A 72,089-nucleotide genomic window follows, 5' to 3' on the forward strand; every position below is an offset into this window, starting at 1 on the left:
AACCAAACTGTTATGATTAATTCAAAGCTATCATGTGGTGGGTGTCTCTTTATTTACAGTCATTAGAATTTATGCTGTTTTCAGAAATTGTACCTTATTACATGGTTTATTTTTCTCTAATGCTAAAGGTGTTTCCTAATTACAGTACAATTAAATGTAATTTATCAAATAGAAATAAAGACAAAACCAGTAATCAGAGACTCTTCCTCCATTCACAGATATTCATTGAAGGTGTATCATGTAATTAGTTTACCAGTGTTTACTCTAGAACAAGTAGAATAAAATTGTCATCATTTTTCCTTTCATCATCTGACAACATGCTTAGAATTCATTTGCATAGCTTTACAATGGAAGTCATTACCCTCATCACAGATCCACTGTTGTATAATCAGCAATAAAAAATTGAAGTTTATGAAGAAGATAGAGACAAGAAAATGGATTTATTCTTGAATGAAAGAGTTCAAAGTTTCTATTTTTTTGGAGGGATCGAGAAAGTTTTTTTTTTTTTTTTACTGAATGTTAATTTATTTTATATGGATAGAGAAAGAGTAAAGGATTTTGAATAATGCAATTAAAAATCTATCATATGCTGTAAAATAGTGACAAACTTTAGCTTGTTTCAGAATCTCCTGGAGGGCTTCTTAAAACAGAGATTAATGGGCTCCACTTTTAATTTTTGATTCAGTAGGTCTTGAATGGGGCCCTTGACTTTGCATTTCTTTTTTTTTTTCTTTGGTGAGATCCAATTTCATGTTATTTTTTTGTTTTGTTTTGTTTTGTTTTGTTTTAAATATACTTTAAGTTCTGGGATACATGTGTAGAACGTGCAGGTTTGTTACATAGGTATATACACGCCATGGTGGTTTGCTGCACCTATCAACCTGTCATCTGTATTAGGTATTTAACCTAATGCTATCCCTCCCCTAACCCCTCACCCCCTGACAGGCCCTGATGTGTGACATTCCCCTCCCTGTGTCCATGTGTTCTCTTTGTTAAGCTCCCACTTATGAGTGAGAACATGCAGTGTTTGGTTTTCTGTTTCTGTGTTAGTTTGCTGAGAATGATGGTTTCCAGCTTCATCCATGTCCCTGCAAAGGACATGAACTCACCCTTTTTTATGGCTGCATAGTATTCCATGGTATATATGTGCCACATTTGGTTTCAAGAAATGTTAACACGGACCTCTTGTAATCTTGAGTTTAGGCAAATTTCCAAGAAGACAGATTCTATTTACTCCTACACATGAGAAAGTGAGATAGAATACTGAGACATGACTTACAAATGAAATAGCCCCAAACTAGTGTTGTCCACTTGTTTCCTCACACATCCTCACCCATCCAAAAGCAATAAAGGGATTAAAGTTGGAGAGGCTAGGCAGTGGGAGATAGATTTCTTCATACATGGTAGGCTTTATGTTCTTCCTCTTCCCCAAGGTGCTAGTGGGCTGTGTGTGTGTGTGTGTGTGTGTGTGTGTGTGTGTTGGGGTGGGTGTTTTTCTCATCTCATATCTATTAAGAGGCACTTCATGAAACCTCCTGGAAATCCAGATATTTGTATCTGTGGTTTGGAGAACACAGAAGCTGGGGCAGTATCTGCTTACCAAGCAACTAAATGAAAAGAAAGATGTATTTAGGAAGTAACTACACTCATGCTAATTTTTGTCAAAGGTGTATATAACCCAGTTTTGCTCTTTTGACAAAACTGTTATAGTCATCTATATTATATATATTTAATATAAGTGGATTAGCTTCCCAAGTAGCAACTATCTAACTGGTTTGAGTTCAAGGTAGGGAAACATCCCCATTTATCCACCTCCTCACTACAATTCTTTCTCAACTCTTGGTTTCCTGTTGTAATGTTTCTCCATTTATAGTGGTTAAAAGCATAGGTATTGGGATCAGACGCACCTGAAACACACACACACACACACACACACACACAGAGCACACACACCACACACACACACACACACACACACAGCGGGGGGCAGACAGATTTATTATGAGGAATTGACTCCTGTGATTATGGAGGCTGAGAAGTCCCATGATCTATTGTCTGCAAACTGGAGACCGAGGAGAGCTGGTGGTATAATTCAGCTTCAGTCTGGAGGCCTGAGAAACAGGGGAGCCTGTGGTAAAAATAGGACAGGGTGAGGGCAGAAGAGAATGGGATGAGATGTTCAGCTCATGCAATAAAGCAGAAAATAAGAAGCAAATATCTCCTTCAGCTGTCCTTTGTTTTATTCAGGTCCTTAATAGATGATACCTACCAACAATGGGGAGGGCTATTGGTTTTACTCAGGCCACCAACTCAACAAATACCTTCTAGAGACACCCTCATAGACACACCCTGAAATAATGTTTATCTGGGTATTACATGGCCCAGTCAAATTGACAGATAATTAAAATTAACCATCACAACCATTAATCTCAAAAGACTCTTCCTGTGTCCAAGTGTTCTCATTGTTCAATTCCCACCTATGACGAGTTAATGGGTGCAGCACACCAACATGGCACACGTATACATATGTAACAAATCTGCACGTTGTGGACATGTACCCTAGAACTTAAAGTATAATTAAAAAAAATATATATATAAATCTCAAAAGGCTCTGTCACTACATTTCATTGGCAGCTGTCACCTACTATGTGCTGGCCTCTGTGTTAAGTACTTTTTTCCCTAATCTTTCCTGTAATTCTAAAAGCATGGTATTATGATCCCTGGAACATACTAGGAAATTATGGTTCAGAGAATTCACACACCTTGCTTAAGTCTGCATAGCTAGTAAGACTTAAAAAAACATCGAAGTTGAAGCCCATGCTCTTTGCATTCTACCATGATTGCTCAGTTCAGTATATTTTTATTCCCTGAATAGAGACGACAAAACATGGGCATTTCTTTTGAAGAATTTATTGATTTCGCACTGGTACTTAAAGGTATTCCTGGAATGAATTTGCCAAAGGAAAAGGGAGGGTATATAGAAAACCTAGAAATAAATGCAAATTAGGTCCACTTCATATTATGGCCTAGAAATTACACTGGTATATGTGCTTAATATTTAAACATATGGAACAGAGATCTATCTGCCAGATATATAGAAACCTTAATATTTCTTCTTAGGGAAAGAAAAGAAAATAATTTATCTAGCTTCTATCCTATTATTGATGTGCAATGTTATATTGTATTAGGCAATTTATCTAATATCAAATAAATAGTTGACCCAATGAAGAAAGAGTCTTTTAAATTTTTAACTCCCAATCAGTTTTGTTTCTATTTTTTTCCCTTAAGATAATCCTATGCCCAAAGTTTCCATGTACTAAAATATGTCAACATTTTATTCTGGGGACACTATTTTTTGAATCATAAAATATAAGTTATATCTTACTACTTCATCATTTAACATTGTTGTATTAGTTTTGAACATAAATTTCAGATGCACAGAAACATTTAAATGGTATTTAAATATCAAGCAGGCAACATATTTTTGTACTGGTTATATGCTCAGGGCAGAAAAATTAACATTTCTTGTCTTGTCTGTGGTTATCGGATATTTTTTTCCCTAGAGGGTACATGAATTAATAAATTCTTCTCCCACTTTTCAAAACCGCAACTAAATAAGCAGTTGTTGGGCTTGAGGATTGGCTAATCTGTGTAATACTCCTCTGCCCCTCAGGAAGCTATTAGTTGCCTATTCTCGTGTAGATAGAACTAAGATTTTTTCTTAGTTTATATAAATATCAGAAATATACCTTATAAAAATATAAAACCTGTATATATAAATTATATCATCAAATATTATTTCTAATTTTTATTTTTCTGTTACCTAAATTACACATGCATTCAAAACTAGTCTATAGAGAAAGTTTGTGGAATAAATTCAGAGTAAGATCTAGAACATGCATCCCTGATGTGCATATTCCAATATATTATGTTAGACTAATATCTATGATATCCATTCTTAACCTTTACATTTTGAACTTCATTGATATATTGCTTTTGGAATCTTGAAAATAATTTTTATTTCTCACTTTTTGTTAAAATTTGCTGTGATTATTATGTTATTGCTTGGTATCAACCAAAAAAGAATGTAATTGAAAAAAAGCCTAGTGTTCTTAATAATATCTGTATGGGTTCATACTATGTCTAGTGGAATTCATTTCATTGATTTGTATCTTTTTTATATCTTATTTTACCTGCCTTTTTTTACTATTACTAAACAATCCAAACAAATGTATATACTTTGCACTTAATTTTATAATTATTTTTCCCATTTTTGCTGACCATAGCAGTATAGGGGCAGATAAGAATGGGGGCATTCTGGGAGTACTAACATTCTGGATTGAGACCATCAGTATTGTATCAAAAATATTTGAGGAATTACACTTCCATGTGAGTGTTTTCAAGGATTTGGGGGAGACACAGAAGTGCTGCTATGAAAAGAAGGTAATTTCCACAAAAGTCCTTAAAACTGGTGTTTTATTTAAATAGGAATCTTTACATATTTAGGATAATGTGTTTACATTTGGAAGTTCTTTGCTTTTGATATTAATGTTTCAATTTTAATACCTTTTCCCTAGAAAAAAATAGAAAAGGATTGCTGCATTTTATGTTTGGTTTCCTTTGGGATTTAGAAATACTCTACAGCACAAACTGAAATCCCCAAATATTACTGATCAAGTTCAGCACTGTCTAGTAAGGAAGGCTGTGAGGCAGCTGGGTGAAGTACATGGGTGAATTATGATTTCTTTTTTTTTTCCTAGACCACAAGGTGTAGAAGCAGGACATTCTGCTTTTTCTCTTGTTGCCTGGGACAACTTGGGGGCCCAGGCCTCTCAAAGTGAGCACTCCAGCAGACAAGTAAGAGAAAACCTGTGAGGGGAATGTCATACAGTGAGCTGTGTCTCTTCAGCTTCTGCTTATTGTCCCACTTGATCTAGTACACACAGTAGTATTTTTACAAAACTCAGAACCAACAAAATTGGCTGGAAAGGGCATTGGAAGCTTAGCTCACCCCTCATGATTCCTGTCTCCCAAATTGAAGTCAAGGTTAAAATAACCCAGTGGTGAACAACATATCATCCAAAGCTGTCTGTACAAGGTGGAAATGTTCTCATAAGCAGTTTTGCAGACAAGAAAAATACTGGCTTATGTAAATTGCTAGCTCAGCCCTTTTGTGACACGATTACAAAATAAGGACTCTGATTTTATTTCTTATGTCTTTTATACCAAGTGAATGAGGGAGTGAAAAACATCTTACAGAATCTGTCTCAGGGATCAGGAGCCTTGCCCTGAGTTCTCTATTTCTAGGATAAGAATAGGGAAAAAACCCTACACATGCTCAATTTTAACTTTAGTGTCAAGGCTAACTCTTAGTTCCTGCCATCTTTGATCTTTTTTTGTCGTTGTTGTTATCTTACCATTTTTTGCTGAACCTCTTTTGCTTTGAACTCTTTTGTCTTCTCTCTCCTTTTAAATTGTATACATTAAGGTGTACAACATGAAATTTTGCTACACATACACTAGTGAAATGAACACTGTAGTCAAGCATATTATTCTACTCATCACCTTCCATAGTTACCTTTGTGTATGTATGTGTGGTAACAGCTCCTAAAATAAACTCTCTTAGCAATTTTTCTATATACAATAAATTGTTATCAATGATTGTCCTCATGCTGTACATTAGCTCTTTAGATTTATGTATCCTACATAGCTGCAAATGTATACTCTTTGACCTCCTTCCCTCCCTGTCCCTAGCCAGATTTACATATGTTGTTTTAAAGGACAGGCTTTACTTTTATAAGACTGAACAATATTCCATTATACCCATTTATTTGTCTGTTCATCCACTGAGGAACTCTTAGTTTGATTCCATACCTTGGCTATTGTGAATAGTGCTGCGATAAACATGGAAATGCAGATATTTCTAGAAGGTGCTGATTTAATTTCTTTTGGGAATATACCCAGTAGTGAGATTGGTGGGCACAAATAAATAAAAAGGTATGTTTATAGATTGATAGGATGAATGTTGTTAAAATGTCCATACAACCAAAGCAACACACACATTCAACACAATTCCTATCAAAATTCCAATCATATTTTTCACAGAAATAGAAAAAAAAATCCTAAAATTTGCACTAAACCAAAAAAGCCCTTGAATAGCCAAAACAATCTTGAGAGAGAAAAATGAAGTTGGAAGCATCATACGTCTTGATTTCAAATTATATTGTTACTGAAACACCAGAGGTTTGGCCTAGCTCCTGCTGCTCACCCCACAAAAGGCCAATCCCTGAGACAATGATTATTGCCAAGGAAGAAAACTGTAATTGGGTGCTGCAGCTAAGGAGATAGGAGATCAGCCTCAAATCCATCTCCCTGACTGATTAAAATTAGGAATTTCTTTCTTTGTTGTTGTTGTTGTTTTTTCTGAGATGGAGTCTTGCTCTGTTGCCCAGGCTGGAGTGCAGTGGTGCGATCTTGGCTCACTGCAACCTCCCCCTCCTGGATTCAAGCAATTCTCCTGCCTCAGCCTCCCAAGTAGCTGGGATTACAGGCACGCGCCACCACGCCTGACTAATTTTTGTATTCAAAGTAGAGACGGGGTTTCTATAGCAGGGAAGAAATTTAACTATGTATAGGGAAACAGGAACTGGGAAAGGGCAAGGAATCAATCATGATGAATGAGGGGCAGGGCTTCTCATTGTCTGGATGTGATGATCTGGTGAGTTTCAGTTATTTGGTATTTTGAGAGGCCTGGGGGTCCTTTCCTGAGAAAGGAAGTCAGATAAAATGAATGTAAGTTTCAAGCTTTAAGACCAGAAGAGTCAATTTCTATGTTTACGCAAAAAAAACTATCTATGAGACTATTGGGTTGGTTTCAATAGGGCAAAGCTATAGTAATCAGAATACAGTACTGACATGAAAACAGACACACAGACCAATAGAACAGAATAAAGAGCCAAGAAATAAATAAACCTAAGCAAGGGTAACTAATTTTCAACAAGGCCACCAAGAAGACACATGGGAAAAAGAATAGTTTCCTCACTAAATGGTGTTGGGAAAACTAGATATCCACATGCAAAAGAATACAATGGGGCCCTTATTTTACACCATACACAAAAATTAACTGAAAATGGATTAAAGACCTAAAAATAAGACCTGAAACTGTAAAACTTCTAGAAGAAAACACAGGAGAAAAACTCCTTAATATCAGTCTCAGTGTATTTGTCAGTTTGGGCTGCCATAACAAAATATCCGGATTTCTCAAAGCTCTGGAGGCTGGGAAGTCCAGGATGATGTGCCAGCTGATTTGGTGTCTACTGAGGGCTTGTCCCATTGATGTAATCTACTTGGGGAATCCTTGCATGGTGGAAAAGGGCAAAGGGCAAAAGGCAATGAACACTGTGTCTTCACATGGTGGAGGAGATGGAAAGGCTGGGTAGATTTCTGAAACCTCTTATATAAAGGCACTAATCTCATTCCTGAGAGAGTACTGATGCCTTAATCACCTGCTAAAGGCCCTCCCTCTTAACACCATCACCTTGGGGTCTAAGTTTCAACATATGAGTTTTGGAAGGGCACATAGATTCAAACCACAGCATTCCACCCTTGGCCTCCCAAAAGTTATGTCCTTCTTACATACAAAATACATTCATTCTATCCCCGTAGCTCCAAAAGTTTTAACTTTTTTTAGTACCAATTCAAAAGTCTAGAATCCAGAATCTCTTCTAAATATCATCTAAATCAGATATACATAAGTCCCAAAGATGTGTTTCATCTTGAGGAAATTGCTCTTCTACTGTAAATCTGTGAAATCAAATCAGTTATGTACATCCAAAATGCAATGGTTGGACAGGCACAGGACAGACATTTCTATTTCAAAGAGAACAGCACAAAAGAAAAAAGAGGTAATAGGTCCTAAGTAAGTCTAAAACCCAACAGGGCAAACAATATTAATCTTGAGGCTTGAGAAATAATTTTTGAGTCCATGTCCTGCTTTCCAGACACACTCTAGTGGGGCTTGGGCCACCAAGGCTTCAGGCAGCCCCACTTCCTTGGCTTTGCTGGGGGCAGCCCATATGGCAGTTCTGAGGGATTGGAGTCTTGTGCCTGCAGCTCTCCAAGGGTGGCATGCTGGTAGCTCTATAGTTCTGAGGTTGCAGGGGTAGTTCTGCTCCATGGCTATAATAGATATTGTTTTAGTGAGGGCTCTCTGTGGTGGCTTCACCCTTGTGGCAGTTCTCTCTGTGGATCTTGAGGCTCTCTGGCGTATCCTTAGAAATTTAGGTACAAGTAGCCATGCCTTCACAGCTTGTCCACATTTTGTGTCTGCAGAGTTAGCATCACATGGACACTGCGAAGGTTTACTGCTTGTGACCTCTGGAAGAGTGGCTGGAGCTGTACCTGGGCCTGCTGGAGCCACAGGTAGGACAGCTGAGGAGTCTGTGCCAGAATTCAGAGAGCAGATATTTGAGGCAGTGTAGGACAGCAAGTGCTGAGGTCTTGCTGATGTCCAAGGCCCCTCTTTTGATATAGTTATGCCTCTTAGGTCTTGACACTCTCAGCCAGTGATGGTTATAGAAGCCTCAATAATCTCCAAAATGCTTTTGGGGTCATTCTTCTATTGTCTTGCTGAAGAGCATCTGCCTTCCTTCTGTCCATACTAATCTCCTTATGAAACGTTCACTCAGCATACCCTTGGTTTTCTCTCCTGAACATGTGTTTTCTTTCATCACGGACTGACTAGGCTAAAAAATTTCCAGTCTCTAAGTTCTGTTTGCCTTTTGACTATAAATTTTGTCGTGAATTCATTTCTGTCTTTTTGCATTTTATTATAAGAAGCCAAGAGAAGCAATGGCACACCCTCAAAATTTTGCTTAGAGATTTCTTCTGCCAAATATCCTAGGTAGCTGCTCACAAGCTCTGCCTTCCACAAAGCCCTAGGACATGGACAATATTCAGCTAAGTTCTCTGCCACTTTATCATAAGGTTGGCTTTTCCTCCAGTTTCCAATACGATAGTCCTCATTTTCACTTAAGACCTCATCAGAATGCCCTTTACTGTTTATATTTCTACCAACATTATAATCATGGCTATTTAAGTAATCTCTAAGAAGATTGGGGCCCTTTCTACAGCCTGAATCTCTTCTTCTGAGCCCTCACCAGAATAACCCTTTACTATCCACCCCATTACTCAGTTCTAAAGCCACTTAGACATTTTTAGGTATTTGTTACAGAAGTATCCCACTTCTTGGTACTAATTTAGGTATTTAGTCCATTCCTGCTCCTATAATGAAATACCACAGAATAATTAATTTACAAATAATATAAATGTAAGTCTCACAGTTCTAAAGGCTGGGAAGTCTAAGATCAGGGTCTGGCAGATTTGGTCTCTAGTAAAAGCCCACATGCTGCATCCTCACATGGCAAAGGATAGAATGGCAAATGGGATGAACTTACTCCCTCAAGCTTTTTTATAAAGGACTGTAAGACTATTGAGATTATAGTATTATAAGGGACTATAATTCTGTTTATGAGGGTGATATGGTTTGGATCTGTGTCTGATTACAAATCTCATGTTGAATTGTAACCCCCAATGTTGGAGGTGGGGCCTGGTGGGAGGTGACTGGATCATAGGAGCGAATCCTTCATGAATGGTTTAGAACCATCCCTTTGGTGCTGTTCTTGTGACAGAGTTCTCAGAAAATCTGGTTGGTTAAACGTGTGTAGCATTTTCCCTTTCTCTCTCTTCCTCCTTCACCAGCCTTGTGAAGATGCCTACTCAAGCTTTTTCCTTCTGCCATGAGTAGGAGTTTCCTGAGGCCTCCCAAGCCATGCTTCCTGTACAGCCTGTGGAACCGTGAGCCAATTAAACCTCTTGTCCTAAGTTATCCAGTCTCAGGTATTTCTTTATAGTAATGTGAGAATGAACTAATATAGAAAATTAGTACCAAGAGTGGGGCATTGCTATAAAAACAGCTGAAAATGTGGAAGCAGCTTTGGAACTGGATAACCAGCAGAGGTTGGAACAGTTTGGAGAGCCCAGAAGACAAGAATGTAAGGGAAAATCTGGAACTTCCTGGAGACTTGTTAAATTGTTATGATCGAAATGCTGGTAGTTTAAGTTACAGTGTGTATATTTTGGAGGGAAACATTAAAACCAAAGCAGTTGGCAATAATCATTTGATATCACACCAAAAGCTCAGGCTACAAAAGCAAAAATAAACAAGCAGGACTGCATCAAACTAAAAAGCTTCTGCATACTAAAGGAAATAATCAACAAAATAAAAAGATAGCCTACACATTGGGAGAAAATACTCGCAAACCATGTATCTGATAATGTGTTTAATATTCCAAATATATAAGAAACATGACCAAAAACCCCCAACAAATAATCTTATTGAAAAATGGGTGAAGGACCTGAATAGACTTTATTTTTTTAAAAAGAAAACATAAAAACGGCCAACAGGTTATGAAAAGGTTCTCAGCTTCACTAATTATCAGGGAAATACAAATCAAAATTACAATGAGATATCACCCTATGTCTGTTAGGATGGCTATTATCAAAAACACAAGAGATAACAAATGTTGGTGAGGGCATAGAGAAAAAGAAACTATTGCACACTGTTGGTGGAAATATAAATTAGTATAGCTATTATGAACAACAGTATGAAGATTCTTAAAAACATTAAAAATAGAACTACCACATGAGCTGTTTTAAATATCGGAACTTGTAAGTTTGTCTTTTTGAGTGATTGGGAAAATCCTTTGCCTAAATTTTTAACTGATCCACAGGAAAACTTTCTTAATTAAAAAAGTCTGTTTCTTTTCTTCTATGTACTAGTAATTCTTTGCATAGATCCTGTGCTGAATCTTTTTTGATTATTACTCATCTTGAAAAGACATGAGATCTTCCCATGTGAAAAATTTACAGGAGGCGTGGTGTGTGTGTGTGTGTGTGTGGTGTGTGTGTGTGGGGTGTGTGTGTGTGTGTGTGTGGTGTGTGTGGTGTGTGTGTGTGGTGTGTGTGGCGCATGTGTGTGTGGTGTGTGTGTGGTGTGTGTGTGTGGTGTGTGTGGTGTGTGCTGTGTGTGTGTGGCGTATGTGTATGTGGTGTGTGGTGTGTGTGATGTGTGTGTGTGTGGTGTGTGTGTGTGTGTGTTGTGTGTGTGTGTGTGGTGTGTATTTGTGTATGCATGTGTGTGTTTGATTCAGGTGAAATGGGAATCTCCCTATTCCTGGGTCATGCATTTGAGTTATGCTATCTTTTTCTGTGCTTTAGCTGACCAAGAAGGGCACTAAGGGGTCCTCACTTGCTCTCCTCCTCATAGGCTGTGCAATATCTTGTTTAGACATTTCTTTCTTTTCTTTTCTTTCCTTCTTCTTTTTTTTTTTTTGAGACAGTCTCACTTTGTTGCCCAGGCTGGAGTGCAATGGTGTGATCTCGGCTCATTGCAACCTCTGCCTCCCAGGTTCAAGTGATTCTCCTGCCCCATCCTCTGAAGTAGTTGGGATAACAGGTGCATGCCACCATGCCCGGTTAATTTTTGTATTTTTAGTAGAGAGGGGGTTTCATTATGTTGGTCAGGCTTGTCTCGAACTCCTGATCTCAGGTGATCTGCCCACCTTGGCCTCCCAAAGTGCTGGGATTATAGGCATGAGCCACCGCACCCGGCCAGTTCAGAACATTTTCTGATCCAGGTCCTATCCACATGTTATCCAGTGGCTAATGTTGTTGTAATTATTGTTATTACACAGTTACATTTTTGCATTATAACAGATAATGATTTTTAAAATGTACTGATTATAAATGTCACTTGGAAGAGCATGAGATTAAAATCCTGAGGCTGTCATTTTGTATCAGCCCTCTATTGTCATTTTATGTTGGTCTGTCATTTTAGGTCCTCAGATAATTAGTAATAGCATTTTCCTGAGTAAAAGTATCCAACTATAATAGAAGTTTCTTCTCTTAGGTATCATAAAGACCAATGACTTTTTAAAAAGATAACTCTTAGTTTCCTGTGTGGCAATCTGAAACTTCTGTAGCTAACAGCAGAAAGTGAACACTGTTATAAATTAAAATTATTTTCTCAAATCAGATGTACACATATTAACCAGTCAATGAGATCAGAAGAACTTGTGGTGAAACGTAAAAATTACTAGGCTCTTCTCTCCTAACCCTTGACCCATTGTTCAGGGAAAATCTTTTTGAATTATTGCTCTCCTTCAGATATTCTTAAGTAACTAATATGGTTACATCTCTATTTTATGCTTTACCAATTTAAAAAAGTTATCTTTTGATTGCTTATCATAAAATGTCACTTTTATTGTAGCTGTTATTTTCAGGCATTATTCTGAGAGTCTAAATGTAGAGGTTGGGGGAAAAGCTAGATTGGAGTATGGTCAAGAGAGAGTGCAGGGAAAGGAGTCCAAGACAATGAATCCAGTCAGTTTTGAGGAGTTTTGCTCTAAGGGGATTGGAAAAATGGGGTGTAGTTGACTGAAGTAGGATATATGGTCAAGAAAAGTTTTTGTTTTCATTTGTTTTGTTAGGGTGTAAGAACTTATGTGTGTACATCAATGGGAAGGATCCAGGAAAGGAAGAAAAATGATTATGCAGAAGGGAGAAGGGGGAATTCAGAGTAATGTCCTTCTTGAAAAGAAGCTGAGTGGGCTCTAGTGAAGTAATGGAGAGGTTGGCTCAGGCAGTGCAGCAGCTACCCAAAGCATCAGGAGAAAAATAGGTGTGTTTGGGAGTAGCTCACTTACATCTTTTGTTCTCCTCCTACTCTTCTTATTTTATTTTTTATTTATTATTTTATTTATTATTATTATTATTTTTGAGACGGAGTTTGGCTCTTTTTGCCCAGGATAGAGTGCAATGGCGTGATCTCAGCTTACTGCAACCTCCACCTCCTGGGCTTAAGTGATTCTTCTGCCTCAGCCTCCCAAGTAGCTGGGATTACAGGCCCACGCCACCACGCCTGGCCAATTTTTTTTTTTTTTTGTATTTTTAGTACAGACAGGGTTTCACCATGTTGGCCAGGCTGATATTGAACTCCCCACCTCGGGTGATCCACCTGCCTTGGCCTCCCAAAGTGCTGGGATTACAGGCGTGAGGCACTGCGCTGGGCCCTTATTTTATTTTTATTGCAATTATTTTCTTCTGTTGGTTGCGTTTTAAACTTTAAATAATACATTTATCATTCCAACTGCAGTCTCCAATTTTTTCCCTCTACTTTCCACTTTACCTTCATGTTATCAAGCTGGTAATTTTGATATTTTATCCTGAAACCATTACTAAGTTTACCATGGGTTGGATATAGATTGAAATGAAAACTTCTAAACAATATACATAGTATACATTATTTTAACTAATATTGCCTCCTTGCTACAATATAGACAGGTAATTATTTTTAGAGAAAAACAATCATTCAGATATTTTCCCTTATTACCACCCAAGTTTGGTTCATTGCCTGGATCTCAAGTCATCTTTCCTTTCCTCATATTCTTGTAGTATTATAGATTCAAAAAAATTTTCCTATAGCAGGTATATTATATAAACATGTCTAAAAATATCTTGGTTTTAAATCTGCTTAATAGTTTTACAGTACTTGAAATTCTAATTTTGAAATATGTTTTCCCTTGAGAAACTTGAAGACATTATTTCATTACCTTTGAGTATTTAGTGTTGTTGATGAAATATCTGAAAATAAGGGCTTAAACATATCAAGTGGTTAATTTGTGCCAGAAATTATTAGCACCAAAGCTATATTTATATTTATATTTGTACCTACATCATATCTATATGTATGTAATCATTGAATTCTTACAACAGCCCTATGCAGTAATATTGTTATACCCATTCTACAAAAAAGAAACTTGGGCACTGACAGGTTAAGTAACATACCCAAGATCACAAAGCTACTAAGTGGCCATGTCAGGATTCAAATTAGAATGTCTGGATTAAAAAACTGGACACTTAGTCACTGGTGGTCTACAGCCTCTAATATCCATTCAGTCTTAATTTTTCTGTAAGTAGCTTCTATTCCCCGCTTGGGTCATTTTGATTTGAAAACTCATGGCCTGCTCAGATCTGTGGAATTCTCTATTACCATAATAATCATAATCATCCATCGTCATTTCCCTTCTGTTAGCTTTCTATTGCTATGTAACAAATTACCAAATATCTGATGACTTGAAGCAATGCCCATTTATTACCTTACAGTTCCTTAGGTCAGAAGTTCAGGTGGGTTCCAGTGGGTTCTACAATTAGGACCTCACAAAGCTGAAATCACAATTTAGTTAGTAGGGCTATGCCTTTCTGGGGGCTGTAGGGGAGAATCTGTTTCCTTGCTCTTTCAGGTTGTTGGCAGAATTCAGTTCCTTGTGACTGCAGAACTGAGGTCCTTGTTTCTTCGATGGCTATCATCCAGGTACCACTCTCAGCTTCTAAAAGCTACCTGTGTTCCTTGGCACACTGCCGCATTCCATCTTAAAAGCCAGAGATGACAGGTTGAATCCCCTCAATGCTTAAAATCTCTCACTTCCTTTTCAGTTATTAGCCAGAGAAGATCCTTTGCTTTTAAAAGCCTTGTACCGTTAGATTGAGCTTATCTAGACAATATCCTTTTTGATTAACTTGAAGTTAACTGATTACATCTGCAAAATCCCTTTTGCCAAGGAATGTAATATAGTCACGGGAGTGAAATCTCATCATATCTCATCATATTCACAGTCTTGGGGTAAAATCAGGAATTCTGCCTGATGCATCCACTCCCCTTTCATTTTTCTTTGTTCCCTTCTACTCTCACATGTTGGATTTCTTAGAAGATTCTTCTGTTTTGTTTATTCTTTCTTTCATATTTTCTCTTTCTGCATTTTTAAAATACTTTAGGAACTTTCTTCTACTCTATTTTGTAGTTTAATTTTATTCTTTTTGGAGAATTTTTTTCTAAGAACTTTTTCTTGTTTATGTTTAAATAAATATCATTCTGTTATTATTTTACTATTTTATGATATATTCTTAAAATCACTGATTATATAACTAAAGCTTTTTTTTTCTTTTTTTATTGTACTTTAAATTCTAGGGTACACGTGCACAATGTGCAGGTTTGTTACACAGGTATACATGTGCCATGTTGGTTTGCTGCACCCATTAACTCATCATTTACACTATGTATTTCTCCTAATGCTATCCCTCTCCCTGTCTAAAGATTTTTAAAGGCTGTTTTCTGTTCTTGGAGTCGTATTTTTTTCCAATGATCACTTTTACTATGCTTATTTTAAATTTTAACTTTGATGCTTCTAATATTATATATAGTGATTCTTAATTATCTGTACATATTTAAGACAGCTATTATGAAAGTGTGATTTCCTTTGACTCTTTTTATGTAGATCTGTTTCCTTGGGCAATTGAGAACTTTAACTTGAAGCAAAGTATGGGATGGAATGGGGCATATTGACTGATAGATCTGGAGGAATAGATAGATAGTTGTCTGGTAAACTGTGGGCCACACAAATAAAATAATAAGACTATGTGGAGAGTGCTTACTTTAGTGTCATACTTTGGCTCTCTCCAAACATATTATTTCATAATCTTAGTGCATGCTATCAAGTGTCATAGCTGGGGAAATGTCTGCCTGTTTTTGCTTTGGTTCTGGAGAAGAAATTAAGTTACTAACTGGTAAATTTATTGTATGTAAATATTTTTAATGAATCTTCTTGTTTTCAGTCTTATTTTTCACTTTGGCCCTTTGTTCTACCAGTTGACTTTGAGCCCAAATCCTCCTTGGGCAATTTTCAAGAGAATATGTTCAGCCTACTCAGCAATATTTTTATGACATATTCTGGCCTTTGGTTGTGTTGTATTCCTGCTCTTTCATCTGAAAATCTACCTGCATATACCTTCATCTTTGAAACATTTTCTGAAATTTATTCTATTCTCTGATACACCTCTCATTCTTTTCTCTGGTATGAATTAATTAATTACTTTATTTATTGAGACAAAGTCTCACTCTGTCCCCCAGGCTGGAGTGCAGTGGTGCGATCTCGGCTCACTGCAAACTCTGCCTCCCGGTTTCAAGAGATTCTCCTGCCTCAGCCTCCTGAGTATCTGGGATTACAGGCTCCCACCATCACTCCAGGGTAATTTTTTGTATTTTTAGTGGAGACGGGGTTTCATCATGTTGGCCAGGCTGGTCTAGAACTCCTGAACTCAGGTGATACACACACCTCAGCCTCCCAAAATGTTGGGATTACAGGCGTAAGCCACTGTGCCTGGACTGAAATTGTTTATTTTGTATTTCAAAATCCATCAAGAGTGGTTGAGGCAGGTAGGGACAATAAAGGGCAAACACGTTTCCCTCTTGCCATCAAATATTCAAAGTGAGAGTATGCATTTTTTGTTAACACATAGATGTGTTGGTTAACAATCTTTTGAGTTTGCTGATTTCAGCATAGTGATTAAGAGCACAAACTTTGGCCTTAAAGAGGCCTAGTTTAGAACCAGCTATATGGTTTAATGGCTGTACTCCCTTTAACTGAATACTTTACCAAGGTTACCTTGAGAGTACAACTGTCGAAACTACTAATTCAGTTAACACAGGACTGAAATTAAGCATAGAGTATATCTCATGCCAAGGGCTTAAGGAAATCTAATTACTATTTTTCTTAGATAATAACAAAACATTGATAGAGAAATAATTGTGTGATCAAAGTAACATGGAGTATTTGGTTTATATTGATAGTATGGTCATTATCATTATCAATATCAAATGTTGATTGAAGCCTCCTAAACCACGGGCAATAAAATAGAAAGCTATACTGATTTTAAATGTTTTTAAATAAACATAATTAAAAATAGTTGTTGCATGTAACATGTAGCCTCCCGAGTAGCTGGGATTACAGGCATGCACCACCACGCCTCGCGAATTTTTGTATTTTTAGTAGAGAAGGGGTTTCACCATGTTGGTTTCGAACTCCTGAACTCAATAGATCCGCCTGCCTTGGATTAGTTTTTATTCTACTAGGGATAAGACTTTTCTTTGAGGACACATTCCTGATTTTTATAATCCCATGTATAGTAAGATGTTTTATTAACAGAAATCATTATTTCAGTCAGATATTCTGAGGTTCTTTGTTCTTTTCCTGTGGGTAAACAAATATTATTCTTATTTATATGGTCTTTTTAAAGGGAATACTGCTTAATATAATACACCTGAAACATAAAGGTAGCTTGAAGTTTACATAATTATCTTTTAGCATATATCTATAATCTGTAATATATTCTAAAATATATTATTTTAATATACATATATGTCTATGTATATGTGCACACACACACAACCTAGGCAAAGGGGCTTGTTATTCACCATATATCTGCTTCCCTGTTCAGACAAAATTAATTCTAGTTAATGGGATGTTAGATGATTATTAGCTTTCAGAGTAGGACAACCTTGCTACTTTGAAGTCTTAAGTCATGTATCACTAAGTGCTTGCAGACAGCTCCCAGACTACATATATTAAATTTAAAAAAATAGAAATACAGAGTAAATGTGTTCTGTTTAGAAAAAGCAGAATGTGTAGGTATAGAAGAGCAGCCAGTTCATCTTTTGAATTTCAATTGTGCTATTCAAAACATGCTAGGTTATCATCTCGATATACAGGAACTCTAACTTTATTATGACATATCATGTCCATACTGGCATTGGAAATACTTCATGGTTAATGTTAGTGACTTTTAGAATTTTCCATTTTCATCTGGGAAGTATGAATATTTTTACACAACTTATCAATGGCCATAAATAAAATATTTTATTAATTTACAAGTTGGAAATTTTACAGTTTTCTTCTTACTTTATCACTTTGGTATTTGTCACATTTGACTTTTTTTTTAGAAATATCTGTTTTTGAACCAATTTTGGGTCTTTCTTTACTTTGTCTAAATCATTTCTATTGCTAGATCTTCTTAAGCTCAGTAATTTTATTCTCATTCTATATCCCATTTTTGGGAAACTTTATCCACAACATTCAGCTACCACTAAAAAGCATGAATACCTTCCACCTCTGTCTATCCTGCCCAAATCTATTTTCTAAACTAGATTTTTAAATATGAACCCCCTACTACGTCAGAGCACATGCACTTCAAGCCCTCAATACAATTACCCTGATTGGCACAAGCACAGAGCAAAGCCCACAGGTGAGAATGGGGTGGTGGGGGATTCGTTTTCCTGGAGGCACATGGGCAAGGATTCCTCCATTCCTGGCCCCCAAACCAACCAGCTATGAGGGGCTGGACTTCTACTTTGCTCAGCTATTTTACTGGATAAGTTTGCCTCAATATCCTGGGGGTATTAAGATTTACCATATCACAAACCAAGCTTGTTTATGAAAAATTTTTAAAGCATATTATTTATTGTTGCCTTTGCAAGTGCCTGAAATGTTCACCTTCCCTTCCTGTCTGCATAACCTGTCCTTCAAGGCTCACCTCAAATATGACTTCCTCAGTGAAATTTTCTGGAGAGAATTAGGGTCTCCATGCTCCCACATCCCCTTCATCTCTAGAAAACACCTCTATTAAAACACCCGTCACATTAGAAGTCAACTATTTTTTACATGTTTCTTTATCCAACTAGATTGAGGTTATTCAAGGTTGGGGCTGAGATATTTATTTCTGGCACCTAGCTCAGTGCCTGGCTTAATAGATACTTAATACAAGTTTGACGAATGGATGGATGAATGGGTGGAAAGATGAATGACAAAATATGTCCCTTTTTAAAAATAATGGCTTTGAATATACTATTAGTCTTGTTCTCATTGTAATGCCAACAGTTTAAAGAGATTTCAATGACATGACTTCGCTGACCCTGGAAATAAATTTCTATATTGTATAACTTTAACACAAACAGTAAAAAAGGCTTAAGTTGTGCATTATGTTATTTTACATTTCTAAGATTTAAGGAGTGCAATGAGAGCTTAATGGAAATTCAAAGTGGGTTTGAAGGACATCTCAGTAGTTACTTGTAAATGCAAACGTTCTGTGTATCTTCTTCTAGCTCACTAAGGAAAAAAAATAAAGACAACAACACTGGGGAAAAATAGATCCTGCATTTTAAATCACAACAAACAAAACTAATAAACAGAAAACTACAGAGACCTGTCAGCTGAAAGGAATATACAGCATTCATTTTATAAACAATTCACTACTGTGTCAACAGTCTGACAGAAAAAGAAAGTGAACAATATTTTTCAAGAAATATCTGTTTTGTTGAATAAATCTTGAGCGATATATTGTGTGAGCTGTATTGACTGGGATTAAGGGCCATGAAAATAAGAGACCATATGTCCAACATTAAAAAAATTTTGTTGAGATACATTTCCTCTGAAACTTGAAAATTATTACAAAATAGTTAATATTAAGTTCTTTTCTACAATAGAACATTTGAATAGATGTTTTCTATTCAAAATTAAAAGATTATTTTCTTTGTAATGATGAAAAAAGATATGGTGCTGGAAATAGTAAGATGCATGTAATTTTCTTTATATTAACAGCATGATTGTGGTTCTAAGTAAAGGAAGTCATGAATCTGAAAACAGATTAGGACAGGCAGGGAGGCCAACTGATGTGATTACCCATCCAATTTATTTAAAATGCTTTTGAGTTATGAAGGTGATCAGATTAAAAATTTTAATGTAATGGGATTCTTGTCATAGTTTGGATTATCCCAAAAGCAAATCCTTAGATTCATATTAGGAACAGATTACTTGGGGCTTGATCCCAGAATGCTGGAGTGAAGGAGTAGGGAGAATGAGACAGGATGGATGAAAAGCTAATTAAAATGGGTTATTGAGCAAAATGGGTTATTGAGCAGATTGTTATTCTAGGCGATAACAGTCCTGCTGTGGATCTATTGGGAAACTATGTAGAAGGAATCTCAGAATTGTCCCACTAAAGAATGTGAGTCTGGGGCATACATCCATTCACTGAGACCCATCTCTGACTGACTGAAGTTGCTTCTAATGTTTATCTACTATACTTATGGACTGTGCCTTTGGAGTAAGATGCCCTAGGATCTAGGGCAGGGAAGTCTACAGTATGTCCAAGAACTGTCTGCCACAGCTATAGATTAAGGTAGAGCTGCTCTAGGGAACCCCTTGGATACCTGCTAGGTGTGGAGTACCAATAATGTCTAATATACATGTACATGTGCATTTAATATATATTTTTTTCAGCTACTACTTTAAATATTAAAATGTATATTTTTATAACTTAAATTGCTCCAAGGGATAGGGAAGAACTGAAGAAAGTAACCCAGTATTAAAGAATTTGCAAAATTTAAAGCAAATCTGAAAAAGTGATTGATAGAAAAGGAGCACCATCATCTCAGACAAACACCGCCATTTTAAGTTACAGTACAGCTCTCTTTCTAGCCTCATGCATTTCAAGGAAATTTCTTCTCTTCTAACTCAAGCAGCCAGAAAGAGCAGACAGTAGAACACAGATAAGACAGCTTGGGCACAGAAGGAGGTTGGGGGAAAGTCTCTTGGGTAACTGCCAAACTTCACCCTCATATAATGGGCCCCAGTAAAACAGTGAGCCTTAATAAGCACATTCCTTTCCCTTCAGGTGCACTAACATAGGAAAGCTAAAAGCAGGCTGCAGAAAGATGTATGGGAACAGACACACAACTCTCCCTTCCAGATAAGCACAACAAAGAGACACAGAAGCAGGCCAAGCCTCTGATAAACATTCCCACCCTGAATCCTTAAGAACTCGTAGTCTGTATGAGAGTGTGGCTCTGACCTAACTCGTCCAGCCACCCCTCTCAGGTTTGTTTAAAATAAACTTGTCCCTGTTGACTGAAAAGCCATCCTTCATGTTTCTCTCCTCTTTCTTTAATTCTTACAGTCATAATGCACTAGTAATGAAAGAAATACATATAGTAAGGATGTTCTATCATCTAGTATTGTTGCTGTTACTATTATTGTTAACAGCTGGAGATATTTGTCTTTAATATAATTGTGAAGATATCATTCCAATAAAGATCTCCTCTTGTCATTTTTTAAGACTGTTTATTTTGAGCTAATAAAATGGAAAAAAGCTTGTGACATGTAAAGGAGTATCTTTGCTACTCCATTCTTTTGTTATGGATGGAGCAGAGCTTGTTTTGGGAATTGGAAGTCACTAATTTTTCTTTTTCTTTCCTTTCCTTTTCAGTACTAAGCAATGTCTTAAATTTTCTACAAATGTTATGTCAGCCAACATTTAACTCATAATAATTATGAAAAATTTCAAGAAATATCTATTTCATCTTGAATAAATCTCAAGCAAGATATAAGTGAGCAGAAGGTGCTTACCATGGTTCAAGTACCATTCTAAGGAAAATATCTATATTAACATATTTAACCTTAATTAAAACTCTATGAAGTAAGGAGAATTATTTTCTTTATTATGTACATAATGAAACTGAGGCATAGTGAGGATAAATAGCTTCCCAAAGTCATAGAGAGTAAGTATGTGAACTAGGTATCAGATTCAGCAGTCCAAATCTGGTGTCTGTGCTTGCAACAAAGCTGCAATGGAAGCTTTGCAAGTTTTGCAATAGCATTGCAAGAGGTAATGTCAGGATTTAAATTAGAGTGTGACTTGAGCCTGGATAGGTCTGATTCAAAAGCCTATGTTTTAATGGTTATTCAACATCATGTTGCTTCAAATTCCTTATTTCACTCCTCCACCTTTTGTCCAACAGTACATTTTTTCCAAGTGCATGTAGTGTCATGTTTCTTCTCTCCATCTGTCTACTTGAAAGCCTTCAGTCATTCCCTATTACTTAAAGGATTAGGCTTATGTAGTTCCTTTTTTACTTGCCAGCTTCACATTATTGCCAATCTTTGAATGCTATATTTCAGTTATATTGATTTTTTTTTGCAATTACTCATTTCATACTTTTACCTTCATGATTTGCACATGATGATATACTCTCTGTTTAGAATGCCCTTTTCTTACTTTTTCATTTGGTTTTACTCCATTTTTCTTAAAAGCATTAACTAAGAGATAACCTTCTGATGAATATCATTTATCATCTGAGTGAGGACATGTTTAAAGTGAATTAAGACTATTAAAAAATATATCAGGACAACAAGTGTAAACAAGGACTATTCAGGGCAACTGGGGCTTATGGACATTACACTGATGAAGGTTTCCCATCTTCCAATTTGAGTAAGGTACTCTTTTCTGTTGCTGTATTTTTATAAATGATATGTGATTTAAGTGGCCTACTAAAATTAATGCCTTTTGGATGTTCACTGCAATAGAATATAAAATTGTTGAAGATGAGGGCTTTATTTTGATCCTCTTTGTATCACTTCCCAAGTTTAACTCATTGTAACACTGTACAATAATTTGTTTAATGAATGAACTCAACATGCATTTTCAATAAGCTAACTATAGCAGGAGAGGGCAGGTTTATGGGACCATGGTTTAGTATGTAAAGGTGGTAGTACTTGGTACTGACACAACTTATATAAAAGGGATGACCAAATTAGTGGAGGTTAATTTACTGGCAAGGCTAAGAATTAGGGTTTGGTCTCAGGAGGAAGATTATCTGGTTTGAGATATGGTTTTATACTTGTATTACAACTGGATTAATGGGAAGAACTTACTGAGGTTACAGTGATAAGCAAAGGGAAGAATAAGACGAACATGCAGTCCAGAAATTTTGGCCGGTGTCTGAGCTAGTATTAGATCCTTCTTATAGTAAATTTAAACATTTCAAAATAATAGCATAAAAGAATAACAAATTCTTGGAGAGACTGGGGGAGGATGGTAGATAGGAGACAGGAGTAATGTGCAGTCCTCACATGGACAGACAGAACAGCATGTGGAGACTCACACCATGATCTTTGCTCCAAGAACCACTGCAGGAATGTACCAGGAATACCAAAAAATGCAAGATATTTTGAAAGAAATGACACATCACTGCAAATTCCATGAAACAGGCAAGTCCCCACAGTGTGAGGGGGGAGAATCTACCTCTGAACACACAGCCCTACTGGGGAATCTAAAAGTCCGGATTATGGGAGAAGGATTTAACCTTACCTAGAGACTAAACAGATTTAGGAAGTCACACTAAATATAAAAGTATAAGCAGCAGTAGGAAGTGCTTTGGACACACTCTCAGTCTCCAGCTCAAACCCAGGGAAGCTGTCCCTGACTATATCTCACAGGGGCCCTCAGGGAAGGCAGCCAGCAGAACTGGGGAGGGGTTGCCAGGTGAAGGAAGCTCCCAACTGGAATTGGTAGTGGCTCCCACTTGGCACAAATTTCCTTGAGTGGAGTCTGGGGGACTAGCCAGAGCTGCTGTGGATGTGAATGAGCGCAGGAGTACAGTAGTGGCCAAACAGGGAGAGGCAACGTCCAAAAGCTGTGCTTGCTTTCTCAGCAGGGTATTTCACAGCCTGGGGCAAGGTCTGAGTGGAGCACTGCCAGGACAAGACTGGCCTCACTACCTGCATGGGAACTGGGTGAGGCCTCTCAAAAATGGTTATCCCTGACTTCCCTGGCAAACTATATGATGCAGCAGAGACAGCCAAGATCCCCTCTGGAACATAACCCCATTGGCCTGAGAAGCAACCCCCCACCCCCATAGTAGCCACAGAAAGTGCCCCACCCAAGGAGAGTCTGTGCCAAGCCTCGCCTAATCCTGCCCCCCATCTGATGGTATTTCCCTGACTGCCCTGGTAGCCAAACACAAAGCATAGGCACCCTTGGGAGCTTTATGGCCCTGCCCATTGCCTGAGAAACCAAAATACTTACCTTGGCCGTCTTAGGGCAAGCCTAGAGCTCCTGACTTCTACCACAGCTGGTGCTCTCTTGAAAGTGCCACCTCCTGGTTGGAGGCCAAGCAACTCAGGCCATTGTGACACTTCACGACAGAATGACCCTGATCTCAAGAAGGAGAAGACAACACCTAATTCTACTGTCTGCAACATCCTGGCTAGCCAGAGGTCCTGAGCATGTCCACATGACAACTTCACTGCTATCATAACCAGCATTCAAGAAAGCCAGACCACTAAACATACCTACAACCAAGGATTCTCACAGAGTCTACTTCACTTCCCTGCCACCTCCATCAGAGAAGGTGCTGGTATCAGTGGCTGGGAGACCTGAAGATGGATCACATTATGGGAATCCTTGCAGATATTCCTCAACACCAGCCCAGAGCCTGGTAACCCTGCTGGGTGGCTAGACCCAGAAGAGCAATAGCAATCACTGCAGTCCAGCATTCAAGAACCCCCATTGTAGGGGAAGGGGGACAGCACCACATCAAAGGATCACCCTGTGGGACAAGAGAATCTGAACAGCAGTCCTTGAGTTTCAGACTTCTCCAATGAAATGGCGTGCCCAAATAAGAAGAAACCAGAATAGTAATTCTGGTACTATGACCAAATAGGTTCTATAACACCCCCAAAAGATTACACCAGCTCCCCAGCAATGAATCCAAACAAGAAGAAATCTCTGAACTGCCAGAAAATGAATCCAAAGGGTCAATTATTAAGGTACTCAAGGAGATACCAGAGTAAAGTGAAAAACAAGTTAAAGAAATTTTTAAAAATTACAGGATATGGATGAAACATTATCCAAAGAAATCGATATCATAAAGAAAAAACAACTTCTGGAAATGAAAGATACACTTAGATAAATACAAAATGCAGTGGAAAGTTTCAGCAATAGACTACAACAAGTAGAAGAAAGAAATTCCAAGCTTCGAAACAAGGTTTTCAAATAAACCCAATCAGGCCAAGACAAAGAAAAGGGAATTTAAAAGAACGAACAAAGCTTCCAAAAAAATTGCGATTATATTAAATGGCCAAACCTAAGCATATTTGATGTTCCTGAGGAAAAAGAGAAATCTAAAAGTTTAGCAAACTTATTTGAGAGAGTAATTGAGGAAAACTTCCCTGGCGTTGTTAGAGATCTAAAAATCCCAACACAAGAAGCTCAAAGAAGACGTTGGAAATTCATTGCAAAAAGATTATAACCTAGGCACATAGTCATCATGTTGTCTTAAGTCAAGACAAAGGAAAATATCTTGAGCTGTGAGACAAAAGCATCAGATAACTGATAATGGGAAACCTATCAGATTAACAGAAGATTTTCACCAGAAATCTTATAAGCCTGAAGGGATTGGGGTCCCATCTTTGGCTTCCTGAAGTAAAATAATTGTCAGTCAAGAATTTTGTATCCAGCACAACTAAGCTTCATAAATGAAGGAGAGAAAAAATCTTTTTCAGACAAACAAATGCTGAGAAAATTTGCCACTACCAAGCCAACACTCCAAGAAATGCTAAAAGAAGTTGTAAATCTTGAAATGAAACTTTGAAATATACCAAAATAGAACCTCCTTAAGGCATAAATCTCACAGGGCCTATGAAACAGTTACACAATGGAGGAAAAAAACAAGGTATTGAGGCAACAACTAACATGATGAATAGAACAGTACTTCACATCTCAATACTAACGTTAAATGTAAATGGCCTAAATGCTCCAGTTAAAAGATACAGAATAGCAGAATGAATAAAAACTCACTAACCAAGTATCTGCTGTTTTCAAGGGACTCACCTAACACATAAGGACTTACATAAACTTAAGGTAAAGGGGTGAAAAAAGATATTCCATGCAAATGAAAACCAAATGCAAGCAGGAATAACTATTCTCACATCAGACAAAACAGACTTTAAAGCAACAACAGTTAAAAAAAAAAAAAAAAGACAGAAGGGCCAGGCGCAGTGGCTCACACCTATAATCCCAGCACTTTGGGAGGCCGAGGAAGGCCGATCACAAGGTCAGGACTCAACAGATATTTACAGAATATTTTACTCAACAACTTCAGTGTATACATATTTTTATTCAGCACATGGAACATTCTCCAAGATAGACCATATGATAGGTTACAAAACAACTCTCAATAAGTTTAAGAAAATCAAAATTATATTATATATCCTCTGAGACCACAGTGGAATAAAATTGAATAATAACTTTAAAAGGAATCCTTAAAACTATACAAATACATGGAAATTATATAATCTGCTCTTGATGATTTTTGGGTCAACAAGGAGATCAACATGGAAATTAAAAAAATATTTGAGGTGAATGATAACAGTGACACAACTTACCAAAACCTCTGGGATACAACAAAAGTGGTGTTAAGAGGAAAGCTCATAGCATTAAATGCCTACATCAAAAAGCCTGAAAGAGTGCAAATAGACGATCTAAGGTCACACCCCAAGGAACTAGAGAAACAAGGACAAATCAAACCCAAACCCAGCAGAAGAAAACAAATAACAAAGATCAGAGCAGAACTACATGAAATTGAATACAAAATACAAAAGATAAATGAAATGAAAAGCTGGTTCTTTGAAAAGATGAATGGAATTGATAGACCATTAGTGAGATTAACCAAGAAAAGAAGAGAGAAGGTCCAAATAAGCTCAATTAGAAATGAAATGGGAGTTATTACAACCAATACTACGAAAACAGAAAAGATCATTGAAGGCTACTACGAACACCTTTACATACACAAACTAGAAAATCTAGAGGAGATGGATAAATTACTGGAAAAAATACAACCCTTCCAGATTAAATCAGGAAGAAATAGAAACTCTGAACAGACCAATAACAAGTAGCAAGATTGAAATAGTAATAAAATTGCCAAGAAAAAAAAGTCCAGGACCAGACAAGTTCACAGCTGAATTTTATAGAAATTCAAAGAAGAATTCATACCAAACTTAGTGAAACTATTCCAAAAGATAGAAAAAGAGGGAGTTCTCCCTAAATCATACTATGAAGACAGTATTACCCTAATACCAAAACCAGGAAAGGATGTAACAAAAAAAGAAAACTATAGACCAATATCCCTGATGAACATAAATGCAGAAATCCTCAGCAAAATACTAGCTAATCAAATCCAACATATCAAAAAGATAATAAACCGTGAGTAAGTGGGATTCATAACAGTGATGCAGAGATGGTTTATCATATACAAGTCAATAAATGTGATACATCACATAAACAGAATTAAAAACCAGAATTATCAGATTGTCTCAATAGATGCAGAAAAAGCATTTGACAAAAATCCAGCAACCCCTTATGATTAAAACTCTCAGGAAAATTGAAATAGAAAGAACCTAACCTCAAAGCATTAAAAGCCATCTATGACAAACCCACAGCCAAACTTATACTGAACAGGGAAAAGTTGAAAGCATTCCCTGTGAGAATTGGAATAAGACAAGGATGCCCACTTTCACCACTTCTATTCAACATAATACTGGAAGTCCTAGCCAGAGTAATCAGACAAGAGAAAGAAATCAAGGGCATCCAATCAGTAAGGAGGAAGTCAAACTGTCACTGTTCACCAATGATATGATCATATCCCTAGAAAACCCTAAAGACTCATGCAAAAAGCTCCCAGATGTGATAAATGAATTCAGTAATGTTTTGGGATACAAATTCTGTGTACATAAATCAGTAGCACTGCTATACCAAGGCAAAACTGCAAGAAATGCTAAAAGAAGTTCTAAATCTTGAAACTTCAACACCAAAAACAACCAAGCTGAGAATAAAATCAAGAACTCTATCCCTTTTACAACAGCTGAAAACAAACAAACGAACAAAAAAACTTGGATATATACCAAAGCGAGGAGGTAACAGATCTCTACAAAGAAAACTACAAAATACTGCTGAAAGAAATTATTGATGACACAAACAAACGGAAACACAAATGGAAATATGAAATCAATATTGATTCTACCCATCCCATGCTTATGGATGGGTAGAATCAATATTGTAATAATGCTCATATTGTCAAAAGTAATCTACAGATTCAATGCAATTCCCATCAAAGTACCATCATCACTCTTCACAAAACTAGAAAAAAACAATCCTAAAGTACATATGGAATCAAAATAGACCCTGCATAGCCAAAGCAAGACTAAGCAAATAGAACAAATCTGGAGGCATCACATTACCCAACTTCAAACTATACTACAAGGCTATGGGCCATGGTTACCAAAACAGCATAATACTGGTATAAAAATAGGCACATAGACCAATGGAACAGAATTGAGAACTCAGAAATAAAGCCAAATACTTACAGCCAACTGATCTTTGACAAAGCAAACAAAAACATAAAGGGGAGGAAAGGACACCCTATTCAACAAATGATGCTGGGATAATTGGCAAGCCACATGTAGAAGAATGAAACTGGATCCTCATTTCTCACCTTATACAAAATTCAACTCAAGATGGATCAAAGACTTAAATATAAGACCTGAAAGCATAAAAATTCTAGAAGATAACATCAGTAAAACTCTTCTAGTTGTTGGCGTAGGCAAAGACTTCATGACCAAGAACCCAAAAGCAAATGCAACAAAAACAAAAATAAATAGATGGGATCTAACTAAACTAAAAAACTTCTGCACAGCAAAAGAAATAATCAGCAGAGTAAACAGACAACCCACAGAATGTGAGAAAATATTTGCAAAGTATGCATCCCACAAAGAACTAATATTCAGAAACTGCAAGGAACTCAAACAAATCAGCAAGAAAAAAACAAATAACCCCATCAAAAAGTGGGCAAAGGACATGAATAGATAATTCTCAAAAGATATACAAATGGTCAGCAGACATATGAAAAAATACTCAACATCACTAATTATTAGGGAAATGAAAATTAAAGCTGTAATGTGATACTATCTCACTCCTGCAAGAATGGCCATAATTAAAAAAAAAAAAAAAAAGATGTTGGTGTGAATGTGGTAAAAACCAAACACTTTTACTCTGCTTGTAGGAATGAAACTGATACAACCACTATGGAAAACAGTGTGGAAATTCCTTAAAGAACTAAAAGTAGAACTACCATTTGATCCAGCAATCCCACTACTGGGTATCTACCCAGAGAAAAGGAATTAATTATATGAAAAAGACACTTGCACGCACATGTTTATAGTTGCAACATTTGCAATTGCAAAAACATGAAACCAGCCCAAGTGCCCATCAATCAATGAGTGCATATAACAAATGTGATATATACACACCATGGAATACTATTCAGTCATAAAAAGGAATGAAATAATGGCATTTGCAGCAACTTGGATGGGATTGGAGACCATTATTCTAGGTGAAGTAACTCAGGACTGACAAACCAAATATTGCTTGTGCTCACTTATAAGTGGGAGCTAAACTATGAGGATGCAAAGACATAAGAATGATATAATGGACTTTGGGGATTTTGGGGGAAGTAGTGGGGGAGGATGAGAGATAAAAGTTTACACATTGGGCAGTGTACACTTCTTGGGTGATGAGGGCACCAAAATCTCAGAAATTACCACTATAGAACTTATCCATGTAACAAAAAACCATCTGTTTTCCCAAAACTATTGAAATTTAAAAAAATTTTTTTTCTCTGTATTCTGATTGCTTTTTCTATGCGTACATACAGTGGAGATAATGTGCAAAGGGCTCTATTATATGTCCTTGCTATCACATCATACTATAGGTGTGTGTGTTGATATCTATGCCAGTTTTTCCTATTAAGCCATATACTATGTGAAGGATAGGGGACTCTGTCTTGTACATGCTTTTTACTCTCCCCACTGAATCCGTTGTTACGTCTGACATATAGTAGGCATTAACTTCATTAAATAAATAAAAAGTTCTTATTTAAGTCAGTTTACTTTCTATGTTTTGGCCCACCAGATGATTGATTGCATTCCACTAAATATGATTATGTGTTCAATGAACAAAAATAGAATTATGTCTGTTTTTGGTTAACTGAACAATTAATATTTCTATTACTGTATTATAAGCTTTATGAGGGCAAAGGTTATGTCTATTGTGTATGTCTATGTCCCTTGTGGTGAATACAGTAATTATGAAAAAATGTTGAATAAATGAATGAATAAATTGGAATGCAGAAATTTTGGGTTGGGTTTTCTAAATTCTTTGTGGAGTCCTCTTCATGTGATATTTTTCTTCAGGGATGTCCTCTATTCTTTGAACAGTTCTGGTGGCTAAAAAGTCAGTTCTTGCCTATAGTATAGAAAATGCCCCACTTTCCTTGGTGCCACTTTTATGACTCTGGCTGTTTTTTCCTCTAAGGTGGTGTTAGTGGAGGCTTCAATTCAGAGTTAATTAATTCATATTTTATAGATTGAGAATAAGCTTGCAAGTATTATGAAGTGGATTATTTTTAGCATTCTCTCAACTCCTGGGCTTTGTATCTCATTACTCACATCCTTATTCTAAAATCTCAGTGAAGTGACTAGTACCCTCTCTTCCTCCCACACCTGACCTATTCTCTCTGATAAACACTTCACATTTTAGAATTATGGCTCCTTGATTTCATAATTCTCATATATTGGAATTATGGCTCCTTGATTCCCAGTGAGAGTGTGGGAAGAGGGATGCAAACCTCAGGTTTGAGCCTAAGCTTTTATAAACAGATAGAAACACAGTATGTTTATTGGGTGAATGAATGAATCAGTGGAGACCAAAATAAAGATAAATGATGCATAAGATCTTAGACAGAATTTATCAAGTAGCACTCAGGAGTGAAAGTCATACTTTCCTGAAGTTGTATATTTCTAGCTAGTTGTTTGGTTTGTGATAGATAATGAATTTCTTTTTCTTTTTAAGAAGCTAATTTCTACTCTGGATACTCAAAAAAGTATGGAATTAATTTAAAAATTACACATTGGTTTTATTTCAAATAGTCTTTAGATCTAAGAATCTGTGTTTATGTCTAACTCAAGTATGAGTGATTGTCTTCCTCTTTTCCTACATTTTGCTATTTTAAAGTCACTGTTCACAGAGTTTCTCAGTTAGATCACATTCTGAAGAGGAGAGAAAATACTTGAACTCGTCTAGAAAAAAACATACCTAATACTCAAGTATTTAGTTCACATACAAACGACATTATTTTCTAGTACAAAAATTATAGGACATTATTCAGTCTAATGATTTATTCAACAAGTATTCCTTGAATGCATATTATGTTAGGATACTATATCATGGTGTTGGATATAGAGGAGGATGTAAAGTTGAACAAGAGTTCTTTGAGAATCTTTCGTCTGGTGAAGAAGACAGATACAATTCAACTGCTATTAAAGGAGCAAGGAAGTAGGATGGTTTTTTTTTTCTTATTAAGAAGACCACAGACAGAAAAATGTTCATCATGAACAGAAGTAAAATTATTTCATTTGGAGGAAACAAAACACAAATAAAGTTAAAGAATATATGATTTGCCGGGTATGGTAGCTCACACCTGTAATCCCAGCACTTTGGGAGGCTGAAGTGGGTGGATGCTTGAGCTCAGGAGTTTGAGACCATCCCAGGCAACATGGTGAAACCTCATCTGTACAAAAAATACAAAAAATAGCTGGACTTGGTGGCACATGCCTGTGGTCCTAGCTACTTGGGAAGCTGAGGTGGGAGGATCCCTTGAGCCCAGGAAGCAGAGTTGCAATGAACTAAGATCATGTCAGTGCACTCCAGCCTGGGCAACAGATTGAGACCCTGTCTTTTAAAAAAAAAATAAAAAAAGAATATATGATTTGTTTGAGAAGCAATAAGAAAGACTGAGTGGCTGGAAAGTAAAGGAGTGGGCCATGTGGGAGCAGAGTGGTTTCATTTGGAGTTTCACCAAAGATGACAGTGACAACATGAATAACAATGATAACGTGATGTGATAAAGGATTACCTACAGTAAAGGAAGACTGAAAAAGAGTGACACAGTTAATACTCGATCCAGGGCATGATAAACATTTGAGGAACAGCACTGGCCATGAAATGGAGAGGAAAGGGAAGTGTGGAATTTGTTTCTGAGATGAAACCATCTTGTGTGTGTGTTAAAGGCGACTGAGGATTTCAGGGTGGCTCCACCAGTCCTGACTTCTGGGCTGCCTGAATGCCATGATCTTTTTGGCATGATGCTTTTTCCTTTACAGTGTATATCTTACAATAATATATGGTAACTCTAGAATATTATCTAGGCATATTCACACCTAAGGGAAGGTGTGATAATTTTACCCATATTGGTAGTGATAGTGAAATTTTCAGCCTGGAAAAGATACATTTCCTTCATGAAACTCATGTATTAAGTAAAAGTTACTAGTAGTCAGTGATATTTCATGTCCTTTTTCTGATAATAACTGGAAAACAAAAGTCAATTTGTTTTTAGAAATCATCAAATAAATTCTATTCACATTACAACATAGTTCTCACTGTTATGGTAGTTTCAGTTGGGCAGGATGAGCTATTCTATATTCATATGGAATTCCCTTACCAGAAGCCAAGCAGATGCTGAAGCCATGCTTGTACAGCCTTCAGAACTGTGAGCCAAATAAACCTATTTTCTTTATAAGTTGCCCAGCCTTGTGTATTCCCTTATAGCAATGCAAAAAGGATTAACACAGGAATATACATATATTAGTTCATTAGTTCATTTGTTAGTTTGTTCATTTTTTAGCATCTATACTATCTCCAAAAAAACAGTTAATTAGGAGTCAGGACCTGAATTCTGTTCAGCTTCTGCTAGGAATTCTTATAAAGCTTGCCCAAGTTATCATTGTAGCTGAAGTTGTAGATAATCTATTTATATATATATGTAACTTTTTAGCCTAAACCTTACCTCTTACCTCTTCTTTCTCCAGGGTGCATATATATATGAAGAAGAGGTAGGAGGTAAAGTTCAGGCTAAAAGGTTACAAGGAACTAAATGAAAACTTAAATAAAAAGATCTTGGAATAAAGAATTCTGAGTTATATTTTTTGTATTGTCAATGATTCATTGCCTCAGGTACCCAGTTTATCTGAACACTCTGAAGAAGCTGTTGAAATACATGAGCTCTAAAATAAAGTTCTAGAAAATTTTTATTTATTTAAACAACTCTACTTAATAATAGTCTATACATATTAACATGTTTATTGAATACAGTCATCCCTCAGTATCCATGGGGGATTTGTTCCAAGACACCTATGGATATCAAAATTTGCAGATGCTCAATTCTCTTATACAAAATGATGTTACATAGTATTTATTTATAACCAATGCACATCATTCTGCATAATTTAAATAATTTCTAGATTACTTAAAATATCTAATACAATGTAAATATTATATAGTTTTTATAGTATATTGTTTTTCTATTTGTATTATTTTTATTGTTGTATTGTATTTTTTTCTTTTTCAAATACTTTCAAATATTTTTCATCAGCAGTGGGTAGAATCTGCAGATACAGAATTCATAGATATGAAGGGCTGACTGTATATCTTATGGGCTAGGCAATGTGTTCATGTATTGTTTCATACGCTTTTTCAACAACTCATTAGGAATTTTGACTATCTCCACTTTAACGAAAAGAAAATTAGTTTTAGGGATTTCTAGCAAGATATTTCAAACAATAAGTGATAGAGCTGGGGTGTGTATATGTGTGCACGTGCACATGTGTTTATGGTCATATATGTATATTTATTGATTTTCTTATCCCTAGAAAAATTAATTGCCTAACACATAGATGCCCAAACAATCTTATTCAAATTAAATGATCTGAATAGTTAGAAACAGTATTGTTCTTGGACTTGTTGTGTATATGTCTGGGACTCTTGGTAGACAGCCTACATTTAGATTGTTATTTGGGACAAAACCAGCTTTCCTGGTCCAGGATGGTGGTTTAGGGGACACCTCAGAAATGAAGAAAAAGAAAGCAATATAATCTGACCACCTAACCAAGCACTGAGCTGTTAGAAGAATAATTATATAAATGTGTGTTTTTTTAAATCAACTATACTGTTGCCCAGCCAAATATATATTAATTCTGAGCCTCTAAATTTTATTCTTTACAGAAAACCACCACTGATCATCTTTTGTTTGTTGATTATTTTTAGTATACTAAAATTCAAATTTGGAGGCATAATTAAGTGTTTTGAATAATCAAGAGTTAAGAGTTAAAAAAACAATAGAAAAAGTCACAGACTCTTATTTACAATTTCTCCCCCTATTTCCTATTGCTATCATGGATGTAATGTTCATGTTTTAATTATTATGCCTACTCTTCCTCCCTGTTTTTGAATGTCACTGAGATATGTATCCCCAGGTGGTATAAGAAAACATGATAATCTCTTTCCTACTACTTACTATTTTTGGAAAAAGAATAATTTTTGAATTGATTTTGTAGTAACATCTGTCACAGCTTCCAATTCAGCTCTTCTTTAGAATTCTTGTTATCTAAAGAGTTATGTAACTTTTAAATGCTTTTTCAAAGCAAAACTGGAAAGTCACACCTGTCTTTATATGTTACTTCTTACCATTAGTGTCTTTTATTTTCACATTTTTCTTCTTTTTAAGGATTTGCCTTACTTGATTTTTTTAGGCATTTTTCAGGAAGCTGCTGGAGTGCTTTTCCTACTTTTTATGTAATGGATTCCTGCTGTCAATTTTTGGTACTAGAAATAAATCCATTGTTACTATCATACGTTTTTCACAAATTTATTCCCATATCATGATTGATGTGACAATTATAAATCTGGGAACCTTGGCTTAGTGACTGGGCAATTTTTGTTCAAATATTTGTCTTTCAATTTGTCCTTAATTTCTTTGGAAATAAAAAATGCACATAATAAAGTTGCCATGAAAACCTTATGTCATTAATTGTCTTTGGATTAAATATATTGTGTATGGTTCTGGAAGGGAAAACAAAAGTCCATTGGGTGAATACTATATGTAGAAAGAGTAGATTTTTTGTGGGAATAACTCTATACAATTACAGCAGACAGAATTTTAAATGATAATCAATTTTACAACCTTAGGGATATTTAAGAAGATATTGAATAATCTCTTGCCTGAGATGTGATAGAGGAGGTTTATATACATGTAATTTAAGCAGAGTTGAATTAAGGAATTTAAGTAATTGAATTAAGTAATTAAGTAATTTAGGATGTATTTCTGGCTATATGTAAACATATTTGTAGTCACGTACCTATGTGTATATATACACATATTTATCTAAATTGTGTGAGTGTATATATATATATATATATACATACACACATATACACACACACACATATATATATACACAAGGGTTTGGGCATAAAATGCTGAGTAGAGAGAGAAACTATGGCACTCTAACGAAAAACGAAACTGAATTGTTTGAGAGATACTTCTGTACCCAATACAGAGTAATCCATAGATATACACTGAACACACTCTACCACCACTGACGCTCGATGAACATCACTGAGACTGAATTAATAACTAACTGATGTGGTGCTAAAGAGTAAACCAGGCATCCAACAGACTCATTGTGATTTGTGGATTCCTAGAAGTGGGAAGTGATAAAATGGAAACCCAAACACTGAGGAGGCAGGACAGAAAATATGGTTCTTCTATTGGAACAGATCGAAAGGAATCTCCTCATCGTTTCTAAGGCAATACATGTGAAGTTTCTATTGAGGTTTAGATTGAGAAGGAAATAATTTCTTTTTTATAAAAGATTTTGTCTTTCCCCAGAATGATTTTAGGAAAAGAAAAGAAGTTAGTGCACGTTCTTAGAAAACTGGAGATCAGACACAAATCTTGTATGTCTACTTAGTGATGATAGAGGGAAATGCCTGGAATGAACTAGGTTTGTACTTTAAATCTATTGCAAAATAAATGTGATGCTTAACTAGTGATATAGTACAATGTGTTCCACAAAAGACATAATTTTGGTGTTTTTGAGGATACTGCCTCTGTATGCTTATAGGTGGAAATCTGGGAGGTGTTATAGCATCACATGTATAAATTTCTATTTTTTAAATGTGTGAATGCTGGTATCCAACATGGAACTCTTGAATTAATAAAGCTAAAATAAGGAACTCTTCTGAAGTACAGAGATGCTCCTGGTTCAACTATGTAGCAGTCTGTAAAAAAGCATTTATACAGTGTACCAATTTATTTTTAAATGTGGAATCTAATAATATCCACATCTTCTGATCACTTTAACCATGAAAAAATGTTGGAAGCAAATTATAGATAAAATTAGTAAATCACAAGTTAAATGTCTCTTGCTTCTTTTTCTACCTCCTTCAGTTGATGATTGATGGATGAATCAAAAACTTGTACTAGAATAAAAATTAGAAAGTGGCTACATTGGATGAATGACGAAAAACATCTAATTTCAACATTAAAGTATACAGAATGAACAAGTGACAATATAACCAAATTAATTTAAAAGCAGCAACAACAGAATAGGTTTATATTTTTGGTTTAGTGGGAGCTGCACTACCAACTTCTGTATTAGTATCACCATAGAAAAACTAGCATGGACACTCACAGAAAATCTTCATTTTCCAACTGTGAAATGATTACTATTACATAACAATAGACATGAAAAAGTCTGTGCTAAGAAGCCTTGGTTAGGAGAAATAGCTGGTCCTATTGTTTGAGGCCAATGCTGGGGTAAAATAAGCGTTACAGCAATTGGGGTAGTGCTGCTGCTGATGGCTGTGGGCATTGTCTGTACAGAATAGAAATCTGTGCTGCCTCTCACAACATGCAAGTTTTGGCAGGACACGTTTCTTTCTTTCTTCTTTTTTTTTTTTGAGATGGAGTCCTGCTCTGTCTCCCAGGCTGGAGTGCAGTGGTGTGATCTCAGCTCACTGCAACCTCCACCTCCCGGGTTCAAGCCATTCTGCAGTTCAGCCTTCTAGTAGCTGGGATTACAGGCATGCACCACCATGCCTGACAATTTTTTCATTTTATTTATTTATTTATTTATTTATTTATTGTATTTATTTATTTTTATTATTATACCTTAAGTTCTAGGGTACATGTGCACAATGTGCAGGTTTGTTACATATGTATACATGTGCCATGTTGGTGTGCTGCACCCGTTAACTCGTCATTTACATTAGGTATATCTCCTAATGCTATCCCTCCCCCTTCCCCCCACCCCACGGCAGGCCCCAGTGTGTAATGTTCCCCACCCTGTGTCCAAGTATTCTCATTGTTCAATTCCCACCTCTGAGTCAGAACATGCAGTGTTTGGTTTTCTGTCCTTGTGATAGTTTGCTCAGAATGATGGTTTCCAGGTTCATCCATGTCCCTACAAAGGACATGAACTCATATTTTTATGGCTGCATAGTATTCCATGGTGTATATGTGCTACATTTTCTTAATCCAGTCTATCATTGATGGACATTTGGGTTGGTTCCAAGTATTTGCTATTGTGAGTAGTGTCACAATAAACATACGTGTGCATGTGTCTTTATAGTAGAATGATTTATAATACTTTGGGTATATACCCAGTAATGGGATGGCTGGGTCAAATGGTACTTCTAGTTCTAGATCCTTGAGGAATCGCCACACTGTCTTCCACAATGGTTGAACTAGTTTACAGTCCCACCAACAGTGTAAAAGTGTTCCTATTTCTCCAAATCCTTTCCAGCACCTGTTGTTTCCTGACTTTTTAATGATCGCCATTCTAACTGGTGTGAGACGGTATCCCATTGTGGTTTTGATTTACATTTCTCTGATGGCCAGTGCTGATGAGCATTTTTTCATGTGTCTGTTGGCTGCATAAATGTCTTCTTTTGAAAAGTGTCTGTTCATATACTTTGCACACTTTTTGATGGGGTTGTTTGATTTTTTTCTTGTAAATTTGTTTAAGTGCTTTGTAGATTTTGGATATTAGCCCTTTGTCAGATGGGTAGATTGCAAAAATTTTCTCCCATTCTGTGGGATGCCTGTTCACTCTGATGGTAGTTTCTTTTGCTGTGCAGAAGCTTTTATTTTAATTAGATCCCATTTGTCAATTTTGACTTTTGTTGTCATTGCTTTTGGTGTCTTAGTCACAAAGTCCTTTCCCATGCCTATGTCCTGAATGGTAATGCCTAGGTTTTCTTCTAGGGTTTTTATGGTTTTAGGTCTGACATGTAAGTCTTTAATCCATGTTGAATTAATTTTTGTATAAAGTGTAAGGAAGGGATCCAGTTTCAGCTTTCTACATATGGCTAGCCAGTTTTCCCAGCACCATTTATCAAATAGGGAATGCTTTCCTCATTTCTTGTTTCCATCAGGTTTGTCAAAGATCAGATGGTTGTAGATGGGTGGTATTATTTCTGAGGGCTCTGTTCTGTTCCATTAGTCTATATCTCTGTTTTGGTACCAGTACCATGCTGTTTTGGTTACTGCCAGGATTCTCTTGGCAATGCAGGCTCTTTTTTGGTTCCATATGAACTTTAAAGTAGTTTTTTCCAATTCTATGAAGAAAGCCATTGGTAGCTTGATGGGGATGGCACTGAATCTATAAATTACCTTTGGCAGTATGGTCACTTTCATGATATTGATTCTTCCTATCCATGAGCATGGAATGCCCTTCCATTTGCTTGTGTCCTCTTTTATTTCGTTGAGCAGTGGTTTGTAGTTCTCCTTGAAGAAGTCCTTCACATCCCTTGTAAGTTGGATTCCTAGGTATTTTATTCTCTTTGTAGCAATTGTGAATGGGAGTTCACTCATGATTTGGCTCTCTGTTTATCTGTTATTGGTATATAGGAATGCTTGTGATTTTTACACTTGATTTTGTATCTTGAGACTTTGCTGAAGTTGCTTATCAGCTTAAGGAGATTTTGGGCTGAGACAATGAGGTTTTCTAAATATACAATCATGTCATCTGCAAACAGGGAAAATTTGACTTCCTCTTTTCCTAATTGAATACCTTTATTTCTTTCTCCTGCCTGATTTGCCCTGGCCAGAACTTCCAACACTATGTTGAATAGGAGTGGTTAGAGAGGGCATTCTTGTCTTGTGCCAGTTTTCAAAAGGAATGCTTCCAGTTTTTGCCCATTCACTATGATATTGGCTGTGGGTTTGTCATAAACAGCTCTTATTATTTTGAGATATGTCCCATCCATACCTAGTTTATTGAGAATTTTTAATGTTAAGCGCTGTTGAATTTTGTCAAAGGCCTTTTCTGCATCTATTGAGATAATCATGTGGTTTTTGTCTTTGGTTCTGTTTATATGATGGATTACATTTATTGATTTGAGTATGTTGAACCAGCCTTGCATCCCAGCGATGAAGCCCACTTGATCATGGTGGATAAGCTTTTGGATGTGCTGCTGGATTCAGTTTGCCAGTATTTTATTGAGGAGTTTTGCGTCAATGTTAATCAGGGATATTGGTCTAAAATTCTCTTTTTTTATATGTCTCTGCTTGGCTTTGGTATCAGGATGATGCTGGCCTCATAAAATGAGTTAGGGAGGATTCCCTCTTTTTCTATTGATTGGAATAGTTTCAGAAGGAATGGTTCCAACTCCTCTTTGTACCTTTGGTAGAATTCGGCTGTGAATCTGTCTGGTCCTGGACTTTTTTTTGGTTGTTAGGCTATTAATTATTGCCTCAATTTCAGATCCTGTTATTGGCCTATTCAGGGATTCAACTTCTTCTTGGTTTAGTCTTGGGAGGGTGTAAGTATCGAGAAATTTATCCATTTCTTCTAGATTTTCTAGTTTATTTGCATAGAGGCGTTTATAGTATTCTCTGATAGTAGTTTGTATTTCTGTGGGATTGGTGGTGACATCCCATTTATCATTTTTTTATTGCATCTATTTGATTCTTTTCTCTTTTCTTCTTTATTTGTCTTGCTAGTGGTCTATCAATTTTGTTGATCTTTTCAAAAAACCAGCTCCTGGATTCATTGATTTTTTTGAGGGTTTTTTTTTGTCTCTATCTCCTTCAGTTCTGCTCTGATCTTAGTTATATATTGCCTTCTGCTAGCTTTTGAATGTGTTTGCTCTTGCTTCTCCAGTTCTTTTAATTGTAATGTTAGGGTGTCAAATTTAGATCTTCCTGCTTTCTCTTGTGGGCATTTAGTGCTATAAATTTCCCTCTACACAGTGCTTTAAATGTGTCCCAGAGATTCTGGTACATTGTGTCTTTGTTCTCACTGGTTTCAAAGAACATCTTTATTTCTGCCTTCAATTTGTTATGTACCCAGTAGTCATTCAAGAGCAGGTTGTTCAGTTTCCATGCAGTAGTGTGGTTTTGAGTGAGTTTCTTAGTCCTGAGTTCTGGTTTGATTGCACTGTGGTCTGAGAGACAGTTTGTTATAATTTCTCTTCTTTTACATTTGGTGAGGAGTGCTTTACTTGCAACTATGTGGTCAATTTTGGAATATGTGCAATGTGATGCTGAGAAGAACGTAGATTCTGTTGATTTGTGGTGGAGAGTTCTGTAGATGTCTATCAGGTCTGCTTGGTGCAGAGCTGAGTTCAATTCCTGGATATTCTTGTTAACTTTCTCTCTTGTTGATCTGTCTAATGTTGACAGTGGGGTGTTTACGTCTCCCATTATTATTGTGTGGGAGTCTAAGTCCCCAACCTAGCAAGGCAGGCCAACATTCAAATTCGGGAAATACTGTGAATACCACAAAGATACTCCTCGAGCAGAGCAACTCCAAGACACATAATTGTCAGATTCGCCAAAGTTGAAATGAAGGAAAAAGTGTTAAGGGCAGACAGAGAGAAAGGTCAGTTTATCCACAAACGGAAGCCCATCAGACTAACAGTGGATCTCTCGGCAGAAACCCTACAAGCCAGAAGAGAGTGGGGGTCGATATTCAACATTCTTAAGGAAAAGAATTTTCAACCCAGAATTTCTTATCCAGCCAAACTAAGCTTCATAAGTAAAGGAGAAATAAAATCCTTTACAGACAAGCAAATGCTAAGAGATTTTGTCACCACCAGGCCTGCCTTACAAGAGCTCCTGAAGGAAGCACTAAACATGGAAAGGAACAACTGGTACCAGCCACTGCAAAAACATAGCAAATTGTAAAGACAATCGATCCTAGAAAGAAACTGCATCAATTAATGAATTAATGAGCAAAATAACCAGCTAACATCATAATGACAGGATCAAATTTCACACATAACAATGTTAATCTTAAATGTAAATGGACTAAATGTCCCAATTAAAAGACACAGACTGGCAAATTGGATAAAGAATTAAGACTCATCAGTGTGCTGTATTCAGGAGACCCATCCCACGTGCAGAGACACACATAGGCTCAAAATAAAGGGATGGAGGAAGATCTACCAAGCAAATGGAAAACAAAAAAAAAGTAGGGGTTGCCATCCTAGTCTCTGGTAAAACAGACTTTAAACCAACAAGGAAATTAATACATAGTGGGTAAGCACAAGTATTGAATAAATATTGAAAGCATGTTTTACAAGTGTATCAGAGGAGAAGGCAAACAAATGTGGAAAATTCTGTAAGACCAAAAAGAGAACACAACAAATCCTGAAAAATCAGTGAGTACAGAAGCCTCTGGGTTTCTGGTCAGCTCAGAGGCTCACTTCAAGTGGGTCTTTACTCTGCAAGGAACAGGAGACAAAACCTAGGGCTCAAACACAGAAAATCATAAGATTGAAAATCTCTGAAGATTAGTCAACTTAGTAAAATGGGTAAACTAAACAAACATACATATATAAATAAGCAAATAAAAAAATTCTACCCTGCCAATAAAATGTGCTGTTTATGGCCTTTGGCTGTAGGCAGAGTGGGGAAACATTTCCTCCTTCAATCTGTTTAGATTGAAATGTAAACTGTTTCTTATGTGGCAATGAAACTGAATTTCAATAACATATATGGCTGAAAACTCCAAACTTAGGACTTTATTCTAAAGTAGCTCTGATTTTTTTAGTTCACTTATGCTCTTGGGAGAGGCAAATGAAGATCATTTCTGGAATATTGCAACTTAGTGCAGGACTAAAATAATTCCCATGGATAAGTTCCAGAAAAAATTAATTCACAAAAGAATATCACAGAAACAAGAGAAAATTTTGCTATGAAGAGTAAGCAGAAATAAAAAGCAACAGATTGAGATTAGTAAATAGTATAGTTATAAAATGACTCACTAAATTAAAGAAATAAAAGAGAAAAACATCTGTAAAAATATTTTGTACAATTTAACAAGAATGATAAAATTCTGGCAAGCTAAAAATAGAAGTCAGCTTTTTAAAAAATCTAATAACATGCATATTTACTTAGATTTACATTTAGCTCTACATGACGGCAAACTCAAGATTACTGTCTTAAATATGATAATATTTATGTCTCTTTCATAAATGAAGTCCATAAATAGGAAGTTCACAGATGCTCTAGATGCTCAATAATCATCAGTTGTTCAGAAAGGTGCCTTCTCTCTGTATCCTCACATAGCAGTGAGACAGAGAGAGAGCTTGGCTGTCTTCATCTTATTATAAGAATATCAATCCCACTACTGGGTCTACACCTGCATAACCTCCTTCAAATCTAATTATCTTCCAAAGGCCCCATTTCCAAATACTATCTGATATGGTTAGGCTTTGTGTCCCCACCCAAATCTCATCTTTAATTATAATTCTCATAATCCCCACATGTCAAAGACCAGGTGGAGGGGGTGGTTTTCCCCCATGCTGTCCTCCTAGTGAGTGAGTTCTCACGAGAACTGATGGTTTACAAGTGGCACTTTCCTCTTTGCTCTCTCTCTCTCTCTCTGGCTGGAATGTAAGATATGCCTTGCTTTCCCTTCACCTTCTGCCATGATTGTAAGTTTCCGGAGGCCTCCCCAGACATGCAGAACTGTGAGTCAATTAAACCTCTTTCCTGTATAAATTACCTAGTCTCAGGCAGTTCTTTAGAGCAGTATGAGAACTAATACACCATTACACTGGGAATTAAGACTTCAACATATGAATTTTGGGGAGACCCATTTAGTCCATAGCAGGAGCTATTTGTTAAACTAAAATAAATTAAATGCGGGCCTTCTATTATTATCAAATAATACAGACATTTTTATAAAACAGCATTTTAGCTCACCTAATGGAAAATAGAGAAACGTTAAAGAATACACTTTAAATAGAAACTGGATAAGGAAGGCCACTGTATCACCCCTGTTCAGTGTTGTAACAGAAATCTGAACTGTATAACAAATCATATAAATTATAAATTATGAATGAAAGCATCAAAACTACAAATGTATTAATAAGACTCTCTGTATACACAGAGAGCCCCAATGAGTTCTTGAAATGATTATTATAATTAAAGAGACAGGCAAAGTTTCTAAATATAAGAATATGCAAAAATAAAATGTATTTCTCTACATAGAAAATAGCAATTAGAAACAAAATTTAAAAACTGACACTAAAAAGGGTTTCCAAGAAATAAATACAAAAGGAAGTACAAGATCTTAATGGAAAAATTTATAGAAGTTGATAAAAAATGCAACAGAATAGCTAAACAATTCAAGAAAGATAGCCAGTTCATGACAGTTCAATCCGGAATAATCCATTAATTCACGGCAATTTAAATAAAAATTTTAATAATAAATGTAAAGGAAACATAGATTGTCCAATAAAGGTATTATTTAATACTATATCAAAATTTAAGATAGATTAAAAATTAAATGTGAAGAGCAAAACTTGTAATATTTGTGAAGTAAATGTAGGTAAATCTTGCAATTAAAAGTACATTTTCTTTTTTTTTGAAACGGAGTCTCGCTCTGTCGCCCAGACTGGAGTGCAGTGGCGAGCTCAGCTCACTGCAAGCTGTGCCTCCCAGGTTTGTGCCATTCTCCAGCCTGAGCCTCCGGAGTAGCTGGGACTACAGGCGCCCGCCACCACGCCTGGCTAATTTTTTGTATTTTTAGTAGAGACGGCATTTCACCTTGTTAGCCAGGATGGTCTCGATCTCCTGACCTTGTGATCCACCCGCCTCGGCCTCCCAAAGTGCTGTGATTACATGCGTGAGCCACTGTGCCCGGCCAAAAGTACATTTTTTTTTTTTTTAAAGAACGAAAAGTATGAACAAGAAATAAAAGGCTTTATAAACATCTTTACTTTAAAATTGAGGTTACAGCTTCATCATAAACAGTTATAGTAAAGTGAAAAGCTAAGCCTCAAGTAGATCACTTAAACACATAAAATAAGACATTTCTATTTTAAACAAAAATATTTCTGAAAACTATTAACAAAAGACGAATAATCACTTGGAAAAATTGGCAAGAAACACATTTGAAAGAGGAAATGAATGGCTAATAAACATAAGATGCCCCACCTAATTTGTAAACAGGAAACTACTAATTAAAATCAATAAGATTATCATTTTAAACCTATCAGCTTAGCAAAATTTTAAGTCGGCTAATTCCAAGTATTGGTCAGGATGTAAGCTAATGCTCCTATCTGTACTTGCCGTGGCATTACCTTGTATAGCTAAGCAATTTCCTTCTAAAATAATACTTCTACTCCTTTGATATGTCCTAGAGAAAGTCATTGTAACATGTGAATGAAAATATATGTATAAAAATATTAATAGCAACATTTTCCAGGACAGGATAAAACTAGACACAACCAAAAAGTCCAAAGTCAGCTGGATAAATTGTGTTATATTTGTAAGATAGAATACAAAACAGTTGTGAGAATGAATAAGTTAGTATTTCACACAATCACAAGGGTGAATTTCACAAACACAATGAAAACAGTAAGTTGCAAGAAAAACCATTTAATATTATTCAGTTTCAATACAATTAAAATAATACTAATCATAAATATTATCTTGCAAAACATAATTATGTGTAAAGGAATGATAAAATAAAAAATTCAAGATAACATTTACTTCTGGGTTGAATGTAGGCTATGCCGTCCAGGATAAGTGCATAGAGAACTTCAAGGTTTGAGTACTCATGAATATTTTAAAGCTGAGAAGGGAGTAAATTAATATTCATTTTTTATTATTATTTAATATGAATAAAATATTTAATAACAAAAGAATAAGAAAAATGAACGCAGTAAATCTGCAAATACTGATATGTAAGGATTTAGTTTCAAAAGCAAATAACCAACTGAGAAAATATGGAATATACAAATGACATGTTTGTCATGTTCATATAAATTGTTTTAGGGAATGTGACACAAAACCTTGGGATGCAGATTTTTGGTACTATTGGAATACAGAACTGGAGCTCTCTGGGAGGAAATTCATGAAATAGATAAAATAATACTAAAATTGCTTTTAGTGTAATTTTATGGTCAGGTACATATATTTTTGAATTCATTTAAAATAATAATGGTAGTTACCTGGATGATGGAATAATGAGCCATTTTATGATGTCTTTAGGTAGAGTTGAATTTTTAAAATCTTCTGAAATTGTGATTTAAAATGGTTTTCTCTAGGTAGTTCAACTGGAGAGAGTAAAAGGACTTAATTTTACATTTATACCCTTTAGGTTTTGTTTTAGTTTATTACTTTTTGCAGGAATTCCTGTTAAAAGAAAACAAATAATAGGCACTCATGCTGAGAGAAACCTGTCCTGTTGTTAATAAAATCTTTTACACTTGAGAGAAGTAAAATACCTGAACTTTCAAAAACTAAAGAAGATTTTATTCCCCAAAAGCCACAGATCCAGAGCAAAGAAAAACTATTATAGAATAAATTTGGCTGGCCACAGGCAAACAAATTGATTACATGCTTATTGGTGAACAAGTTAAAGCAATTTTTTTTTTTTTTTTTTTTGAGATAGATTCTGGGTCTGTCACTGGGCTAGAGTGCAGTGGTGCCATCTCTTCTCACTGTAACCTTCACTTCCTGGGTTCAAGTGATTTTCCTGCCTCAGCTTCCTGGGTAGCTGGGACTACAGGTGCGTGCCATCAAGCCCAGCTAATTTTTGTATTTTTAGTAGAGACTGGGTTTCACCATGTTGACCAGGATGGTCTTGATCTCTTGACCTTGTGATCTGCCCTCCTCAGTCTCCCAAAGTGCCGGGATTACAGGCATCAGCCACCGTGTCCAGCTAAAGCTATTTTCTAAATAAGATTTGGTAAATGATTGTTAGAAAAATTTAACATTAAGAAAAGTGGTTTTATGGTGAAATTCTTTAACAGACTTAATTTTTCAGATTAGTTTTATGTTTATAGCAGAATAGTGCACAGTACAGAATTTCTCATATACTCTTTGCCTTCACAGAGGCATAGCCTCCCTCATTATCAATATCTCCACCAGAGTGGTACATTTGTTACAATTTATGAACCTACATTGACACATAATTACCACCCAGATTCCAAGACCATAGTTTGCATTAGGGGGTCACTCTTGGTATTGTACATTCTATGGATCTGGACCAAAGTATAAGACAAGTATCTACCAGTATAGTATTATACAGGGTATTTCCATTGCCCTAAAAATCCTCTGTGTTCTGCCTATTCATCTGTCTTCCCCTCTAAGTCCTAACAGCTACTGATATATTTTTAGACATTTTTGCCTTTTCCAAAACGTGATATACTTGAAACCATATAGTAAGTAGCCTTTACAGACTAGTTTCTTTCAATTAGTAACATGAATTTAGGTTTCCTCCATACCTTTTCATGGCTTGATAGTTAATTTTTTTTTCTAGTGCTGAATAATAGTCCATTATCTGAATATACCTTAGTTTATCCATTCACTTACTGAAGAACATCTTGGTTCCTATCAAATCTTAGCAATTATGAATAAAGCTGTTATACAAATCCATATGCAGGCTTTTGTGTGTACATATATATTCATTTTGGGAGAAAAAAACAAGGAACGTGATTTCTGAATTGTATAATAACAGTGTGTTTGTTTATTTTATTTATTTATTTATTTTTTGAGAAATTGCCAAACTGTTTTCTGAAGTGGCTTTACCATTTTGCATTCCCACCAGCAATGAATGGTAGTTCCTATTGCTCCCCATCCTTCTCAGCATTTGATATTGTCAGTATGCTGAATTTTGGCCATTCTAATAGATGTGTAGTGTTATCTCATTGTTGCTGTAATTTGTATTTGTATTTCTCTCGTGACATATGAAGTACAACATCTTTTCATATTTATTTGCTATCTATATATCTTCTTTGATGAAGTATCTGTTAAGGTCTTTGGCTCAATTTTAAAACTGCTTGTTTGTTATCTTATTGCTGAATTATAAGAATTTGTTTTGTATTTTAATAGCAATTCTTTATATGATGTCTTTTGCAAATATTTTCTTCCAATCTGTGATTTGTCTTTTCATTCTCTTGACAGTGTCTTTCATAGAGTTTATTAATTCTTTCTTTCATGGATTGTGCCTTCGATGTTATTATTTCTAAAAGTCATTGCTAAGTACAATGTCATCTATAGTTTTCCTGTGCTATTTTTCTAGGAGTTTTATGGTTTTGTGTTTCACATTTAGGTCTGGGATCTATATTGAATTAATTTTAAGGAAGTGTTTAAAATCTGGGCCTAGATTTATTTTTTGAATATGATGTCCAGTTATTTCAGCACTATTTGTTGAAAAACTATCTTTTTTTCTATTGTATTGCCTTTCCTTCTCTGTCCCTAAGATTGGTTGACTTTCTTTATGTGGATCTGTCACCAGGCTCTCTCTATTCTGTTCCATTGATCTGTTTATTTTTTCACTAATGCCACATTGTCTTTTTAATTTTATTTATTTATTTATTTATTTTTTGAGATGGAGTCTCGCTCATCGCCCAGGCTGGAGTGCAGTGGCATGATCTTGGCTCACTGCAAGCTCCACCTCCCGGGTTCACACCATTGTCCTGCCTCAGCCTCCCAAGTAGCTGGGACTACAGGCTCCCACCACCATGCCCGGCTAAGTTTTTGTATATTTAGTAGAGACGGGGTTTCACCATGTTAGCCAAGATGGTCTCGATCTCCTGACCTCATGATCTGCCCACCTCGGCCTCCCAAAGTGCTGGGATTACAGGCGTGAGCCACTGCGCCCGGCCCACATTGTCTTTATTATTGTTGCTTCATAGTAAGTTTTGAAGAAAGGTAATGTAAGTCTTTCAACTTTGTTCTTCAATACAGTGTTGGATATCCTGCCTCTTTTACTTCTCTATGTAAACTTCAGAATTAACTGGTCAATATCCACAAATTAACTTGCTGAGGTTTGGACTGGAACTACATCAGATCTATAGATCAAGTTGGGAAAAACAAGCATCTTGACAATATTGATCTTTCCTGTTCATTAATATGGGACATCTCTCCATTTATTGAATTCTTCTTTGGTTTCTTTTATGAGAATTTTGTAGTTTTCCTTACACAGATCTTGTACATATTTTGTTAGATTTACACCTAAGTATTTATTTTTGGGGTGCTAATGCAAATAATATTGTGTTTGTAATTTCAAATTTTACTTGTTCATTGCTGGTATATAAGAAAGCATTTGACTTTTGTATATTAACCTTGTATTCTAAACAACTTGCTATAATTAAGCAATTAGTTCCTGGAGATTTTTTTTGTCGATTCTTTTGGCTTTTCTACATAGATAATCATGTCACCTGTGAATAAAGACGGTTTCATTTTATACTTACCCATGTGTATACCTTTTGTTTCTTTTTTTTGTCTTATTTTATTAGCTAGAATTGTCAGTGATGCTGAAGAGCAGTGGTGACAGGGGACTTTCTTGCCTTTATTTTAGTAGGGAATCTTTGAGTTTCTCACCATTAAATATGATGTTAGTGTAGGTTTGTTGTAGATACTCTTTAAGGGAAGAAGCCTCCCTGTATTCCTAGTTTAGTGGGGAAGTGGTTTTAAAAAAAATCAAAGTCAAATGATTCTACTTCCAGAGGAAAATCTCCTTGACCACTTGGCCCAATGCATATTATCTTATGAAAACGCAAGGGCACAGAGCCTGAAAAGGCTGGAGTAGCACCTGGAAAATATCTCTAATCTTCCTCATCAAAATTCCAGAGGTTTTGTCCTTCTTTCCTTCACTAAGTCATAGTTATACATCCCATTACTTATTTCAGTAAAATGCCCCATTTTTTCCGATAAATAACATTTTTTTATTTCATTTAGAAACAGGTGATCTCTCTCTTTTAGTCAAAAGAAACGTGCCCAATTCTCAAAGCAGTATCATATTCTTTCAGAAATAGCTTTGTTGATGTATTATTCACATACTATCCAATTCACCCATTTAAATTGTACAATTCAGTGATTTTGAGTTTGTCACAGGGCTGTGTAAAAATTACCCCAATCTGATTTTAAAATATTTTTGTGTCCCCTAAAAGAAACTCCATTAGCACTCATTATTCCACACTTACTCAAGCCCTATGCAACTATTAATCTTTTACTTCTATATATTTGCATATTCTGACTGGATCTCTTTGCTTTTAATAGTTGTACATTGTTGCCATAACTTTATCACAAATTTAGTAGCTTAAAACAATTTTTATCTTACAGTTCTTTAGGTAACACAACTGAGATGGAGTCTCATTGGGAAAGATCAAGGGCTGTGTTCCTTTCTGTAGGCTTTAGGGGAGAAGAAGTTCCTTTCCATTTTCCAGCTTCTAGGGGATGTCCACACCGGTTCTCTTCCTCCATCTTTGAAGCCAGTCTTGGCAGATCAAGTTCTTTTTACATTGCATCCCTATGACTTTTCTTCCATCATCACACTGATGTCTAAATGATTTCAACTCAAGAAATGGTCTCTACATTTCAAGACTCATCTTAGATCTGAGTAATCCAGGATAATCTTGTCTGAAGATTTTTTATTTTAATCACACTTGCAAAATCTCTTTATCCATGTAAAGTAAGGTATTCTCAGGTTCTAGGGATCAAGATGTGGACATTTTGGAAGGAGTATTATTCTGCCAGTTATATTTTTAAAAACCTTTTCAATTTTATACACATTGATTTTTGCAATTAATTCTTAAATTAGTCAAGGGGACAAAGGTGAAGAAATATGCAGTTATAGTGTCCTTTATAATTACTTACATAATTACCTTTACTGATACTCTTTTTCTTAATACATCTAGATCTGAATTACTATCTGTTGCTGAGTGCTTTCAGCCTGAGGAACTACATTTAGTATTTCCTGTAAGGAAGGTCTGTTAGCAACCAGTTCTCTCAGTTGTTGATTATTTGGGAATATCTTTTTCTCACCTTCATTTTTGAAAGATATTTTGCTGAATGTAAGATTCTTGACAGCCATTTTTTTCCTGCACTTTGAATATGTCATCCAACTGCCTTTGGTATCTATTGTTTTTGATAAGAAGTCCAAAGTTAATCTTACTACAGTTCCCTTGTACATAAGTAATTTTTCTCTTGCGGCTTCCAAGATTTTCTCTTTCTCTTTGTCTTTCAACATTTCAATTATAAGGTGTCTCTCTCTAGATTTCTTTGAATTTATCCTACTTGAAGTTCATTGAGTTTCTTTAATGTGTACTATAATATTTCCAATAATTTGGAAAGTTTTCAGCCATTATTTCTTCAAATATTTTTTCCTGTTGTTTTGTATTCCCATTACTACATTGGTGTATTTAATAGTGTTCCTTATTTCTCTCAGAGTGTGTTCATTTTTCTTTATTTTCTTCTCTTTCCTTCAGATTTCATCATCTCCATGTATCTCTCTTCAAATTTATTTATGCTTCCTTCCACCAGTTCACATCTGCTTTTCAGCCCCGCTAGTGAAGTTTTCATTTCACTTGTACTTTTCAACTCCAGAATTTTCTTTTCTTTTCAATAATTTATATCTCTTCATTAGTATTCTGTATTTGATAACGTGTTGTCTTTAAATATCTTTTAAATTCTTTAAACATGGTTTCCTTTAGTTCTTTGGACATATTTATGATAGACAATTTGAAATTTTTGTCTCCTAAGCCTACCACCTAATTTTCTGTAAAGGCAATTTTTAATGCCTGCTGCTTTTCCCCCAAGTGGGATGGGTCATATTTTCCTATTTCCTTGCATATTTCCTAATGTTTTGTTGATAACTATACATTTTAGATAATATATTGGTATAACATTGTATACTGACTTTCTTAGGAGTGTTGTTTTTGTTTTTTGCATAGTCATTTATCTAGGGACTTATTTTAATAAATTCTGTAAAGCCTTTTTCCTCTGCCATGTACAGCCTCTGATGTATCTGCTAGAATTGTTAATTTTTTCCTTTTTGCTTATCTTTTATCCTGGCTCTCTGGGAGAAGCCTCTGGTTTGACAGCCTGTTTATTGATTAAAATTGTGTTTATGACCCCCAGTTGGTTAGAATTTTACCTGTTACTCTTTTAAATACATGTGTAGCATAAAGTCTATTATATCAGTTCAGATATTTTATTTTATTTCATTTTATTTTGTCCTGTCTTCAGCTTGGAGGTTTTTCTCCCTGATTTCTTCTGGGAAGCATAGTCTTCCAGACTCTCAGATGACTGTGATATTATTTAAAATCTTGACTTCCCAGGTATATTTCCTAGATCAGAGAAGATCTTTGCTCACTTGGTATCTGGTCAGAAGTTATGTTTAAGCACTGTCATTTTTTTTTTAATTTTTAAAAATCCAAATTTAGGTAAGGAGAGACTTTTTTGACGGATTATTGCAAAGGGGAAGAAGGGACTATTGCAATACAGAGAATAAAACAACCATAGCAAACATCTTAAGGATTATGTGAAAAGAGTTATTCTTTTGTAGAGAGGAGTAAACAAGGCTAGAAAGAACAGGATGTTCAGATGTAAGAAGAAAGGGAGGCATGATGGGATAACAGATCAGAGAATGTTTTATCCTGATGTCAGTTTATTTTCAAGAGGAGAAATTTAGGAAAGGTTGCATGCCGGCTGAGGCTGAGAGTAAAATTCAGAGATCTGTAGGAAGGAGAGAAATCTAAAGTTTGCTTACAAGTATTTGGTTCTGATTGATTATGGGGACAAACAGTTCAGCAAATATATATGAGGCAAAGAATAAGAATTTAGAATGTTTGTATCTGGTCTTGTTGTAGGTACACAAGAGGGCCATCCGTGAGTCCTATCTAAGTCACATGAGAAAGGGTACTTCTTTGCAGCAAACCATTTCCAGAACATAAAGTGTGATGAATTTCTTTACCCTCCTTTTGGTATTTATTGCTGTTTTCTAGGATCAGAAGAGCCTGGTATAATTTAACCTTGTTAGTTCCTGGTGTCATTTAGACTTCCATCCTATGCTGATGGGTCTATCTGTGGTTTGGGAAATGTTTTTAAGCCTGAGTCACATTCTGTTCTGCTTGCTTCCTGAGTGGATGCAGCATAGTGCAAGGAGAAAGCCTTTCCACCCTTAGAGCTGATGATAATCACAGAGCAACCCTTCTTGGCTGTCTCTTTTCTTGGTTCTTTTTATTGAACTTCTGGTTTCTCTGCAACTTTACTTGTTTCAGAGTTACTGCCTCCTTGTAATTGCTTTCCACAAAGATAGCTATTGTTTCTGGCAACACTCCCATGCATAGAGATCTCCATCCACTGTTACAAATAAAGCCAGTCCCCTCAGGCAGAGCTGAAGAACTCCTCATCCTTATTACCTGCCTTTCTACCTGGGCAGAACCATTGTGTGACTGCACCACAGTTGGGGGCAGAAATCTGTTTCTCCCAGAGTGACATCCCTAGTCTACTTACTAGTTGGCACTAGAGTGTGTAAGGGGCAGCTCTTGATTGTCTTAGCTTGCCCTGCTTGGTACAGAACCTCCATGCTACCAGTGTGCTGGGCCCCAGTATCATCCGCCTTCTTTACTTGAAATAGGACTTCCACACTATGAGCGGGGGTGAAATAGGGGAAGAAAGTCCCAGGTCTTCTTCACCACATACCTTCCTAGAATAGAGCTTGTGGAGGTAGGAGGAGAAATGCTAGCAGCCTGCTCTTCCTGAGACAGAGAGATCCCTGTCTTCTTGACTGCACGTGCCTGGGGTAGAGCTCTTGTAATGTGAAGTTGGGAAATGGAGGTTGGTAATTAAAGAATCTTGGCTAGAATTCCACAGACTCTACTTGTTCTTAAAAAAATTAAATAGTTTTTCTTGAATGAATTTTTATGCATTTTTTTCTGGTGTTTCTAGGACAATTTCCAGATGTTACATTATTTTTTAATAATTTTCATCTCGAATTGCTATTTTTTCTGGAGAGAGAGACTCTGCCAAGATTCTTTTTCATTTTTTTAGAATTACCCCAGCAGCTTATTCTTACTCTAGTTTCCTCTACTTTTTCCTTCCTTTAGCTTCTCTATTTTTATTTAAGTATTTATTTAAATAGTTCCTACTTTTTCCCCTTTCAAACTCTTCCCAAATTATTTAGAGGTCTGACAACTGCACTTTGCAAGGTCTGAACACAGCTTACCCTCAACTTTTGTATGTTAACTATTGTTGGTGATTTATAGGCCATTGGGCTTCTAACTTTTCAGGATTCCACATGAAAATACAGTACCCTTATCTGCAGGGAATATGTTCCTAGACCCCTGTTGGATGCTTGAAACCACAACTAGTACTGAATCTTATATATATTATGTTTTTTTCTATGCATTATATACTTGTGATAGAGTTTACTTTATAAATTAGACACAGTAAGAGATTAGCAACAATAACAAATAATAAAATAGAATAATTATAACAATATGCAGCATCACTACTCTTGTGCTTTGAGGCTACTATAAAGTAAAATAAGGGTTATTTGAACACAAGCTCTGCAATACCACTACAGTTGATCTGATAACCTAAACTGCTACTAAGTGACTAATAGGTGGGTAGTGTAGACAGTGAGGATATGCTGGGTAAAGGGAAGACTCATGTCCCAGGCAGGACAGAGTGGTGATAGCGACAGGAGACAGAAAAATTCCTAGGCAGACAGAAAATTCCTAGGCAGACAGAGACAGGTCTCAGATGAAATCTGACCTTCAAGCCAAGAACAGCTTATAGCCTGAAAACCCGAGCTGACAGTTCCGAATAAAATTCATGACCACAGTAAGCACTTATATCCCCTTCTTACCCCCTCTCTCTTTATTGGTTCCTTCTGAATGATGCTTTTCAACCAACCAAACCCGAGCTGACAGTTCCGAATAAAATTCATGACCAGAGTAAGAACTTGTATCCCCTTCTTACCCCCTCTCTCTTTATTGGTTCCTTCTGAATGATGCTTTTCAACCAATCAAATGGTGCTTGTTCCAAGACCACCCATGGACCAATCAGCATGCACTTCCCCATTCTAAGTGTGTAAGAACCCCAGACTCAACCTCATAGATGGCTATTCATTTTCACATCCCCTCTCAGTGCTGAGAACTTTCTTTGTGTTGCTCAGTAAAATTCTACTCTGCCTTACTCATTCTCTGGTATCCACATACCTTATTCCTTCTGGTTACAGGACAGGAACCTGGAACTCCCCGAAATTGCGGGAGCAAAAGAGGTGTAGCGCTCCTGCTTGCTGAGCAGCGGGTGGTGGGAGTTAAAAGAGCTGTAACACTCCCTCCAACTCCCCAAACAACGGTAGAGAAGAAGCCGTTGGGTGCTACTTCCTCCTGCTCACCGAACTACGGGAGTGAAAAAGCCTTAACAATGGGATAGTGTGAGATTTCATTGCATTACACAGAACAGCACACAATTTAAAAGTTATGAATTGTTTATTTATGCAAGTTTTCATTTAATATTTTCAATTATGGTTGACCATGGGTAAGTGAAACCTCAGAAAATGTGAATGCGGAGGGCTGCTGTATTTATCTTTAGCCCTAAATAGAATCATTTGTTATCTGTAATCTCAAATTTTCATTGTTTTAAATACATTTTATTCGTGTGTGTGTGTGTGTGTTTCACTCATATGCCTGCCTCAATATATTCTAGTTAAAATGTAAGTTCCTAGGTTACAGAAGCCAGACCTACACATTTCTCTTGGTTCAATGGCTTGCACACTGTCATGAAGTAAAATCAGTGCTAAATGCCTGATTTAGGTGATGACAATGTTTAAGCTAAAATGGAGCATGAGGTAGTAGAATCTTTACAAGAATCTTTAACAAGTTACAAGACTCGACCTCAAGAAGAAATAGGTCCAGTATAATAGTTAACCTCCTCATAAAAAATGAAGAGTTCACTTGTTTCCGATTATTCCTTTAACATAGATTTATGGAAGAAACGTTTCCCATGGTAGTGATCATTGTTTCACCTTCCTCACAATATTGTAGTGATTTTTCAAATGATACAATAATGATTGTAAAAGTATTCTAAAAAAACTATTAAAATGTATAAATATAAGGTCATGTTATTCATCACAATTATTTTAAACAGTATATAGTTCTCATGACAACAACTAAAATCAGCATTTGTCTGGTGCACTCAGTTCACTATTTTTACACACAACTTGAGATTACAAAGAAAGTCAAACCATTAGAACCTATATACAAAACAAAACTCTCAATATGTGAAACATTACAGGCATGCTGTGAAACTTCTCTGTCCTTTATAGATGAGATACTATTTTGCTAAGAAAATTTATGATTATATTTTAGAAAGGACACTGGACTGATAGACAGCTCCAAGTCAGACCTTTAACATTCTTCATAGCCTTGGGTAAGTCATTTTAGCCTCACTTTCTCTGAGTGCAAATAGTACCTGTTTAGTCTAATTTGCAGGGTGCTTTGAAGGATCAAATGAAATTCGTGTGAAAAGATATTAAAGTTAAAAAATATTATATCCTAAATCTTTGGTGTTAGTCACTAACAGAATATATTCAGTTGAGTTATAAAGTTCTCAGAGAAAAGCTTCAAACTAAATATAAACTGTATTAGAAGTCTAGAAAAGTATTCCCTTGTTCCTGAAAGGATAAACTCTTGGTTTCTGGGTAATAATAAGTAGAAAAGTTAACATCTATTGGAAGATGGTTCTCATAGAAAAATTGCAGGCATGAAAAAAGGAGCCAGAGGCAAAGCACTTAGAGATAGAGGCATTACCGTGTTGCTTTGGGAGCACATTCAGTCCACAGTGGAGCAGGATTTTGGCAGAGGATAAGGAGAAGAGATTACTTTGTATACATTTTCCTGCTGGATATGTGACATTTTGGTTCATTATTCACCCACTTGGTTAGTTTGATTACTACAGTGGCCTGAGAATCTCTGGAGAAAAAAAAGGGAAAATAGATGAGCCAAAGATATTTGATATATTAGAATACAATTAACAGCAGCAGAAAGTAGTCTGCTGTTAGGGGATGTGGAAGAATAAATGGTTAACACATGCCCTGACAAGTTCTGCTGCTGCTGGAAGAATTCCATGCTGGCATTATCAGAAATGCAGAGTCATTGACTTCCGGGAGTAATAGATTTTTGCACCATTTTTTTTTTCAAAGAAGAGTTAGATAACTAGGAGGACTGATACAAGTCGTTAATATAGTAATTATAATAGTCATTAAGTAATAGTAGTTTAGAACTTCACATGTAGTTTCACTTAATTGTTATGACAGTCCAGCAAGGTATTCGTCTCCATCTTAGAGCTGAAAGAGTTTAAGTACCTTCAGTACAGTAATAGGTAGTGGGTTAGGATTCAGACCTAAAAGGTTGCATTGAAGTGTAGGGGCAGCATATGGTGATTCGACATGCAATTCTAATTTTTGGTTGTTATGTTCTTTGCCTACTTCTTTGATTTCCAAATGCTAATTGTTAGACCCATGTTTCTTCATGTCAAAATTTTCACTGGTTTACTGAGTATCTTTAGGAAGAATTCATGACTATATGCTGGAAAAATCTGCATGGCAAAATTAAGAGCTGGAACATGCATATCTGTTCTTCCTTGTGCCAGTCTAAATTTCTGATTCATAAAATTTGGACATCTTTACACCCTATTGCCGATATGAGTAAATGGATAAACAACTATTAAATGATTATATCGTTTCATCTCTGAAAAAATATTAGTTAGATCTAGGGGCCAAGTTTTTCTTTTTTATCTAAATGTTTAAGTCATTTATAATCTTAAAATGTGCTAAAACAATAAATATGTCAAAAATATGAATGAGGACAGTTTAGCATTAAGCTTCACTTTGAAATTGTTGATATTTCAAGCATCTGCTATACAGTACAACTCTCATTAATTACGAAGACCAGAATCCACCTGCCACATGCAGATATCCCTTGAGGAAGCTTGCCTACTCTTCCTTTTTGTCTGAGCACAACACAGTAGTTTTTAAGGTTCTTTCCATGAATTCTTCTTGTGTTCTTTCACTGGGGCCCGCTTCCAATTTGTGGCTGAAAATATTAGAGTGGTTGCTAAGAAACGCTGAAGTTGGAAATTTATGAGTTTTCAGAAGGTTGCGTTGAAGTGTAGGGGTAGCATATGGTGATTTGACATGTTTTGTTCCCTAGCCAAGGAGAGGGGTAGCCGTCTCTGATCTCTGTAATTATTTCCCAGCACTTTAAGATGCCAAGCTGAATTTAAAAAACAGCAAGGCATCAGGGCTAAGGAAAAATAGAATGTACTTTTTGTTTCCAATATTTAGGACCCAAGTATTTGTTGTTCATTTTTTGAAAAAATTAATTGGAATAGTTTTGAAGCTCTAAAAGCAGGTAAGTTTTACCTAAAATAAAGACATAAAGCCTCATTTATTTAGCTGAAATAGAAAGGAAGAAATAATACATATTAATGTGGAAAAAAGGCAGCACTGAAATGAAGGTATTTAATAAGAAAGAGTTATAAAAGAAAATTTTAACATATAAAAATTTATTTAATAACTATTTATTGGAAGAGAATTCAATTTTTCCACAACTCAAGAGTATTTGTGAAAATTAGGAGACAGAGTAAGGAAGACAGGTACAAATAAGGAATCAATAAATGAGTAAGGAATTGAAACCCTCATACTGCCTAGGTTTTAATTTGTATTATGACATCCACGTGGTCTCAGGGGAAACATCATGAAAATTTTGGATGAATGAATGGAATCATTCATTCGCTTTATCATTCTAAAAATGTTCACCAAGGGCCAACTCATGGTTTCTGGGGCCATGTTAGGAACTAGGGATACAAAGAAGAGAGAGACATGGACTTTGCCCACATAAAATCTATAGTTTGTGAGACACAGGCAAATAAACCAATATGGAACCACATGTGGGAAAGTATAATGATACAGATATGCCAGAGGGCTTTGTGAACACAGAGGGGCACTTAACATAATCATGAAAAAGTAGGAAGATTTCAGGGCAAGATAATTGCTATAAGAATTCTAAAACATCAGTGGTTTAAAATGGTAGAACTTTTTCTTGCTCATGCATTTCTATATATTTGATGTGTTTGGCAGGGCCCCTTTCACTTGCTGTTTCAGAGACTTACATCCCATGGCTCTAGAATCTCCTAGGGCCTGCTGGATTCTGCATCAAACAGGCTGGGAGCAAAAGGGAGTAGAAGTCTTCTTTATGGGCCAGGTCTGAAAGTGGTACACAGTTTACTGGCCACAACTTAAGTTACAGGGCCACATTTAACCTCAAGAAAAACAATGAACTAACTAGGAGGAATGAAAAACAAGTTTGTTGATTCACTAGCCTGGTTATGACATAGCCCTCTGGAGAAAACATAATCTCAGCTGTGCCTGAAAGATGTAAGCCTGGTAGCCAGGTAAAGAAGATGGGAGAAGGACATTCCAAAATGAAGGAATATCAAGATAAAATATATAAGTATAAACAAAAACTTATGAGGCCAGGTGTGGTGGCTCAAGCCTGTAGTCCTAGCACTTTGTGAGGCTGAGGCGGGTGGATCACTTGAGGTCAGGAGTTCGAGACCAGCCTGGCCAATATGGTGAAACCTCATCTCTACTAAAAATACAAAAAATAGCTGGGCGTGGTGGCGGGCACCTGTAACCCAGCTCCTGAGGCAGGAGAATCACTTGAACTCGGGAGGTGGAGGTTGCAGTGAGCTGATATCATGCTATTGCATTCCAGCCTGGGTGACAAGAGTGAAACTCTGTCTCAAAAACGAAACAAAACAAACAACAACAACAAAAAACTTATGAGACATTTTAAAGACCAGTGTTGTCGGGGAATAAATTGCATGTCAGGATTCATGAGATTTGAAGTTTCACTTCTGATGATTTTTCCTCAGCTACACTTTCCAGTATATCCAGTTGCTTATTTGACATTTCTTAGGGTGACTCAAAGACACATCACATTCAACCCGTGGAAAATCAATTGCAGGATCTTCTACTCTGCTTCCTGGCCCTTGCCCTAGATCCTCTTTAAACTTAATCTACCTTCATCTCATCACACGAATAAAAAATTTGTAAATGATTCTTGACATCTCCTCTCCCTCATCCTATAAAACGAATCTATCACCAAGTTCTACATATGCTAAGTCCAAATCGTTTCTTGAATATGTTCATTTCTCTCCATTACCACTCTACTCCAAACTAACAGCATCTCTTGCCAGATCTATCACAACATGTGCCTAAGTTAATTCCATCCTTGCTATTTATTTTTGCCCCCTTTTAGGCTCTTATTCACAGTGATCCACTTGAAATCAAACCTGTTACCTCCATGATCATCTGCATTTATTGTATAATCACAGTAGTCAGCATTACTCTACATATAGTACATTGATTGTCTCATTCAGTCCCCATAGATGCCTATAACATTGGGCCCATTCCCATTTCATTTCATCAATAGAAACTTAGGCTTAGAAGGCTTAGGGAGCATATTCAAGCTTACTCAGCTATTAATCAGATTAACTCTTTACAAAATGTAGACTGTATGTCTCCTGAGCCTATGTTCTAAATCACTATGCTATATTTTCTCCCTCTGTAGGCATTTAAAATATTTGTTGAATGAATTAATAAATGAAGAAAAAGTGGCATATTAGTCAGTGTCATGTAAAATAGAGGGTCATGTGAACGTAGCTCATCTTGTCCATGTGGTGAAAAAGAACCACTAAAATATTTTCAGAAAGCAGGGACAGAGTCAAATCTGGAGATTAAAGATGTCTTCACTACATGCACAAGAGATGGAAGGGAAGAGGAAAAGTTTTAAAGCAGAGAATATTTCCACTGGACTATAAAATAAAATAAATTGTGAAGGGGGGAGTAAGATTATGTCAGAAAGAGTTTGAGGCTCTTTCAAGTTCTTGGGGGCATTTGGGTACACTTTCTTTTTCTCCTTCATAGCCTCATTTCCTTGCTCTGTGTATCACCTGGTTCAGATTTTATAATGGTGAATAAGACATTATATGTAGATTGACTGCCTAAATAATGTTATTCAAGAACAGTAAATTTGTTTCATTACCTTCTTGACAGTCAATCCCATGGTGATCAGGATATGAGAGAGAAATGAATGTAAAGTTAATACAGTCGAGTTTAAAAGGATAAATATAGTCACAAAAAATATTAATAGAAAGATAAAGTAGCCAAGCTGGGGGAACCTTACTTTGGTGATTGCAGAACACAGAAAAGTCAGTAAACATGTTTTAATTTTGGCTAAGTTTTACTTATTCTACTGAGTCAGAAATAATGGTTCTAAATAATCTCAAACAAACTCTAAAATGTGGTTAAATATAAGCTTACATGCAAAAGAGAATAGAATGACATGCAGTTTTAACCATTTTTATAAATGATAAGTAAATACAGCACATAAAATTTATGTGTGTATGTATGTAAGAATAATTAAAATAGAATTCTTAAACTATCTATCTTGAAATATTTATTTACTCTGACATCTATGTATGTGACTGAATTTATCAGATACAGTTAAATAACACATGATAAAATATGTTTGGCAAAATTTCTAGTTTCTGCTTTTAATGTCATAAATCTATTAGGTAAAGGGTTTGATATAAGATTAAAATAGAAAACCTAATATATAGTAACAATATGCAGTGAATATATCAGAAAATGTAATCACAGAAAATACTAAATATGCAGTCTTTGCAAAATGTTATCCAGTTTTCTGAGCATATGGGTCTTGTATTGTCTGAAAATGTAGAGTCCCTTTATGCCTTATTTGACTTTCAGTGCAAGGAATTATAAGAGCTAGAGGTATAGATGAATTATTTGTAGGAGAGAATCTAGAGAGTGACACAGAAGGAGAAAGTGGCAAATGGAAAGGGAAATTTCTTTTATGCTCCTTTCTGTAAATGCACATTTTTTAGTTTAGGGAGAGATTTGAACTGAGTAATCCTTAATTATTCTATTAGCATGAGGTTCATCGGAGAAAAACAAATGAAAAGAAAGCTTGGATACACTGTTACAATTCTTTCTTTGTATTTTCTATTTACTTTTGACACTTGTGTTTTTACTTCTAGCTTTGGAGGGTTTATCTACTATTAATAACATATACGTGAATTCCAATAATTAAAAATTTTTCATGATTCCAGTATCATTTGATTAAGAACAAATATATATCAATCAAGAGAATCACAATGATTTACATAAGAAAAGTAAAGGAAGATAATTTTTAGACCTTTGCCATTGAATAACGATCAATCTATTTCTTACTTGATAGGTAAGAATGAACAATAAAATAAAAATATAAATTCTTAAAACTATAGCAACAGCTACTGGATTCTGTGTTGGCAAAGTAAAGCAAGGATACTTGTGAACATCTCATCTTTGTAAAAGTTTCAGTGCCCAAATATTTCATCCAGATACTATAAACATAACATATTTAATTCCTTTGAAAACTGTTTTTATAAGAACAGATAACTCTGTCGAATAAGCAGCTCTGTTTTTGCTGAATAGACTGGCCTTGTACAATGACTGAATCAAATGATCATTGGCTTAAATATTTTATTCTAAAAGTCAAGCATGTTAATACTTAATTTCAATCTTTGCAAGCAGGTAAGAACTTCTTCTATTTTAAAAATGCATTCAACAAATAAATCTTTGTTGTGTTCTTCCTCAGTGCCAATCTCTAGAGATCTGTGATGAGTTAGAAACAGTTTCTGCCTTAAAAAGCCCACAATATTTCTGCATAAAAACAAAGCTAATAAACTAAGTAAGAAATTGGAGACCTCAGGAATTGATTATGAATATAAATAAAGTCTTGTTAAAGTATAGATGTCACTTTTTCTGGTGGGATTTAGATATATTCTGTAGCTGCTAAATTTCATAGGGGAATAAAATAATAATAAGCCTGTTCTATAAGGGATTGTACAAAGAAGAAGTTGCTAATATATATTTCCTAGAAGAGTAATTTTTTAAATTGTACTTTAAGTTCTGGGATACATGTGCAGAATGTGCAGGTTTGTTACATAGGTATACATGTGCCATGGTGGTTTGCTGCACCCGTCAACACATCATCTAGGTTTTAAGCCCCACATGCATTAGTTATTTCTCCTAATGCTATCCCTCCCCTTGCTCTATAATCCCTGACAGACCCAGTGTGTGATGTTCCCCTCCCTGTGTCCATGTATTCTGATTGTTCAGCTCCTATTTATGAGTGAGAACATGTGGTGTTTGGTTTTCTGTACCTGTGTTAGTTTTGTGAGAATGATGGGTTTCCAGCTTCATCCATGTCCCTGCAAAGGACATTAGCTCATTCTTTTTTATGGCTGCATAGTATTCCATGGTATATATGTGCCACATTTTCTTTATCCAGTCTATCATTGATGGGCATTTGGGTTGGTTCCAAGTCTATGCTATTGTAAATACTGCTGCAATAAACATACTTGTGCATGTGTCTTTATAGTAGAATAATTTCTAATCTTTTGGGTGTATACTCAGTAATGGAATTGCTCAGTCAAATGGTATTTCTGGTTCTAGATCCCTGAGGAATCACCACACTGTCTTCCACAATGGTTGAACTAATTTACACTCCCACCAACAGTACAAAAGTGTTCCTATTTCTCCACATCCTTTCCAGCATCTGTTGTTTCCTGACTTTTTAATGATTGCCATTCTAACTGGCATGATATGGTATCTCATTGTGTTTCTGATTTGCATTTCTCTAATGACCAGTGATGATGAGCTTTTTTCATGTTTGTTGGCTGCATATATGTCTTCTTTTGAGACGTGTCTGTTCATATCCTTTGCCCACTTTTTTCATGTTTATTATTTTTTTCTTGTACATTCGTTTAAGTTTCTTGTAGATTCTGTATACTAGACTTTAGTCAGATGGATAGATTGCAAAACTTTTCTCCCATTCTGTAGGTTGCTTGTTCACTCTGATGATAGTTTCTTTTGCTGTGCAGAAGCTCTTTAGTTTAATTAGATCCCATTTGTCAATTTTGGCTTTTGTTGCCATTGCTTTTGGTGGTTTAATCATGAAGGCTTTACCCATGCCTATGTCCTGAATGATATTGCCTAGGTTTTTTTCTAGGGTTTTTTAATGGTTTTAGGTCTTATGTTTAAGTCTTTAATCCATCTTGAGTTAATTTTTGTATAAAGTGTAAGGAAGGGGCCCAGTTTCAGTTTTCTGCATATGGCTAGCCAGTTTTCCCAATACCATTTATTAAATAGGAAATCCTTTCCCCATTGCTTGTTTTTGTCAGGTTTGTCAAAGATCAGAGGGTTGTAGATGTGTGGTGTTATTTCGTAGGGTTCTGTTCTGTTCCCTTGGTCTGTCTATCTGTTTTGGTACCAGTACCATGCCCTTTTTGTTACTGTAGCTTTGTAGTATAGTTTGAAGTCAGGTAGCATGATGCCTCCAGCTTTGTTCTTTTCTGCTTAGGATTGTCTTCACTATATAGGCTCTTTTTTGTTTCCATGTGAAATTTAAAGTAGTTTTTTCTAATTCTGTGACGAAACTCAGTGGTGGCTTGATGAGGATAGCATTTAATCTATAAATTACTTTGGGCAGTATGGCCATTTTCACAATATTGATTCTTCCTATCAATGAGCATGGAATATTTTTCCATTTGTTTGTGTTCTTTCTTATTTCCTTGAGCAGTGGTTTGTAGCTCTCCTTGAAGAGGTCCTTCACGTCTCTTGTAAATTGTATTCCTATGTATTTTATTCTCTTTGTAGCAATTGTGGATGAGAGTTCACTCATGGTTTGGCTTCTGTTTGTTATTGGTGTATAGGAATGCTTGTGATTTTCACACGTTGATTTTATATCCTGAGACTTTGCTGAAGTTGCTTATCAGCTTAAGGAGTTTTGGGGCTGAGACGATGGGGTTTTCTAAATATACAATCATGTCATCTGCAAACAGAGACAATTTGACTTCCTCTCCTCTTATTTGAATACCCTGTATTTCTTTCTCCTGCCTGACTGCCCTGGCCAGAACTTCCAATACTATGTTGAATAGGAGTGGTGACAGAGGGCATCCTTTTCTTGAGCCAGTTTTCGAATGGAATCCTTGTAGCTTTTGCCCATTCAGTATGATATTGGCTAGAGGTTTGTCATAGCTCTTATTATTTTGAGATATGTTCCATCAATACATAGTTTATTGAGTGTTTTTAGCATGAAGGGATGTTGAATTTTATCAAAGGCCTTTTCTGCATCTATTGAGATAATCATGTGGTTTTTGTCACTGGTTCTGTTTATGTGATGGATAATGTTTATTGATTTGCATATGTTGAACCAGCCTTGCATCCCAGGGATGAAGCCAACTTGATCATGGTGATAAGCTTTTTGATGTGCTGCTAGATTCGGTTTGCCAGTATTTTATTGAGGATTTTCGCATCAATATTCATTAGGGATATGGGCCTGAAATTTTCTTTGTTTGTTGTGTCTCTGCCAGGTTTTGGTAGCAGGATGATGCTGGCCTCATAAAATGAGTTATGGAGAATTCCCTCTTTTTCTATTGTTTGGAATAGCTTCAGAAGGAATGGTACCAGCTTCTCTTTGTATCTTTGGTAGAATTCGGCTGTGAATCCATCTGGTCCTGGGGTTTCTTTGGTTGGTAGGCTATTATTACTGCCTCAACTTCAGAACTAGTTACCGATCTATTCAGGGATTCGACTTAGAAGAGTAATTTTTATACAAAATTAAATTATCCTGAAGCATGAGTATCTTGTCATAGATATTTAGGTTAGAAATATATTCATTAGTAATTATTTTTATTTGAGGTGAATCTTATCTTGCCTCTGGATATCATTATTACTCTATAGGAATAGCATGCAACAGGATGACATATTTATATGTAGGGAGAAAAACATGCCACATCTAATTTTTGACAAAAGACAGAAGATTGGAGATGGAAGAATAAAGGAATAATTGTGATACAAAGAGGTCACATCCTACCATCTCTTGAATCTAATTTTGGAAGCTAATCTTTTTGCATATGTAGCTTTACTACAGTGATGTTTGTTGACACATGCTTAAAATAAGATTGAAAATTTATGTACAATCATTCGAATATGGATACATGTATATATAGTTGAATATGTAGAAATATATATCTAGGATGCAACTTCAGAAGTGATATACAAAGCAGTATAATTACATATTTCATATTAGACATTTTGTGCTAAAATTTTTCCGAATTCCAAGTAAATTATTGTTTTCAAAGGCCTATAAAATGTGAGAGAATGAATGTGTAATAATTCATGAGCTTGTTGAATATAAAATATTAAAAACATTTATGAGAGGATTTGGACTTCTAAACATCCCTACTGCTATCCTACTACTTCTCACCAGTTAACTGTTCTTAGTGGTTTTGTAAAGTAACTCTTCATCATTCATTTGGCCTATCTGAGTATCCTTAAATATGTTTCATATTAGAGAGACAATGTAAATGTTTAATATATTTTTCTCTTTGATAATCGATTTTCCATTTTCAGAGTAATGAATTATTAATACTGCCTTTGTAACCAAACATTGTGTCCAAAATATTTTATTTCTCTATTTCTCTGTCTAATCAGCCCACTGGTCACTTTTAGATCCCTAAGAGTGAAACAGCCAGACTTGATGTTCCTATAGTATGATGTGATATGAAGTGTACAACACCAGCCATAAAGTATTCTTTCCCCCACAAATAAATTAAACATGAAAGTATATAAGCTTTTACATCCAACTTCTCATCAGTACAATATGTGAGGGCTAAAGGTAATTAACATGTGCAGAATACAGGACATTTTCTAGTGCAATTGGTTCAGTTCCAATAGGTTTCTTGCAGAAAAAAAATTTAAAAGAGGAGAGTGGGTCTGTTTAATAAAAAGGACTTGAGAGATATAACAATCATATACAGTGAGTGGATTTTGTTTAGTTCCTGATTCAAATAACTCAACTATATAATGATCTTTTCATGACAAAATGGGATTTTGAAAATGGACTAGCATTAAATGATAGTAAGGGGCTATTTTCAATTTTGTTCTGTGTGAAAGCGCCATTGTGGTTACATAACAAAGGGTACTCATTTATTTATTTTTATTTACTGCAACTTTCAGAGAAGAAATGACATAATGTTTGGGATTTGTTTTAAAACAGATCAACAAATATAAAAACTGTGAAGAATAGGTGAAATAATGATACAAAAAATGTTGATTGGTGTTGCAGCTTGATGTTGGTTTTATTACATTTTTATATGTTCAGAAATTTTTATATTGAAAATTGTAAATTTTAAAAAGCTTAACAATGGTTAGAGTTGCATAATCTTCCATCAATATGCATACTATGCAATCATATAAATGATGTTGGTGATTAATGTAACAAAATTGAGAAAATATGAGAGAAGAAAGAGCAAAACTTTTGAGACATATCTGGATGTGATTGTTTGCTTTTTTATTTGCCTACCTAGTGACCTTGGGTAAGTTTATTAACCTCTTAGAGTTATAATTGCCCCCTATATGAAGTAAATATATTTTTCTATAAGGCTAAAATAGAATAGGCATTAAAAATGGCCAAGAAAATGTGTGGAATATATATTAAACCCTATAAATGTTTCCCATAATAATTGTTTCTGTGATGATGATGTTGCTCTTGTTATTATTCTCATTTCACAATTCTTATTGGTCTTGGTTTAAAACTCTATTCGGGGCCGGGTGCGGTGGCTCACGCCTGTAATCCCAGCACTTTGGGAGGCGAGGCGGGCGGATCACGAGGTCAGGAGATTGAGACTATCCTGGCTAACATGGTGAAACCCCGTTTCTACTAAAAAAATACAAAAAAATTAGCCAGGCTTAGTGGTAGGCGTATGTAGTCCCAGCTACTCAGGAGGCTGAGGCAGGAGAATGGCCTGAACTGGGAGGCAGAGCTTGCAGTGAGCCGAGATCGCGCCACCGCACTCCAGCCTGGGCGACAGAGCAAGACTCCATCTCAAAAACAAACAAACAACAACAACAACAAACAAAAAGCTCTATTAGGTCAAATGACTCTAACACTTTATCTTAACTTTATTGGCATTGGTGTCTTTAGAAAAGGAATCATTTTACACTCCTTTCCACCAAAGCTAATGGTCTCAAATAGTCTTTTGTTGAACAAATGTGTTTTAAGCATCTACTATACACAGGCACAACCCTGCTTTAACAGCTGAAAATACAACACTGAACAAGATACAGAATGCTTCTGTCCTTGAGCAATTAATATGCTACTAGGAACATTACACTATGATTGGAAACATATGAAGATTTGTGATAATCTGTACAAAAGCATTGGGTTGAAAAATTTGAATATGACCTATCTATACCAAAGTCAATATTCTCAACTAAAATAGTATGTTCACTGTATTTTTCTAAATATCATAACCAATAAAACTCATTTTCTATTTCTTTTATAATTTTTATTACATGTTCTAGTATTCATTTCTACATGTTCCATAAAATAAATAAGTGCAGTAAACTCTTTGTAAAATATAATAGATTTTAGTTATTTGGTTAAACTGGATCACTTTATTTTCATTATTTATTTTCTAATCTTATAAATAACTTTTTACGAATATTGCTCTCTGTGTTTAAAAAACCTGAGATAATAAGGCATAGTTTTAAAGATATATATAATTTTAAACATGTGTGTTTAGATAGGCTACACATATTTACAAGTAATTAAATATTAATAAATTAATAATTTATTAAAATTTCAAATAATTTAATATTAGTAATTAAACAAAAATATAGCTAATGGTTTGTTTCCTTGCTTCACATCTACTGTAGTCAGATAGATAAGCAAACCATCAGTTAGACCAGAAAGCTCTGTTATCATTTTCAAATTTCTGCAGCAAAATTGTTCCATTTCTTTAGTTCTGCTTATGTCACAGCATTTCTGGAGTAAGAAGGGAGGCCAATATTTAAAACTCTGACCTGTGGCAAGCTATTAAATTATTAATGTAACCTACTGGATAATGTGGTTTTTCCCCCATAAAGTAATTTCTTCCTATCCCTCCTACCCCTGCAAAATTTTAAGAAAGCCATTACATTTTCTATTTTGAAGGTAGGTGTTACATAGTTTTTGTTGTTGTTATTGTTGTTTAATTATAAGCCTGCAAGACAAATGTATTTTAAAAACCCTCTCACATTCATTTTCAAATTACTCACATTATGATCCCGACTAATAGTATATTATGAGCCTTACTGATGTCTTTTTTTTCTAAATTAGTTTTTATCTTTATAAGTACAATTGTTACTGTAAGTCTTTATCATTACAGGCAGTTATTTATTTTTAAATTTTAAATAGATGTTGTAATGATCTTTTGCTACATTGACCACTCAAGGGTTTTCTGTCTTTGGTGATTTTCAGAAGGCTATTTTGTTTCATCTCCAATGAGAGACTAGATAGAGAATAATCATGACATCAGTCCATGTGCTCATCAGTCCATCTTATTTATTATAAGTTATGATAGACAAAAGTAGTAAAATAGAAGAAAGAGTACAGATCAATGACTTTTGGAAGTGCCATGGTAACAATCTTTTGTTTTATCACAGACTCCCAGGAATAAAGATACGGTTATAAAAATATGAAATTATTACATTAATTCATAAACTATTTATTGAGTGACAGGTGCCAGCACTAAGCCTGAGGCTGAGAATTTAAAGATGAATAAGGAAGTATTTGCCCAAGATAGCTCACAGTTTAGTAGAGATCACAAGATTCAGATCGAAAGGTCACAGGGGAACTAGGGGAAACTATAGATAAAAATCTTTTTTCTGTCTCTGAAATTGAATAGCATGTAGTGTGGCCTTATACATAAAGTTTCCTATTAGCTCACAAAATAGTTAAAGCCTCTGCCTTTTCTGAAATATTGTTGAAAATATGTTAGATTCAAAGATCTAAGTATGTTTTATTCTTTGCTCAAATTATTTGAAGGGGGGCATCTCTTTTTCTTAATCTGTTTTTTATTCCCAAGAAAGGCTGAAAAGCTATGTCCATGCTGGGTAGCCAGGAATTCAATGGGAAAATAAAATAAGATTTTCATTAGTGGGCATGGAATCTGATAGACTGCAAAGCTGTTCATAGACTTGCATACACCTCACAGCTTGGGTCAGGAGGTCAGGTTCAGCAAGGGTCTGAGCTGGCACAGACTATACTTTCCCTCTCCGCATGTGCCCAGCAGAGTGACCGTGCTGGGACTAGGGCAAATGCACAGGATTGTTTTGGTGCTTTACAAAACATTATGTGTTTACCAAAGTTATGAGAACGTTCAAATAGATGTACCAAATACTCTAAAAAGACCTGTGTATGCAATTCTTGAATATTTTCCTGTGCCGATGTACATTTGCTCTTTCAGCACATAGCTTCAAATTACCTACATGTGCCAAAAGACAGAGTAAAATATAGTAATTGCCTTCTACCACCACTCAAATCAAACCTTGAAATAACAAATACATTAAGAACTGTCCTGGATAAGTGAATCCTTCATTATTTCAATTCATAAACCATACCAAGGGGACCACAGACTTTCTAACATAGCCCCCACTCATGCCTCAGGCATCACATTTTCCTGTAAACACAGACATTTCAAAAAAATGAATGATAAAATAGTCCCAATTTAGCTGAAAAACTGAATATGTAATGTTGATTTTAGAACTATTAAATGTAAATGACCTTTAAACAGCAGTATAATATTTACCATTATACATAGATTATTTATAATAAAGTACCAACTTCAGAATGGCCAGGAGGACCTTGCAGATGAGATGAGCTCTGGACTGCACTTTGACAAAAATTCTTATATACACTAAGGTGTGTAAATGAACTTAACTCCTATTTTCAATTTGACATTCCTAGAAGAATTAGAAAGGAAAAATAAACCACCAACATAAAAATTTAAAAAATTAATCAGTTGTAGCCAGGTGCCATGGCTCATGCCTGTAATCCCAGCACTTTGGGAGGCCAAGGCGGGCGGATCACCTGAGGTGAGGAGTTTGAGACCAGCCTGGCCAAAATGGTGAAACTCTGTCTCTACTAAAAATACAAAAATTAGCCTGGCCTGGTGGCACGAACCTGTAATCCCAGCTACTTGGGAGGCCGAAGCAGGAGAATCGATTAAACCTGGGAAGTGGAGGTTGCAGTGAGCCAATATTGCACCATTGCACTCCAGCCTGGGTGACAAGAGCAAAACTCCATCTCAAAAAAAAAAAAAAAAATTAATCAGTTGTGATAATTGCCTTTAAAGGGCAGCAGTGAAAATGCTACACAAATGAAATATTTTACATATTATTTAATTGACTATTCCCATTTTCAAATTATTTTAAAAAATTATGTTCAAGAATATCAAGAAAAACATGAGCTGCTGAAAGTATCAAACACTGCCTAGCCATTCAAAGAATTGTTTTTCATATTTTAACTACCACCTGGCAGTACAATTAAATTATTTCTCTAATTGAGTGCCAGCTTCTTTTTCTATTTTAAATTGAAGCAATGATGAGTTAAAGTATGCAAATACCTTAGAGTTCTCAGAGGAAAATACAACGTACATATAATCACAATTTAAAAATCATTAACATTTTAATGTAATAAAGTGTCTTGCATTAAGCTAATACTTAGAAAGTTATTGATTTGACAAATGATACTCTCATTTTTTTTTTTAATCAAACATTTTGGATTTGGTGATCATTTGTAGTTTTAATTACAATTGAAACTGGGTCCTAAAATTTAGCTCACACTGTACTCAGATGTATAAAGAGAAATATATTTATTTTGTGTTTAAGCTAATTTGGATTTTCTGATGGGAGGAAATATAACCAAGTGCTAAACCTATTTAAATTTTGTTTTAAATGCAGTGTCAGAATCAGTCCCTTCATGTAGTGATCTAGTCTTCTGCTTGCCTCCCCCTCCCCTTTTAAGATAACCTGCAGATGTACCAGTCAATGGAAGCGGCTTACATGGTTTTTGACATCAGAGGGAATACTGGGAATACAGAGGGAATACATCAACACTGGGAACCCTATTGTTTCTTTGTGGTGTCCTTTGGTAGGTGATCATCTCCCTTGTCTGCCTGGTTGCTAGGGACCTCTTAAGGGCAAAGCATGGAGAGGGAAAATTAGGGACATACATATCACTCTCTTACTCTCTTTTTCTTGCCAATCCTCAGGCTAGAAAATGGATAGCCCTTTTGTTTGGTTTCTTTATGGTATCTTCCTTCTATGCAGCAAGCCCTATGCATTCAAGCTCTAGGTGAAAGAGTTAGCAACCCTTTTGGAGAACACTAAGATCTGGAAACTCCAGCTTTGGGCTTTCATATGTTAAAAAAGGCAAAGTGACCACAAAGATACTTGGGGAAAAACATCTTAACACAATAAGCTGATCTGCAAGACTATCATAATCTTGCTAAATAATTCTGCCTTGCAGAAATTGAATACTAATATATTCTTTCTCTTTTCATTTCTTCTGTAAGAAATCTTGTTTTCCCTGTAGATAGAGGATGCCTTAGGCCAACAAAGTGAAAGTCAAGTACACAGAAAAGTAAAAGAGAAAGCATATTAATATTTTTGATATTTTTAATTTTTTTCTAGCCAACTCTGTGTCACACAATTCTTTGTTGTTGTTGTTTTTAAAACTTGGTTTAATTGTTGTGAGGTATACTATATTGAAAATGTTATAACATAGACATTTAATTGAGGCTGCAACAGTTAACGTGTATGTACTCATTTCTCTGTACAACGCATGTCTCTGAAAACCATATTCTTTATTATGTAATTCAAATTAATATTTATGTTTTCTTTTTGAACACATTCTTCTTCCTCTCCTACTTTTCTCCTTCTGGTTTTACCCTTTTGCTTGGGGGTCTAAAGTCTGCATTGTTCTCTCTGCTTTACATACCATCCATCACTTAGGATAGCGTTAAAAGCCCAGTGACATTTTTTCCTCCTCTATATATACTCCTTTGTAGCAATACCTTTATAATTTAGTCTGGTGAATATATTGACATTTATTACTTACAGCGTCCTTTTCTGTATACAATGTCGTAGTTTCAGGTTTTGTTTTTTACATTCTTGCATTCTCCCTAACTTTATTCA

General features: G+C 35.7%; 1 long non-coding RNA gene across 1 annotated transcript; it reads right to left on the minus strand.

The window, feature by feature from the left end:
- Window positions 1–1,982: 1,982 nt before the first annotated feature.
- Window positions 1,983–53,909, minus strand: LOC130541760 (uncharacterized). Its single transcript, XR_008955863.2, has 3 exons — window positions 53,799–53,909; window positions 45,148–45,331; window positions 1,983–2,128 (listed from the first exon to the last, which is right to left on the minus strand). It is a non-coding gene; the product is annotated as an uncharacterized LOC130541760 (long non-coding RNA).
- Window positions 53,910–72,089: the final 18,180 nt, after the last annotated feature.

The sequence above is a fragment of the Pan paniscus genome, chromosome 7 (assembly GCF_029289425.2).
Source record: "Pan paniscus chromosome 7, NHGRI_mPanPan1-v2.0_pri, whole genome shotgun sequence".
NCBI classification, from domain to species: Eukaryota; Metazoa; Chordata; class Mammalia; order Primates; family Hominidae; genus Pan; species Pan paniscus.